This window comes from Stegodyphus dumicola, chromosome 2, assembly GCF_044657685.1.
Source record: "Stegodyphus dumicola isolate Sdum_Otavi_A_Nest chromosome 2, ASM4465768v1".
In the NCBI taxonomy this organism is placed as follows: domain Eukaryota; kingdom Metazoa; phylum Arthropoda; class Arachnida; order Araneae; family Eresidae; genus Stegodyphus; species Stegodyphus dumicola.
Window position 1 is genome coordinate 208,180,775 of NC_140769.1, and position 60,948 is coordinate 208,241,722.

The following is a 60,948-nucleotide window of genomic DNA, read 5'->3' on the forward strand; positions in this document are numbered from 1 at the left end:
GCAACTAGAATTACCCGTTCTAGAAATAACATTATAGAGGAAATGGAAAAACGACTGCTATATGGATTGACGACGAAATTGAACGCAATATGCCATTAAGCCAATCTATCATAATGCCTTCTTGACAAAAAGGCAGAAAATTGGAAACACAGAATAGACTGAATGATCTGACTGAGAATTTTATTTGTTTTTAAAAGTATATGCGTTTATATTGTTTTTATTTTTGTAAGAAATAAATGTCTGATTTTATTTTTATTAAAAAAACATTATCAAATTTAATGCCTAACCATTTTTATCCGTCTTCCCCTAACCCCATTATTTACATGTTAAGATAGCCTCGCTTAGCGCTGTTTCGCATTACGCTCTACTTCGATGGAACGTATCCCCCGCGTTAAGCGGGGTCTTACTGTAACTCTACTCTACACTACATGAAGTAATAGGACACTGCATTTGACATTACTGTACTACAATAGACACTACTTAAACACTGCATAAACTGAATACATTTAGTGGACATATTATCAACATTGCGTGTTTATCTACACATAGATAATACTTATAATACTTTTTCATGAATACTTGTTCACAAAAGCATATACATAAATGAATACGTATATACAAATACTCATACATAAATGATTACTTATACATAGATTCGACTATACATGAATGCTTGAATAATTAGCACTTTAAGATTTGCAAAAACTTAAATTATACCAAATGACTTAAAAGATAATGCAAATACTGAAGCAATTAAGCTAAATTATTACACTATGATTTAAGTGCAAAATATACACATGTATACTTATACTCATTCCTAAATGAATACTTATACATAAATACGACTAATACAAGAATGCTTGAAATATTCACACATAATAAATTGCAAACACATAAAATTATACGAGAAGTCTTGAAGGATTATGAAGCAAATAGCCTAAGTTCGATACTATTACATAAATGCAATATACATATACTTGAATTATTACGCAATTATACTATATAATTTACATGCACATAAATGAAACATAAGTGCTTTTACATGAATATTTGTTTATAAAAACCTATACTTGAATGAATACTTATATTTGAATACTTCTACATAAGTGGATACCTATATGAATACTTTTAAATAGGCCCGACTAATCCATGAATGCTTAAATTATTGGCACATAAAAAACTCAGGCCGAGTTTTCGTTGCGCAAGTGTCCCTTCCAGGAGCCCACAATGTTCCCATTTTTCTAGACTATAAAAGCACTTCTAACTTCATTCTCAGTTTTCGAGCAGTACGCATAAATAAAGACTCTATACGCCCCTCTATAAACGGAGTCAAGGCCGAAGAATGTTGCATATTGATCCCAATCCCGTACTCTGAGGGATGTGTTTCTAATATAGAGCTACGCTCTTCGTAGTGCACTGGGTTATAACTAGTGGCTGCATACTCGCATTCTCTCCCTAAAAGGTAGACTTAGCAACTACTGCTTCATGTTGTGCTTTAATAGGCAACGGGGCTATTCCCGCTAACACCGACGCTGCCGCTGTGGAAGTTGTCCTGTATGCTTTTTTAATTGCTAGGACATATGATCGCTGCGCACTGTGGAGCAGTTTTGTCTTTCTTGTCGTCATATAGTGATCTCATATCGCCGTACCGTAGCTGAGTATCATTTACGACACTTTTGTGTATAGAAGGTTTTGAGAATTTGTGGACGTAGTCCCCAATGAGTACCCTGCATTTTTTGGAGGCTATTCGAACTTTTTCTCGTTCCGCCCTTAGGTGCGGCAACCAGGTAAACTTTTCGTCGATTATAACACCTAATAGTATTTGTTCTCTCCCCCTCTTCATAGTCTTACCATCTAGCATTATTCTGGAGTTTCTTATAAGAGTCTGTCCCGGCTAATGATATAGTATATACTTCGATTTGGCCTCTAAGATAATAAGTCTCTTTTCTCAAATGAGAGAGGAAAAAAGACGGATTGTTTCCTTGCAGTACATCCAGACTTTTGCCACTCACTATGAATGTCGCATCGTCTGCGAAGGCCGTGACAGTGGTGTGCGAGGGTCATTCGTATTGAAGAGTTGAGTTAAAGGTGATATTCCATAGGTCTGGACCTGCGTATGATCCCTGCAGACAGCCTCTTGTTTGAATTATGTTGACAACTCCACTGTTATGAACCTCAATGAGCTCTATGTTTGTTAGGTAGTTCTTGATGACTTGGAGGATGTTGTTTGGTATCTGGGCCGCATGTAGTGCTTCCATTATGGAAGGCCACCACAGGATGTCAAAGGCACTCTGCAGGTCCAGGCGTTACTGCTGCATGGAGCTGCTGATGTTTTCTCTGATGCCATTGCAGCTATGGTTGACCGAAAGCCGTACTGCAGCTATGGTCTCTAAAGCCGTACTGATCGTTTGAGAGTATACAATTCTTTGCCATATGAAATTTGAGCCTTTGGATCATAAGCTTTTCATACAGTTTGCCAAGGATGGAGAGGAGGCAAATAAGTCTGAAGGAAGCCGGATTACTAAGGTCTTTATACCTTCTTTAGCAAACAGTATGACCTTCCCCATCTTGAATGGCTGCGGAAAACATTTAAGCTCCATCAATTTGTTAAAAGTTAAGAAACCCGGGCTTGCTTTGTGGAGTTTTTGAAGGATCGCAGAGTCAATCGAATCTGGGCCAGGTGCTTTGCGAGTTGGCAGAATTTTGATTGTTGCTGAAATTTCTCCATCTGTGAAGAGAACATCGTCTGGGGTGTGTGACATCAGCTGATAGGCCGAATGTTTATCCAGTTCCACTTGATTCGCAGCTGGAAACACGGCATAAAGGATTTTACTTAGGGAGACTTCCGTAACACTTCAAGTACCAGCTTGGTTGCCAACATACGTCCTCAGTTGTGGCGGCCGGAACACTTTATTGGAGGCTATTTTATGAAGAGCCCCGTACACTTCGGTATTCCTCGAGCAGAATTCCCGCCAACTTGTTAACTTCGAAATTATTTCTCGTTTGTAGCAAGCTTGCTTCCAGTTATATTGAATACTCAACTTCTGCCTGAGCGTTTCATAGCGTTCATTTTTCGTGTTTCTTCTGAGCGCTCTTGTGCGGTTACGTTGAATTCAGAGCTCTTTAGCCACCAATTTGCCACTTTAAGAGTTTTTGGAGACTTCAGTCCCAGTATCTGGTCACAGATAGGCTGTATATTTTTGATCCGATTGCTCGTTAATTTGTCGGCACCCTTCTTGTTTGTACATGCAAACAAGTCATCACCCACTTGTGCTACGATTAGCCCGATGTGTTTAGTGAGCTGTTTAAGTTTTCACATAGTTGTCTTATAACGCTTCACCGAGTATCGGATTAACTTATTCTAAACGTAATGTAACGATGATCAGAGTTCGAGGAAGAGTCGCTGACCATCCAATTCTATAGACTGGCTTCAAGGGCTGCATTTGTGAGTCTTATGTCCGGCCAGCCTTTACCCATTATAGTCTCAAATGTCGGAAGACTACCCGGGACGTTGTGGAGAATTAGTCTATTACAGGCTACAAAGTCAATTACTTCGTTGCCTCGTTGGTCTGTAGTGGGGTAATCCCAATCCTCTGAATGAAAGTTATAATCCCCTGCCATGATGGGCGTTGGGATAGTCACTGAGGACTTTTTGTTGGAGCTCAAGCGATGTTGCAACATCTGCTGCTGGGAGGATATTATGAGCTAGTAATAACCAAACTCATCCCCACTGCCTCAACTTCAATGGCTACTAAGTCTCTAGTACTTGTGATTATGATAGAGGACCACTAATTACAGCAGTAGATTGTTGCCGCCCTTACACCTTCCCCCTCCGGATCCTGTTTTTTCAGATCTTTTAAATTTTCAATAAGCCTTCGTGTTACCACTGATAAAACTCCGCCGTGCCACTCTGTGGTACGCCTACCGCGGATTAGCCATCCCTGATTTAACTGATGATGAATAAGGTTGCATTACATACAACTGCATATTTCACTGCATAGTTAATTTCTAAAATAATCTAGCAAGTCTACCAAAGTACAGAATTTAAAAATTTTAAATCCTGCTCTACAGGATATCCCAGCTGGCTATTGGTAACAATAAAAAGAACGCTGGTTTTTCCTAAACGGAAACTTCAAATTAGATGCCATGGAGTAGCCCTTAAGGCGATATATTACTAACATTGCAGAAATAAATTCATTAGAAGCTGTGTACTTAAAAGACGACTAAGTTATTAATGGATGATGGACTACTATATTATATAATAGTTTATCCACAATACTATTAATAATATAGTAGTCATAGGACAATGAAAGACTATTATATTATTTATAGTATTGTAATATGTTCGCAAATGCAAACACATAAAATGGGAATAATCTTTATTTTTATTTCAACTGTATGTTTTATGCTAATAGCGCCATCTATCGATGAGAAACTGAGTTGGTGACTTGGTCATAGCAGCATGAAGTGATCGACTGCCATTGTTGTAATCCTCCGGCGTCCAGACTCACGCCTTCCACAGAGGTTTTGGTCTCTTTGGTAACGATTCCACATTCTATTGATGACACTGGGATGCCCATTCAGCTCTCTCGCAATGGCGATTGTTTCGCACCAGCTTGCAACATCCCGAAAAACCCTCCAACGCATTTTAATCTTGAAAAAATCGTTTTCGGCTCATATTTTCCACTTTGGCTGTTTTGAATTACACAGAACTATCGCTGCTTGCAAACTAACGCATTCGACTCCGACTCCGACCAACGCTGAGCGCCACGATTAGCTTGCAGTGCGCAAGCCTTTTGCCGGCTGTCATAAGGTATATTGCTTCTCGAGCGCTTGAGGTGAAATGAATGCTTGAACAATGGATCCAGGAGAACATCTTTCAAGTGGAGGGAAAATTGTAAAATAAATATCTAAATACAGTAACTCCTAAATTCTAAACATGTATGTTGAAATATTTAATAAAGACATAAAGTCAGGTTTGGAAATCTTGATTTTCATTTAATACGAAGGCTGCGAAAGGTCGTAAATGTCTGTCTTCACTAAGAATGTTATAGTGGAAAAGTCTGAAATGCTTCAAAAAATCACAAGTTTCGGCGTTGTCAAAACGTTTTCTGTTAGCATTCGTAAGAATTTTTTCATTGGGTCAATCTTGAGGTCTGCATGAAAAAGATTATTTCTCACAAAATAGTAACCATTCATAATGATTCACAGAAACCGATTTTGCACTACTTGTAGCTTTTGTATGTCATCATCTAAGGCTGCGGCCCAGGCAGGGGATGCGTAGGTCATAATTGATCTGACTATTGAAACATAGAAACTGACGCCTTGATCCTGCATGTCCTTAATCCGATATGGTGTGACTGCGGGATTGCGTCTTATGATCATTTGGTTACCTATTTGCATTCGGTCACGCAACTTCTACCTTTTATGTAAATTTTATATTTTAATCTTTCTTTTTACATTCCTTCCTTTCTTTTAGCGTTTGTTGCTTATTTTTTAGCATGAGTGTAATTTTAACAAATTTTCATAATATATAAAGTAATCTTAAGTCAGTAAAACGAGTGTTACATAATCCCAATGTTTTTTCCTATAAAATACAGCAATGAAATATCATGTGAAGTAACTTTGGAATTGAGTCACAGCAACATATTATTCAATGTAGGATCTAATATTGGATCTTCGCCAGCCTTCTTTCTTGATCGCAAAATCATGTCGGTAGAATTTCAGAAGTTTGTCGGTATACCTTTTTCTGGCACATAAAATAAGCTCCTTGCTACTCGTAATTTTTTTTTTTCCAGATAAACTTTTAAACTCTCAAACAAATAAAAGCCTGAAAGAACCAGAGCTGGAGCTATAAAGAATGTGGGGCAATATCGTTCTATTCCAACGGCAATATTGTCGCGGTGCCTTTAATGTTCCTAGTTCGTAATTCTGGTCTTATGGTTACATTGGTAAGCCTTGTTACATAATTCTCTCTCTTTATTAATTGTGGCCTCATTTTTTTCCATTCAAAGTTAATGAAAATCGCTTTATTTTGATCCAGAAGACAGTGATATTATTTTGTTGCACGATCTAGAGATTTATGGCTCCTAATCTTTCGAGAATCCTGGTGTCTTCACTCCATTGACTTTCATTTTTTAAGAAATAGCTATGTTTTATTTTCAAGGATAACATCACAGAAGCATTTCTTGTCCATCACCAAAACGTTCAAGACGATGCTCTCGTATATCTTTCTTCATATGCGCTATCTTCTGGAAACACAAGGAACAACTACAACCTTATGGATATGGATAACTGTACAATACTTATTTTAATTATATCCGATATACTCTCTAAATTGCCTTGGGATTATGCATCATTGTCAATGTTTGTGACAATTTGTAGTTTACTGGAATGTGACTTGCTCTGCTGAATTCACCTGCTGACAAAACCACCTTTGCACATTAAAAGGGTTCATTCAGGCACTACGTCGTTATTTGTCTCCAAATTTAAAAAGAAGCCCTATCACCTGTCGACAATTGGTGAGAGTTTCTGAAATTTAGTCTCCCATTTTGACGCTCTATGCTTGTGGCTAATCTCGCTTCTCTAAACTAATCAGAAGAAGCCCACGAAGTTTATTGCGGTAAGGAGTACAATGCCTTGGGCGTCATATAGGTGACAGAACGTCTTTGCCTAGCTCCACACTAATTTACTAGAAGAGCACTACGAAGGGCAGTCCGAGAGTCCCCGACAAATCCTAAGTCTTCCCAATTACAAAACTACACGAGAGGGCTTTCGGCTGACTATATACACGTATTTAGCGCGCCTCCCTGCCGAAAAGCCACTATTCATTTGCAGCATCCATGCTTTCTCCGCGATTCGAATCTGGGTCCTTCGTTACAGTAGTTAGAGTCACTAACCACTACTCTGTTAGGAGGAATTATGACGTTCTCGTAAAGAGAAGAACAAAGTTCTAGTGGTAAATTGTTCAATTAAAATCCCACATAATTTCATTGTTCTGCAAATGACAAGCAAAATTGTTGTATAACATTTTATTACGCAAATTTGTACTGACTTTTCGTATTGAAAAAAAAAATACTTTCCACAAGGTGTTTCTCTAAACCTAACCCGAAAATAAAATACAGAACGAAACTGTAGAGAGTTTATGATTTCATCTGATGATAAACGTACTTGAAATTGCTTACCTTCATTTTCAGTTATAAGATGGAAAGAACTTCAGTAGCAGTTTTCTGAAAGTTAATAAAGAAATAACATAATAAGTTGTACTTTAGAAAATATAGCTGCACCGCAGCTGAAAATCAACAATTACTACTCCATTTCCTCATTAACTTATAACTCTTTCCTGTTTAATTAGCTCCTTTAAATAAAGTAATTTTCGGGTTCAAATCTCATTTAACTAATGATTTTTGTAAGATGGGAAAACGTACAGCCTGCAGCTGTTAATATTCTAACATCTGTGGCTTAATTTTGTGGAGTATAAACACCGATCCTTAACAGATTTCGCTCAGATATATATGTGTGTATACTTACCGGTAAAACTTGGGATCTACCAGACTTCGGTCTTTTACAGTAATATATGTACTGGGACTTAATTTGTTCAAACATAATGCAGTTAATATCTATGGCGAAATATATAATAATTTTTATTTTACTGAAAATCTGTTTGGGCGAGGTAAGTAAACGTTTTAGAAATATATTTGGGGTAAGATTTATAAAATTTAAATTTCAGCAGATTTTTACGACTGAAGGTTATAAATTGTTTGAAAACATGATATTTAAGGACTGTACGATAAAGAAAATGTATGGTAATGACTTTTGTCAACATATTACCTGGCCTTTGTTGTTTCGTAATCGTTGGTCGTAGACATATATTTCCCATCACAAAATTGTTTTAAACAACGCATAGATTCCCGTTTTGGCATTTTTAAAGAAGTCAGTTTTGAGAAAATTACGAAATCTAACTTTTAATACGTTCCTTATTTTCCTATATTTACATTTAGGAAAATGTAGTACACCTTAGAAAAAGTAAACCAAACATGTGTGATTTCCGTATCCCAAAATTGAACCAGACATTTTTTTTTCTGATATATCTCTTATTTCTCTTATATCTTTCATACCGGAGTATGAAATGTCTTTCACACGGGAGTCAAACTTTTTGCGTTTTATTTTTTATAGAAAATATAAAAATATTTTTAGATTTAAGTATAGTTTCCGGTGGAACATATAAAACGTTATAAGGTATTTCTCTCACTTCCCTAGCCTGCCTTCGTGGTGTAACGGTAGCACGCTGGGCCGGTATTCCAGAGGTCCGTGGTTCGATTCCCGGCGAAGGCGGTAGCATATTTTTCATCTTTTCTGCTTCCAATTAACCTAATGACTTTACAACGTTAGGTCTCGTAATTTGCACAAAACTGGTTTCTTTATATTTAAAAATTCCCAAACACAAAGACATTTAAAACATTATATCTGGAAATATATGTCTTAGACCAATGGTGCCAAAATAAAAGCCGAATAACGATTGACACACACGTGAAGAGTATTTCATCTTTATAATGACGAAAGAAGGTACAAAAGAATAGATAGAAAAGTATTTTTAATGAAACCCTCTAATTGGATTATAAAAAGGAAATATAATTTGTTTTTTTTTACATCCTTGTACAAAGTAAAAATAAAGTATTGTTTGTAATTGCGAAAAGTTTGAGGCAGCATATTTCAACGAAAATATCCATTTTGACCGGTATCGAATGCGATTTAACGATGTTTTTGCATCATATCTGTACGTAAGGACAGAATAAAACACTCGCTTCCTCCAAAAAAATTATAAAACTGCTTTAAAATTAATTCTGAAAAGAATTTTTCGTGGAGTCTGTATGTACGTACGTGCGTACGTACGTACGTACGTATCTCGCATAACTCAAAAACGAGTAGCTTCAGAACGTTGAAATTTTGTATATAGGATTGCTATAACATGTAGATGTGCACCTCGTATTATGGTTGCAATCGGCCGCACCAAACGTATATAAATATATTTATACATATATATCCACTCTGTTACCCGGCTCAGTGATCTCAGTTTCTTTAATCGTATATGTTTGTAAATTGTACATTTTTTGCTTTAAAAATGATTGAATTATGCTGTTTTTATCTTCCGGTTAAGGTTTTTATGCCTTTAGTAAATCTGCAGGCAATATTTTTAGAATTATCAACAATTTTAAAGTTGTTTAAGTGTCTCTTAGCCTTTTTTTTTTTTTATGGCGGCCATTGGTTGTTTACATTTGAAACAGGAGACTAGTGGATTTGTTGCCAATCTAGAGAAACTTAGCTTCGCAACAACAAAGATAACGCATTCATTTATTATTGCCAATTAAATCATGCTTAATTCTTTCTGGTATTTTTTCTAGGAAATAAGCGTTTGAGATTTACTTCGTAATTTTTAATATAGATATTTTGAGTTTTTATGTATTTTTGCCTTCTCGCGAAGTGAGAACTGAATTAATTAAATGAGAAATAGTGAATCGTCTGTGAAAAACTGTTTCTTTTTTGTTTTGTTTGCTTAATTTCTTTTATACATCGTTCTAGCTTTATTATAGTATTTGAATAGAACATGTGGCAACGATTAGATAATTCTTTAAATGATATACATTTTGTGCATTCTCTGTTATAATATGAATGAAATATAATACTGTTAAGTAAACCTAGCGCCAGAGTGTCGCTATGTTACCATAGCGAAGTGAATTTTAAAGAATGCATTTATTGTATTGGGGTTTATGCGCTGTCGGCGAAGTAGGTTTAATTCAATCTAATAAGTTTAAATAAAATGCAAGAAAAAATGCGTATAATTTAATATTCCGTACAAGGAAGTCATGTGGTGTATACAACAGATTTTTTATACATCATTCTAGCTTTATTATAGTATTTGAATAGAACATGTGGCAACGATTAGATAATTCTATTCTTTAAATGATATAAATTTTGTGCATTATGAGTTATAATATGAACGAAATTTAAATACTGTTAAGTGAATCTAGCGCCAGAGTGTCGCTATGGTAAACAAATACTAGAGTGAATTTTAAAGAATGCATTTATTCTATTGTGGTTTATGCGCTGTCGGCGAAGTAGATTTAATTGAATCCAATAAGTTTAAATGAAATGCAAGAAAAAATGCATATAATATATGAATATGAGTTATAAATATTCCGTACAAGGAAGTCCTGTCGTGTGGCACATCGTATTTTTATACTTAGCATTTTAAACAAAATAAAAGCAGGATAAAAAAAATTGAATTTGCATAACAGAAGTGGAGTTGTTGTGGCTAATCTGGCTTGTCTTACTTAATCAGAATAAGCTCGCGAATTTTATTGTGGCAAGGAGTGCAAGACTGCTTCTATCATGAGCTTTGAGTGCCATATAGGTGATAGTCGGATTTTGCCAAGTTCCATTCCAGTTTTGATAAACAGCATCCTTGGAAACCGTCATCCCCATCCACGAAATTATTGGAGAGGGCCTTTCGGCTAACAAATATTCTACCTGGTCGGTATAACAATAATGGTTTAGTAATAGACAGTATAATTTTAAAAAGTATACATATCATATTCTTCAACTATAATTTCCCATTAGACGTCGTTTTCATACATATGCTTTTTTAGCGATCCCTTGAAAGTCGAACAAATGGTCCTTTTAATGTATATGCAATGTTGTTTCGCTACTAGTGTTCTTTATCAACTCTCGATGAATGCTTAAAAGACAGATGTCCTAGCACTGGAAAACAAACACTGTGTTTATTTAGTAAATTTTCCATTCGGGGTGGAGGGAAGGAATCAGTTTTCTCCTATTCTCGCCCCCCCAAAAAAAATTAAATACGAATCAGTAAATTATTCTCTTCTTTTTTAACATAATTTAAGTAACTGGATTTTAATACATCATGATACGTGAGGGTCTGCCTATTTGCCTAAAAGACTTTGCTGAAATGCTAACGGTAACCGATTAACATTTGCTTTACACATGAGGCAACCACGAAAGTGTTCGTTAGCGTTTTCTACCCCTTATATTTTTGACTACCTTATATTTTTGACTACGCAAAAATTTTTATACTCTTGCGAAAAAGACGGCTTTGCTGTATGCTAACGGTAACTGATTAACATTTGCTTTAAACGTGAGGCAACCACGAAAGTATTTGTTAGCGTATTCTACCCTTAAAATTAAAGTGTTATATTTTTGACTACGCAAATTTCATATTTTTACAAATTATAATTGCTGTCTGTTAATTTTCAGGAAATATTTATTCAAACAACCTGAGGAAGCAATCCAGTTATAAAAGTACACAGCTGTTTTCCTTTTTAATTAAATGCTAAAATCGCCATATGTTGTTAATTTATGATATTAAGGTTTAAGCATTGTTGCCATGAGAAATTATTTATCCAGTGGCCTCCAAAAATATTCGGCAGGAAAAACCAACTGCTGTTGAAAATTGCTGTTCGAATGTGTTTGCCACCAGGTAACACCCAGTTCCGCTGTCGTCAGATCTGACCCTGCGACCATTTGCATAAGACTTCGAGCGTTCAAGCTTAATGCATATTTCACCCGCAGATGCTGAAACATTTAAGGCGTACGTTTTACGTGTAGTGAAATCACTACAATGCAATAATATAACAGAAACTCTCCCTCTTTCCTTCGAATTGGCACTGATATTTCGAATAACGCACTTTCAATATTTGATTCTATATATCTTTCAATAGTATTTGCTTGGCTTAAAGCTGTATCTCTGAATACGAAAATCAAATTGCAGTTTTGCCCTATTTTCCTGGGGGGGGGAGAAGGATCGATTGGAACGAAACATCGGAAGAATAATGTTGGATTTCAGAATTTTAAATACCCATCTAGTGACAGGCTTCACTAAAAAAGGCAAGAAATGCCGCTGAAAATTTTCTGTTCATTAAAATATAATTATATCAAACATTAAATTAGTTATTATTTTTATCGATAGCTTACAAACACAAAAAAGTCTGAGAAAAATTAAGAGCCTTAGTATTCAAAGGTAGAAAGCATGAGAAAAACTGAGAGCCATAATTTCAAATACTGAAAGTCAAATTCATAGATTTTGAGATTTGTATTTCTGCACTATTCACTTAATGTGCTAAAAATAAAAATCATTATATACTTCGCTCACAAGGTAATAGGCTTCGATTCAAAAATAATCAGTGTAATCTCATGTACTATTTTTAAAACCGCTGCGGTGATTAATTTAGTTAATTACAATCGTAATATTTTCTGTCTGTTTCAGACTGCAAGTATTTCTGATGAAACTATGACTAAAAAAGAATGTGGTAAGTTTACTTATTGTTTAAATTCAAAATGGATTGCATTATTTGTGTTACGGTAAAGCACACGAAGGTTATCTGCCTAAAGTGGAGGAACATTTTCGTGAAGGATTTTCTTACGATTCAAAACGGAACACAATAACACAATAACTACAATATTTTCAAGCTGTTATTGCCAAATAATACTTTAGTGTGGCATTCATTTGGCATATGTTTGAGCATTTAAAATTACTAAATAACTTACGCTATTACCTAAATAAATTAGGAGAAATTTTATCTATTTTTTACGTTGTAAAATAATGAAGAAAGCCACGTTATATATATCAGTCGTAACTTGTTCAGTATTAATTTTATTTTCTTCATCACTGAATACTTACGCGTCTAAAATTATTTCTTATTTTACATTTCCTTTCGTTGCTCAAAATCAACGGACCTTACTCGAACCACAAGTGTTTTGCGTGCAGATGTCTCGTATTCATTCATTTGTGGATTTTAGAGCAACGCATGAATTAACTTGTAGAGACATTAGGTTATTTCCAAAGCAGGAGAGATGAAAAAGGAGCAACGCCCTAGCCGGAATTCGAACTCCGGACCTCTCGAATACGCGCCGGGCGCGCTGACTACTTCACCACGAAAGCATGCTAAAAAATGCGGGAGAAATACCTTATGAACTTCAAAGATGGAGAGCGTATCACATATATTCTCTAGAATTATATTAATGAGACAGAAACGAATCTTAAAGTTACGCTGACTAAAACGACATCTTAGTCTCAAAAAGTTTTTTAAAGCAATGCAAAAGGAACTCACGATCTTGGACCTTTGTTATGATTACTGGAAAAGAAAGCCAATAATTTATGTTGTTGTTTTTGTATCTCACTTGTCTACAGTAACATCAGGACAAGTCCACGAATCTCATCGTGGCAAGGACTGCAAGATTGCGCCTGTAGTTGGCAAGAGCATCATACAGGCGACAGTACGACTTTGCTCAGTTCCGCCCTAATTTTGACCTTGACGAAATGGGTCAGAGGGTCTCCCACCACATCGTCCCCTACCCCCAACCTCTCCAGAGGATTTTCGGCTGTCCGGCTGTAGAGTGCCCCCAAGCCGCAGAGACACTATACGTTTTATAAACATCTATGCCTTCTCTGGAATTCGAATCCCGGCCCTTTGGTACCGCAATCAGCGTCGCTAACCACTATCCCAGTTGAGGGGCATTAAAAGTTTTATTCCTATCTTAACGCTTCTTCCCTCCTTTTTTTTGATAATTCTATTAGACGAATGTCATTGAGATTTTTCATTAGTTTTTTTAATTGATCGTCCAGAAAGATAGCAAAGTACATCTATGTAGTCATTATTTTCATTTTATTTATGCCAGTTTTAAAATGGTATTATTTAAGTAAGAATTTATTATATAAAAAATCTGAAAGCTTTCAGATTTTACAACGCCCCAAGGGAGTTTTTTTAACCTTTTGTGTGTTACTTTTATTTATTAAACATCATGTCCTTTGTGTTTAAACCATAAATTACAATTCAACAGCAATATTAAAAATAATTTTAAAATGAGCATATTTTTAGAATTTCCGATACACATTCTCGTGCGCTGGAGATAAAAATGTTTTTGTTTCCATACATTTTTTCCATTGGTCGCTTTGAAATTGTTGAGTTTGTTAATCAAATTTCGTTGAAGTATTACAAAATATGAAATCGGTAATAAAAAAATTTCAAATTTCAGATTAGGGATTATAGATACCCATATTCGGGGGAAGATTACATTATTCAAAACTTGATGGCTCTAGGTACCGTTCTTTTATCACAATGCGAGAAACATGCATACATTTATGCAGATTCTTCATTATTTAATTTCTTTAAATTTAGCATAGGGCGATAACATTTGGTGGCAACAATTTGAAAAGTGAAGCGACATTTAAAGTTTTCACTGCAAAATTTAAAAACGAAATTAACAGTCCTTTTAGACTGATGCTTTTTGGAATAATAAATAAATAATATAGAAAGATAATTTTGTTAAATACATATTATCATATTTAAGAAAAATGCCAAATGGGAACTTTCTACGATTTTTTAAATTGTAGGTTTCAAATATTTCAAGTAAATCATCTGAATTCGTAAAGATAATTAATCATTCATACTTTAGAGCGTTGAATTCATACTATATTGAAAGTCACGCACTTCTACTTTTTCAGCTTGTGGAAAGATTAAAGAGAACTCGGAATATAAATACAAGTGGATGGTAAGCAATTTATTATTCTATCATTCTTCTCAGCGTTTTGTAAAGAATGTTTCAAATATGCACAATAATATAGTTTGTATTTCATCAAATATGCAAAATACTGCATTTCTTAAATGCGTTATATTTTAAATTAGAAAATAAAGTATTTTGCATTTTTACATAGCGCCGGATTAACCATTAGATAAATGATACTTATGTCTAGTGTCCGTAATTCGAAAAGACTTCGCTTCATTAAAAGTATTTAAAAACAGCATATGTTAAAAATTTCCGATAGATAGTCTAGCACGCTGGAGATAAAAATATTTTATTCCGCCCATGGTGCTGCATTTGAAATCGTCGAGTTTCTGAATCAAAAATTCTTTAAAGGTTAAAAAATGCGAAACTAATAAAACAACTTATAAATTCAAGACTCGGACTTCCAGGTGCTCACAATCGGGTGGAGTATTAAGTTACTCAAAATTTCATGGCTCTAGGTATCATTTTTTTCACAATGCGAGAAACATACATACATTCATGCAGATTTCTCATTATTCAATTTCTTTAAATATAATGCATGGGGCTAATATTTGATGGCAACAATTTAAAAAGTGATACAGCCGCTTATAGCGATTCGATGCAAAATGTCATTTCGAGACTAATAGCTCTTCCGGGCTAATGCCCCTTTGAGCTAAAAAAATAGTAAAAGTCAGAATATAAAATATTTGTGTTGTTATTGTTTTAATAATGAGTGTTATCATAATAATTCATGAATTAATGAAATCGAATTTGGTTCTGCATGCTCTAAGCTACAACTGTGCATACACTGAGTATGAACGTTAATTGTTCGTCCGTTTCAACTGCAGTTGCTTTTGTAACAAGTAATATAAGCTAATAGCATCACTGAAGATTTCAAATACAGAAAAAAGAAAAGAAGAAGAGTTAAAACAATATGAGCACTTCACAGGAAAAAAAAAAAAAAGATTTAGCCCTATCAACATCAGTAACTGGATAGAAAAAAGAGAAAGATATGGGTGTATAATAGAACATAAAATGGGAAAACAAGAACACAAAAATGAAGACAAAGAATGAATTGCTAAAGTATAACGCGCAGGAAATAAGAACGATAAGAAATGCATCAATGAAGAAAGAGAAGAAAATTTAGATCATCGTGTGACAAAAGGAAAGAAGAAAACAAAAGTGACGAAAAACAAAACTGCTTCAAGAATTCACAAATTGTGCTTTATCTGTGCGGTCAACATGTTTTATTTCTTTTAAGATACATTTCATAGTTAAAAACAAACCACTTGCAAACACATATTTAGTAACTACATTGAAAGAAATTGTTACAGATGCTGAAATTATAATTGCTAGATCATTAAAAATATACATATCGTACGAGAGCAAATGATGAGAAAACTAAAAGAGGATGATTAATATACAGTAATAAGGTATACAGTTTGGTAATCTCTTTAATATCATGAACTGGAACCAAGCACTAGCTAGACAGACAAGTGAATTATCGCTAAGTCTAAAATAACAACTGAGATTTGAAAAGAGTGTAAAAGACCTCCTTATCTGAAATTAAAGGAGAGCAAAAGGCCCGCCTAGTGCTTACAACTCAGCCAGCACTTCCGGGGAGATAACTTAAAAAAACAGTCAGATGTAAAATTTAAATTTAAATAAGCTAGTAGCCAAAGGCTACACAGATAAAATTAACGCGAAGCTGGTTCACAACCTACCCGGCGTGGATATTTAAATATTGGCAATTATAATGTAAGGCAGAAGACTACAAATCTTATTTGAGCTATCAAACTAGTAACGTGGCTTACAGACGCAGAACACGCTCTGTAAACCTCATCTTAAAATATGCGAGATAATTTGCATTCTGACGTGGAAACGAATGGAATAAATGACAATAAAGGTCTAATGGTCTAAAGCATCACAACTGGTTAAAATAAAATAAAAGAAAAAACCTGCAAACAAAAAATTAATTTACCGCTATACATTAAACATTTTCCCCCATTGGCATATTTGAAGGCTAAGAAGATTGCAAAAATTTTAAAGTAAGGGTCGAATAACATGATTGTTCAATTCAACAAAGGAATTCTGTAGCAAAACTCGAAGCAAGAAATTTTACACGCTACGTTATCTTGATATAATCATCGAAACTTTTTTTTTTTTTTTGGATGAAAGGATATTTGAGAAAGTGTTTTAAGAATGAAATTACAAAATTTTTAGGAAATATCCCCTTGAATTTCATGGGGATATTGTATGTTTCACGTCATTAACTGGATCTAGTGGAAACTGTATGGAATTCTGAAATTTCTAGTTGAATGTGGTGAGCTGTTAGCTCCTCATACAAAAATATCTCCTGTGGGCACCACATGACTTCCTTGTACGGCCTATTAAATTATGCGTATTTTTTTTTTTTTTTTTTTTTTTCAGTTAAACTTATTTCCTCGAATTTCAATAGAGATATATTTCTCATTCAATTAATTCAGTTCTCACTTAGCGTGAAGGTAAAAATACTTAAAAACTCAAAACATCTTCATTAAAAATTGTAATACACAGAGAAACCTAAAACATCAAATACAGTTATAACAGTTTAAGAAGTAATTTTTAGAATTAAAAATAGAGTTTCTACGCAAAATTTAGCAATTTGGCCAGCGGGCAGGAAGCCAGATTTTCCGATGCACAAAATTAAAACATTACTTTTGGTCAATTTCGGCTAAAAAAGACACTGAAGTTGATGCACGAGTTGACTTAATGCACTATTCTACTAAGAGTTTCAAATGTGAATAAATAGCGGCCTCGTTAGACTTAGTAGCACTTACAAAACTTTTGAATTGTTGATAATTGCATAATTATTGCATGCAGGAAAATGAGAAGCAATGATTTTGCCTTTCTGATTAGGTAGCCTTAATGGAGGGAAATAAGGAAATATGTTCCGGATTTTTAATATCACCAGAGTATGTCCTCACAGCTGCGCATTGTATAAATAGGTAAGTAAATTTGGGGATTAATTTTATTAAACAACTTTATTTCATTAAATTTCTGTATTTTACTCTGTGTATTTTTACACTTGTCTATCTTCTCATGTCACAATTGTACGTGTAGGCACTACACAGGAGAAGTGTTAAAGTAGCCTTTATTTAACTCTTTAAAATACACAATGCGTCGAATTGACGCTAACACATTACTACTCACTCAGGCGGTAACTCAAATCACAAGAACTAAACTAAAATTCGAAGATATTAACAAGAAGCAGAAATTTCGCTACAGGGCTCAGAAACTCCTGTTCTTTAACACCGCGTCGAAACCTAGTGGCAGCAAAGTAATAGCTGTTATGCCACGTAAACCAGCAGCAGCTGCAGAAATAGAAGCCCATGCTACAGAGGTGATGGCGCTTGCCCAACTTCAACTGTAATCGCCACCTGGAGATATAGGAATTCCACAAAAAGTTAGTTTCATATTTTTATTATATTAAGCTTTTTAGCAAAATATTGCAAACAAATTATTAGCTGTGTTCTGTGCAGTAAAGAATTTTCTCTGTGTCAGTGGAATTTTATGAAACTGTAAGAAAATGAGAAAAACTAAGATAATGAAAATAATACTGTAAGAATTCAACAATTGTTAACATGAAAACTAATTTCACATTTTTTGGTGCATTTAAAAAACGAATGAGCAAAAATTGTCTATAACTTCAAGAAGTCGTCTTGTCTTTGAAGTTGTTGAAAAGTACGCACTCTATCGTATGTAGAAAGAGTCTTTCATTTTCTGTCAGTCTCATGTTTACAATAATCCAATAAAACGTTGCATATTCAAGGTTTGAGTCATTTCTGTTAGTATTAAAGTTTGTTAGATAAAACTATTTCTAAAAGATGGCCTCAAAAATCAAGACTACTCAAGAGTTGCCTCACTTACGGAGATTAGAATAAACAATCCCTTGAGAGAGCAATCATAGTGTCCAATAAATGAATGCAAGTGGATTAGAACACAAGGAAGAAAATATATAGCTTTCCTATTTAACCATAAACGTGACTAGTCCGACAAAAGATGGACACGTTATTCCCTAGCAAAACATGCCCGGAAACATGGTAAAAGGTGTTGCACAAATCGGCTGTTGGCAATACACTGTGGACAGTGTATTGGCAGGTGCCTGCTAATGCTCAAGTATAATTCAGCTCTCAGTATATGTAATATTCAAGTATATTAGCAACACCTCGGTCGACCTAGTTGCCTGAGTAGTCAAGTATCAGACTTTTTCTACGGCATAGCTAGAACAAGAAGCGGTATGTTCTGCGAGCAACATTTTTGAGAGCAATATATATTGTTGCGTGCGTACGGGTTCGTAACGCATTGAATGCACAAGTCAGTAAAAAGTTAATAAAATGTATTATTATCCCATGAAATAAAACAAAATGCTGAAATTTCCTCCGAGATATTTTTACAATATCGCAATATCTCACAGTAGTTATATTTTAAACTTCTAAAATGTTAAATAGAACTCAATTCAAAACAGCAAAGCTAATCGGATCTCACCGCGAATTCGCTACAATCCACAACAAGACTAAGTAAACAACTGAACTGAGATATTTTAATCCGGCTTTTATAAGCTTTTTACTCAGGCACGAGAACATTCTGCTCATTTCTCGATTTTTCGGGATAGCAAAAGAGTACAATTACGATATATCTATTTATTAAAATGTTAAAATGCGCATGCTCTTTTATTTTAATTTTTTTCAGGCGTAGCTTTCTCTTCAAATAAGTCTAACAATTTTAATTACAAAGTCCACTAAAAATAGCTAAATAAATACAAAAATCCGTAACAATATATATAATTTTAGACGAGATAGTCATATGCATCATCGAAGTTGAAAGAAGGATCGAGATTTATTAGATTATAGGAAAGCTCATTACGATTACTTATCTCAGAAGACGGATGTCTTCTTGGGGAAATAAAATTTTTCATGAAGAGCTTATAAACTGGAAACTAGCTCATATTCATGTTACAAAAGGGACACTGGCTAGAATTCATGTCAAGCATGAATAAGTGCAACGTTATGTTAAACATACTATAAATCACGGAAAGCCTATCGGGATCCCATCCCACGTGAAACTTCCAGTATTCAGCCATCTTATTCATACGGTCATTGCTAATATAAAGAATGGCAAGATACTGGAATGCAATCTGAAACTAATTGCTTTTACACTAGACAGAGTGTTCAAAAAAATCGCAACAAAACTTCAAGTGTTTCATATTCTTATTGATGAAAAAAGGGTCATTTCGAGCCTTTCCAGTTCATTCTTAAATACAGTCTTCAGAACGCATTTCCAAATACTGCAATTAAGCATTTTCCTCTCAACTTCTGTAGATGCTACTTGTTATCAAACAAATTTTTTTAAATGCAAATCTATTAAGAAATCTCTAAGATCTAAAAATGACAACCCTGCGTTAACAAATCTTGCTGTACTCTTTACAAAACCGCAACTGGAGTAATGAAATACGCTTCTAGAATATTACTGACTATTTTGTCAGCAGAAAAATACGTAAAATCATACTTTAGAAAATTAGAACTAAAGTTTTATATAAATAATAAACGCAAAGCTTTTATTTATTTTATTATATATGGCTTGGATATTTTTATAGAATTTTTTGTGTGCATTAAGAGGGATGAAAAAGAGTTCTCCCCAGTCGTCAAAAGCTCTGGTTACTCCATTAGAATTTATGCAGAACAGCAGCGTCTCAGTCTGCTTCTCTGCTGGAATAAAGTTGTAGAGACATTAGGTATTTTTTAACAGTAGGAGAAATGAAAAATGAGCATCGCCTTTGCCGGGAATCGATTCACGGACCTCTGAAATACCGGGTCAGTTTGCTGACAACTACACCGCGAAGGCACGCTTGAAAGGTACGAGAAATACCTTATATACTCCCCCTTTTAAAGGGCGACTGGAGTTTCTAGGGGACCCAAACGCCAAATCCTGGAGGCGTAGAATCATGATCCAACACCCTTTTAGTTCGGGCGCCACTGTAGAGACATTAGGTATTTTTAGGAGCAGGAGAAATTAAAACTTAGCAACTGCGTTCGCCGGGAATCGATATATTATTATCGCATTACGAAATACGATGAACAAGAAAATACACACGTGATGCAGCATAAACCTGCAGTTCCCATTACAGCCCAGTTGAAAACCAAATTATCCAAACATTAAATCAATTTAATAATGTAAAATTCAGAGTAAACTGATGCCAAAATGAATAATACTACAGGAATAAGGAAACAGATTGTCAGCTTTTTATGATACATCAGACGAAAATCATTCCTCTTGTAGAAAATGGCATAATTAACACTGAGACTCGGATCACGCTTTTAGACTAGACGCTTAAAGTGTTCACCTAAGAACCAAAAGGTCCACGGTTCGATACTAGGCTTCCAGTTCTTATCGATAGGTGATCTGTTACCAAGAAATAATATAACAAGTCTTTCCATGTTAATTTGTTTGACTAGCAAATCACGCAAGGGATATCAACTTACGCGAGAGATGCCTTCGAAGTCTTCTAAAGGGAAACTGATTCTTAAGCACCCATTGAAATGGTGAAGAAAACATGATTCAACCAAGGTACTTTAACAGAAAATCAGAATTAAACGAATTTTAACTTTTTAATGGTATAAGCACATTACTTTATAAAGTTTATTAACTCTCAGAGAGATCCACTAAATCAGTAGACACTCAAAATCAGCCTCCACTTCGAATCCTGATAAAATCTGATGAAGGTTTTTGTGGTTATTAAAACCCGCAAAGTGAATAAGAGACAATTTTCATGTAAAAAGTCCTCCACAAAAATCTTGCTTAATAAACCTCCATTTACTGTATTTGAATAAACAAACAATTAATACTTATGGAGAGTGCTAGAGAGGGAGGGTGACTAAACACCTATATCCTGACATTTTCTTCTGTAGCTTTTTGAGAAGAAAATTTCTTTTTAATTTTAATAATGGAATAATTTTATTTATTATAATCAGAAACAGGGGGAATTGTAAAAGCAAAACTGAAAATTTTGGAAGTTCTCTTTAACATTTTAAAAATTTTTTAATGTTACAAGTTTTTGGGGTTTTCGTAACTAATATTCAGTCATATGATAATATACTTATTTTAAAACCCTTCAAAATTTCTTGAAAAATTAACGCATGGCAATGTTGAACATTGTGGAAACGATGCGAGAGAAATGAATGACTTTCTTTTCACGTGATATATTTGTTCAAGAATGTTTCAACAATTTCAGTGGTAAAGATAATATTGTTGGATTCCAAAATTAGCCAGTTTTTAGAATTCTATTACAACCGTAATGTACGTTTTCTTCTGCAATTTTTTTAAATTATAAACATGAATGATAACTAAGGCTGCAAAAAGCGTCTCAATGAAATAGTTTCGTACTTTTAATTAATTCTTTTTTCAGATTCACTTAATGACACAGGACTGACTTTGGTCGAAACTAACTTAGTAATAAATCACGAAACCTGCCCAGTTGAAAAACCAAAATATTCAAACATTTTTTGTGCATCAGGATACACGAAAGATGTTATGTGTAAGGTAAGTTTGTAAACGAGTATCTATTTTAATATTAACTTTTTCCTAACAAATTGGAATAAATTTCATTATGAGTGTTTTATTTTATGTACTATGCTTCTTTACATGATATACGTGTATATTATGGAAACAAAATACTTTGCTGCCCATTCAGATGCAATACCATGAAGGAAGCTTTCAATAAGCTAGAAATTTACACGATAATAGGCAGATCTCGATGCTAATGATTAGCATTGCAGCTCATATGCAAATCATGTACGCCAGTAGCACCATTACAGGCACTATTAACAGAATAAAAGCAGATTCTTTAAATGTTGGAATGATATGTTCTCCAACTGTATATTCCAACTGCACATTTTACCTACATATACCTACATATTTTACATACATATTCCAACTGCATATATATATGTTCTGCTAAAAAATAAGGAATACACGAAGTAAGAATTAATAATGATTTTTTTCGTTGCAGGGAGATTCTGGTTCTCCGCTTTTTTTGAAGAAGCGGAAGGTATGGTATGCAGTTGGAGTTTTATCATATGGACGTGATAGTTCTTGCTCTCGTGACAGTTTCTTTGTCCGAATTGTAACGTCCTTAGATTGGGTTTCAAAAGTAACAAATATACCAATGCGAAGTTTGGAATGCTAGAGAATTTTGTAATGTTGTGCATATTAAATACAAATATAAAACACACGTGTTTATACCACAATAAAAGTAGTGTTATTTATTCTTTATTTATTTTTCGGAGTCAATTTTTGAATCTGTTCCTTTATGTGATAGCAAATACTGCATACTGATTCTGATTACCCAGGGCTGTTTAATTGGACCTTGTTTTGAAAAACCATTAAATTTGTTTATTGCGCCTTTGTGTAAAATAACTTTCAAAGACCGCCAGCGCAATGCGAAACTATCTATGAAAAGTGCAAAGAGGAAAATAAAAGAGTGCCGGAGATAATAAAAATGGTAACAGAAGATGTTAGAGTAGTACTTGAGAGTTCTTCTTGTACACAACATTACGAAATTTAATTGAACGTAATTCGGAATATATAAAAGTTGTGAAATTAGTCATTAAAATAAATTGTTCAGTCTTAAAAAGTTAATCAACTGTGCAACTTTCTATTTCACCGTGATTGTTAACGAAATCCAAGATTAATACAAACGAAAACAAATAACAAATAACGCAACCAAATGAACTTATTGTCTATATTGAATTGCTTGAAAATACAAGTAAATTGTTCACAGTATTTCCTTATGAGTTACAATGTGGGTTTTTTTCCTTTTTGTGGTCTTTTAACTGCGATCGGATATTAACCGTGATTTTGAGCTAACCGTGGACATCGTCCTAGATATTACTCAGGTAACTAGGGAGTTAACTATAATTGTTTTTCTTATTATTAATCTATAACAAATTATAGAGAACAATAATAAACACAACATATCATCAGCGTATACCTTGATACGTATAGAAACCATCAAAAACTTAGGAAAAACAGTCCTTTCACTCAAATCGTGTATCAGCACTTACCTTATTATGACGTTGAGCCCCACACTATACAATTTTGCTTGAATCCCTCTTGAAAAATTTTGTCATCGATCACCTTAAGCAGTTCTCCTAGAGAATCATAAACAACATACCAAAAAGTGCGATCAAGATCTTCACTTGAGGGTAGCAAAATTGCTCACAATGTAGGCAATAGAATTAGTATTTAGTGCTTTCAGGAAATAGCAACTGACGTGGGCTTGAAGATATTCTAACCGAAAGGGAATTTGGCGATCTACGGATATTGATTTCCGTAGTTCTCTATGACATCTTAGAAACTGGATCTCAGTGGGCGATAAAGCTAATGTTTTCATCCTACATCTGCTTTCATTGCACTATGATGCCCACCTCCAATGGGTTCCATCTCATGAAGGCATTTACGACAATGGAATAGTGGACGAAACAGAAAGGTGGGTTGTACCACGGCCAACTGGAAGAACGAAGATCATGGTCACTAAACTTACGAAAGTCATCGGTTACACTGATTTTACTCCTTTCTCCTCCTATCTTATTTTCTGGGAGCTGTTTCCCCTGAAAAGTTCATAAAATATGGTGGCGTGATTGGTGCAACCACCCTATCACTGGTATTTCGGCAGAAGACCGAGACTTGCCTTTAACCCTGCGAACTACGCTTTCACAACTAGCAAGTGGCCACATCAAGCGTTTCTCTTTCTATGCGGCCCGGAAAATCTTCGACATTTGCACCATGTGGCACGAACATTAGGCTTCGTCTGAACATATCTTGGACTGTTTAGGCTTCTCAAGAAAGGTCATATTTTCCAATCCTCTTCTTACAACAAGAGAAAATAAAATCGTAAAAATGATCTAACCTCACGGACCACACCAGTGTACCCTGTATGTTAAATAGCTCAATGACAAACACCAAGCAAAAAATGATATATCTATAAGTTATGAATGTCGACTGAAAATCAGACGAGGAGGGCACACTGCAAAATACCACAGACACACACACACACATACAAAAAAACAAAAACAAAAAAAAAAAAAAAAAACCATACAGCTAAAAATCTACCTCGGATATTGTGCGAATATCTGAGGAAATTTAAGCATTTTGTTTTATTCGTTGTGATAATAATAAATTTTATTCATTTTTCATCGAACTTGTGCATTCAGCTCATAACGAACCCCTACGAACGAAACAATATTATTTCATTTGATATGCTGAAAGCATTTTTACACAATTTATAAACTGAAGCGCTAAATATACGTTAACAATACTCACTTTCAATTTTATTGCTTTAGGATGATAATCGAATTATCATACAAAAAACTCCCTCATCTAGGAATAGTTTTCATTTTTGTTTTTTATGCAAATAAAGTTACGAGTTGGTTATGTATCAAAATTTGAAGCCTGCCATATAATTCTTAAAATTTCACTAAAATGTTCACATGAATTTTCTTCACTAAAGTGTTCACATGAATGCTCGTCACTTATTTTATTAATATAACGAACCTATTTTTTAAATAGATATTTCGCTTTGGCGATTTCGCTCTTCACTTTTTTACGACATCTGAACTTCGAAAAAATATAACCTCAAACTTTAAAATTAAATTCCAATTTCTGTGGTATGAGAGTCAAATTTTTTGTTTTACTTTTAGACTGAATATGAACTGTGATTAAGCATGATTATAGGGAATGGGAAACCGTAAACAAAATTAGATTCGTGAAGTTAACAAAAGAAAAATCTTCTTAATTTAAAAACGCTGAAACATAAATGTTTATGCCACTTAAAACATTTCTGTTTTTAGAAGTAAATAACTACGACCAAGGATTGCCAGAATAAAGGCGGTACAAAATTTTTTATGGACACATATATGGCACTAAAGTGACAGATATCAAAATCGGGAATTTTACTTGTTGAATAGAAAGTTAAAAAAATAATAAAATATTGGATTTAAATCTCATATATTTTAGATATGATGTGAGTTATTAACCGGCATCCGTTAATTAAGAATTAGAGCTTTCCAATTCTCTCAGTTTTTTTTTTTTTTTTTTTTTTTTTTTTTTTTTTTTTTTTTAAACCATAATACGTTTTTAAATTGTTTTAGAACTGCGATGTTTTCTTCGATGCTTTCTTTCCTCCTACGATATTTTGCACGCCGACGTTTTCATCTTCTGTTGTTTTCTCCGCGACGTTCTTTCCGCTTTTATTTTAGGCGGACACCGTATAAACGAGTTCAAAATATCAAATCTTAGAAGTTTTAGAATATATTATAATATATTTTTTCACGAAAATCTGTTCGGAGCTTCAAGTAAAGTATCATTTCTGGATTTGCAATTTTAGCCAAAATTTAATATGTTGTTGCCGTTGATGGGAGTCCTAAATATTAAAATAGAATCGTTTTAGATTATATTCTAATACAATTTTTCATTAAAACCTACTATGGGCTTCAAGTGAATTGCCACTTTCGAAAGTCCAGTTTTACCCAAAATATAATCAACTCTTCATATCAATGCACAAAGCTTAAATATGGAAAATATAAATTTTTAGAAGACACGAGCTTTCTTGGACGAAAACATCGTCGCACACAAACATACGCACAGACAGACATAATTGTGAAAATAGTAAAAATATGTTGTGTGGATCCTAATTCGTGCTTATTGGTCAAAAACTTTACATCCCTTACCTATATACATGTTGACGGGAAGTGCAATGACAGGACAGAATTTTACATGAGGAATAGTCCACATTATAATTTCCTGTGTATAAATGTTCCTATGTATAAATAATACAACAATTATGAAAAATGCTATTAACATATAAATTTCTATAGATTATTATGTATAAATGTTCCTATGTATAAATAATACAACAATTGTGAAAAATGCTATTAACATATAAATTTCTATAGATTAACAAATTATTATGTATAAATGTTCCTGTGTATAAAACATACAACAATTACGAAAAATACTATTAACGTATATATTTCTATAGATTAACATATTATTTAAAAAAATACTATGAATAAGAAATGTATTAACAATTTTCCTGTGATTTAAAACGGTTTAATTTGGAGTATGAATTCATTTAGGTACATAAATTAAATCAGTATTTAAAAGGAAAAGAACACACTACAAGTTACGGAAATAAAAAACAACATCTGTAAATGGTATTAAAGGAATGATATTTACCAGTGAGCTACAATATGCCATTGAGTTCAAACTCGCGTAAAACAGTCAATCAGAACTCTCTCTTTTTTTTCGGGGGGGGGGGCAGATTTTATTTGTCAAATAACATTTGTTGACATTGCTGTAAACAAAAGCAGTTTTCTTTTTCATTTTGTATTTTTGGATAAACGTTTTGATTTGTTCTGTTATTTGGTGAAAGTATTTTTCCTTGTTTTCAAAACAAAGAAACTATCAGTGTATTAGTTTCTTTAGCCAGTGCTCGGTTGATCCACCTCCGGTTAACTGAGAGTTGACTACATTTAAAAAAATGTGATGTGGATATCATATGACTTCATTATACGACCTATTAAATTATACACAGTTTTTCCTCACTTAAACTCATTTTATTGAATTATTCTAACTTAATTAACGGATCTCTCAAGTCGAAAATGACACCCAAAGTTGCAAATTTTGAAATTAAATATCTCGGGCAATTTTTTCTAATTTTATTTTTAAATAACAAGTATAAAACTTTCCCAAATATAAGAACAGGGAGGCTGCATTAAAAGTTATATTTTTAAAATTTGATACTGCCAAAACTTGTTTTCATCGTTTAAAACGCTTCTGTAATTGGAAGTATATGACTACGACCAAAGACTGCGAAAATCAAGTTCACCTAAGGACTTTTAAACCGAGTAAGGGGTTGGATATATATATATAAGTTTAGATTTTCCCATTGCAATAGAAAAGAAAATTGCGCAACTAGATGTTATAGCAGTTCCACATACATAATTTCAGCGTTATGTATGTGTTATCTCTTTTTTCGTTATGCAAGATACATCCATACATACATACATTCCTACGCACGTACGCACAGAGGTCACTAAAAATTCCCCTTGAATCCACTTTGAAACCACGTTTTGAAAAAAAAAAAAAGGCTTTATTCTATCTCTACGTACAGATGTTAAGCAAATAAATATTCCAAGCAGTTTCAGGAAAGTTTAAAATGGATAATTTTATTAATTCGAAATTTTTCTCAATTATAATACTTCCTTTATAAGGAAAGAAAAACAACGCCTGTCGCAAATATTCGTTAAATTTATCGCAGAGATAGATTCTTTTTATTGCCTTCGCTTTCATTTCCTTCCTCTTTTGAAATCAAGACGAAACTACATAACTATCTACTGGAGATGTTAAAAGTGGAAGCAATTTAGGAAGTTCTATTGAATTTAGGAAGTGCATCTGATAAAGGGTTTTCCACCACCGACGCTTTGTTAAAAATGAAGCACATAGGAAGAATCCTGTTGACTGCTCGTCATTCGTAATGATACTTGAATTTTTAGTAACGCTGAGTTTCAGAATGAAGCTATATTTAATTGTGTGGAATGCGGTTCTCGTTGCATGTAGCGCATGTAATTTAAAAGATTCTATTGATGCATCTTCCGTTGTCGTCGATCTCCTTAATTCAGCCACAGTGCTACTGAATGACGCCAAGAAATATGCAAATAAATGTAGCAGGTAAGATTTTATCATTCTGGTGTGTGTAAAATTACTGTGCATTTATTTACACAAGACAGAAAGTTTTAGCAAATATTTTACTATACAAATTTTTAGATCGGCTTTTATATGAATGACTTATAAAGAATTCAATAATGCCCAAAATAATATTCTAGTTTATATAAAAGAGAAGGAAATATTATTTTATTTTATTCCAACATACATTAACTAAATTTCTTATGGAATTTTCTAGTAATTCTCCAAAATAGTTTTCTGGGACAAGGCCAGGTGAATGTCATCGTTCCCATCGGATGAATGTTACTGTCCTTTTTTTTACTATTAACTTACATTGTCATTCGTTACGCAGATAATATAATTTCCAGTTCCGTATTTCTCAGCGAACGTGACAAATTTTATACTAAATCTAGCAGAACAAAAAATCGTTTTACACCTATTTATCCAATGGAAACTGAAGGCGAATTACCATTGAAATTCAGCTTGTGTGATAAGTCTAGCTAAGTTAAATGATATATTATTCGCTATTTTGGCAATATCTATAGCGGATCTGTAGGATGATTTTAAGTTCGGGCAACATACAGTTTTCAGTGTTTGTTGAACTTCTGCAGCAATATCTTACCTTTCGAATTACACGCGGATCGGCTGATATTCGTTGCAAGGTAATTAAATGAAATTAAGTCAAAAGTTTTAAGAGGCAATCCCTTTATATATATATATAATGCTTTTTATATATAGCAAATGCTTTTTATATATATAAAATCCGGTACTGATATACACAGCGATGCATATGCAATAGAATCAATAGATTTTGAACGGATCTATGAATAGAAATTATGGTGAACTTCTGAAAAATTACCTTATAGACACATAGCATCATGTAATGGAAGAAATTATTCATATAGCAATGAATATTTTTGAAAATATTGTATAGTGTATATATTTCTGATCTTATTATACATATATCTCAGCATACATATTTCTGATCTCATTATTAAGGTGTCTCCCTATATCTTCGAGTGCCACAGCTGGAAAGGCAATTTCTTTAAAATGAAAAAGAAACAGAGGTAGAGACCATCATTATACATATATCTCATTATACATATATCTCAGCATACATATTTCTGATCTCATTATTAAGGTGTCTCCCTAAATCTTCGAGTGCCACAGCTGGAAAGGCAATTTCTTTAAAACGAAAAAGAAACAGATGTAGAGACCATCACGTCTTCCGAAGTACAAAACATAAAAAAAGTAACTGTGCTCTCGCCCAAATGCGAACCAGGAGTTTTCCAGCTGCTTCTTGGATGTGGTAACCACTTACACAACGAAAACACTCATGGAGGATTATGATAATTCGTTAGATTTTCCATCACTTAAAGGGCGACTGGAGAGTGGCAAGAGATTTAATGAACTAAATCCAAAGTATAACGGATTATCCTCCATTACTATTTCCTTCAGGCGCCATTCTAGTGACTGTAAGATATTTCGAAGTGAACGAATATGTAGATATATATATTAGATATGAAATATCAATTAAGACCTCGCCAGGCATTAAGCGAAGGATTTTCCGGGACCTTTTATTAATTCTTTCTCTCTCTTTTAGTTGTACAGATGCAGACTTAAGTTTAAAAAAGCCGATGGATTGCGCTGAAATAAAGATGAATAATAAAACTTCGAAAAGTGGCATTTATAATATTTGGCCAGCAAACAGAATCATCAAGACTTCAGTGAAAGTTTATTGCGATATGGAAGATGATAATGGAGGATGGACAGTAAGTAATCTTCATCATAACTACAAGTGCCAAATATTTTAGTATTTTCACACTTAAAAACAACATTTTACTGTAAAGTAAGCGCAATTAATTATGCACAGTGTCCAGGAAAGCACTTGCCGGCCTTTATTTTTGCAACTATATACATATATATGCAGTATTTGTATACATTCTGTAACTGAGGTTCATAAAATTAATAAGTCCTCAGAATAAAACTACCATCATATTGTTGCGTGCGTACGGGTTCGCAATAAATTGAATGCACAAGTCCGATGAAAAGTGAATAAAATTTATTCTTATCACAACAAATAAAAACAAATTGCTTAAATTTCCTTAGAAATATTCTTACAATATCGCAATATCTCACAGTAGTTATCTTTTAAACTACCAAAACGTTCAACAGAACGTAATTCAAAGTAGAGAAAGCTAATCTGATTTCACTGAGAATTCGCCACAGTAAATAACAACAGTTTTCTAAACAACTGAATTTAGATGTTTTCCTCCAGCTTTTATAAGCTTTTTAAATGCACGAGAATATTTTGGTACTTTCTCGATTTTTTCCGCAAGCAAAAACGTACAATTATGAAATATCTATTTATTACATGCGCGTGCTACGGTATTTTTAATTTTTCCGGCGTAGCTTTCTCTTCAAATAAATCTCGTGCTCTATTGCAAGGGGAAATAAAACAATTTTAATTAAATATTCTACTAAAATAACTACATAAATACAAAAACCGTAACATTATAAAAAATAAGAACTCTTCTTATTTTGCTAAAGATGTTTTACTTCATTGTCTCAAAATAACAATTTCACTTTGGAAGAAAGTTCTCCAATTTTATTGGAAAAAGAAAGTAACAAATTTTTAATATGTTAAAAGGTTAAATAATTACTTGTGTATAGCTTTGTTCGAACTTTTAAAAATAAATTCTTAACTAAAGATGAGTAAATTTGTCTTTATGGAATGCTAAGCTATAACACTTTCTCATTTTTTGCTATAAAGTTTCATTCAGCAATTGTTTTTAAACTACATGCATTTTTTGCAGGAAACTATAATATACAATTGTATTATAATACCTAAAGGTATATAATAGGACTAACAACAAATAACTAAGAATTAATTTATTTTACAAGACATCGAGAATAGAAGCACTAACTGCTACGTATGCAAGCTATAGTGATCTGATAGCAGTCAAACTACAATTTAAAAAAAAAAATGATTCCGCGCTCATAGAACTTCTAGTCTTTAACAGCAAAACACTCAAACGTATGCGATTTGAGGTCATCGTTAGTACTGCGTTTTTTTTTTTTTTTTTTTTTTTCAGAAGTTGTGCAAACATCGAACTAAATGACAGTCCGATGATGCAAGGTCGAAGCTATATGGGGGATGCGATATCACTTCCCAACTAAGCTCCAATAATTTTAGTACCTTTTACTAAAGATGTATGAGGCCTCGCTTTTGTCGTGCTGGAACACCATTCATTTTCAGTTTGCTAATTCTGGCCCTTTCTCTTTTATTGCTTCGTCTAATTTCATAAGATGTTGGCAGGAAACAACTGATTTTATCGTTTGGTTGCTTGGCAGCAGCTCAAAATGTGCAACACATTTATTATCCCACCGAATGGACAACGTAACCCTTTTCTGATTCTTTCGATATGATTTGTGCTCATTCTTCACGCTTGAACCAAGATTTTTTCCGATTGATATTATTGTAGACGATTTATTTCTCATCACCAGTGATATTAGTTTCAAAAAAGGGTCGATTGCACTTCGTTCGAAATGCGTATCGAAAATAATAATTAAGAATTTCCTTCAATTCATGTGAAACCTAAATATCGAGTTTCTTAAGGAGTCCAAGACCTCTTACGTGACTTTCAATCGTTGTGTATAATACAATTATCAGTTCTGCAGTATCTCGCACAGTTATATGACGATTCGATTCAACTATGTGTTAAATTTTGTCGGCATCAGCTGCAGAAAATCGATCAGAACATTGATCACTTTGAAGCGAAAAATCTCCAGAATGAAATTTTTAAACGAATTCTGTCACATGCGTTAAGCAATCAACACTATAAATTTCACATACCTGTTTCAAACATCTGAGCTAAATTAAAAGTAAACAATAGTTGTAAATCACGGAATTTGTTTCTAAAGTTACCGAGTTTCAAAGTCACGGGATTTTTTTCTATAGTATCCTAAAAGTATCAGCTGCCAAATCTCAAAAGAAAAGTAAAATTATAAGATTGACTGAAGAATAAGAAAACGAACATAACGCTATTTATTTGTGCAAATCGAAATTACATTCTTAGCAACCCATTAATATAATATACAATATTCTTCTTCACTTAAATAGTTTTATTTACAACAAAATGCAAATTCTGCGAATGAGAAGTTACAACTTTTATGATAATAATCTAGCTGATCGGGAGTTGATTGAAAGTAACTTCGCTCCATCTGAAGATTTCTTATCCTGCACTGTAATAACACATACAAAACTGACTGACCAAATCCACAGGCCGGCTAGTCGGACAGTTTCTTGCCTCAGCCAGAACAGCTACATAGCTGGTTTGCTACGTATTCTCCGTAAACTACAAATTCGTTCATTGTTTAAACGCAATTTAATTTACATGCTAAAGAGGGCTGACGGAGGAAGAAGGAAAAAAGTAAACATAAAAAATAAATGTGTTAGCTAAAAGAAATTTTTACAACACAACACTCTTAATTCGAGCTTTAAAAAAGTAATAATAATAAGATACGAAATATATGTATTAACCCACATAGCACAAAAACATCCTTGGGATATCCCAAGGATGTTGCTCGCGGGATATGCGCACATCCTCAGGACATCCCGGAATATCCCGCGAACCTCCTAAACACCTCCTCCCGAGTGCTTAATGTCACATCCCGGGATATCCTAACCAAGTCCCATCGACAGCGTGCGGGATGTTATTAGGATATGAACTCCTACTTACTACATCCTCAGGACATCCCGGGATATCCCACAAACCTCCTAAGCACATCCCATTATATCCTAAAAACATCCTATCTATGTCCCATCGACAGCATATGGGATGTTATTAGGATTTAAAAGTCCTACTTACTACATCCTCAGGACATCCCGTAATATCCCAATTTCCTCCTAAACTCATCCTCCTGAGTGCTTAATGTCACATCCCAGTATATCCTTAGGACATCCTATCTACGTCCCACCGACAGCGTATGGGATGTTATCAGGATTTGAAACACTAGTTACAATATCCCTTTAACCTCTTAAATACATATTCTCAACTGCTTAGTGTCACATCCCAGTATATATACAGAGGAAAATTCCAGTGAAAGTAGTATGTGAAGGTGTGATGATCTAAAACCTACTTTTTTTTACACAGATAGTCTCAAATCGTTCTCCTATGGTTACTGTGGAAAAATCAGAAATGTTGAAAATATTTATACAACTTATTTTGTTTTTAAATCTGAATTTGTGAATATATTAAAACTGAGCAAGGAAATTAAAATGAATTATTAATACAAAATATTAAAACTGAAAATTTTGCTTTTATTTTTAAGATATTAAAAATCTTTTGATCATTTTTAAACATCCAATAGCCCCCAAATTGAATTATTCATAATTAAATTATTTTACAAAATCAATTTCTAATTTCAGTTAATTTGTATTAAAAATTGAATAATAAAATTACCCATTTAATAATCTTTACATAAATGAATCATCTTTCTTTAAAACATGTAAGGAATTTATAGTGTTTTGATGACACTGTTGGGAAATTGTTAAAAGGAAAAAATTGTATTTTTAAAACTAAATCAATTCCTAGCCTCAGAATAAATAAATATGTTTTCGTAACATGAGAATGCTGCAGGCTTTTTTATATATTTAATATTTAGTTGTAAAAATTTGACATTATGTTAACAATTCTTTATATCATTCAAAAGGTAACTCAAGAAGCTCTTCTAAAAGTCTATCTTTCTGCTCACAAAATTTAAAAAAAAAAAAAGTCTGAAAGGCCTCAGATTTTAGCAGTCACTCGAAGAGGCTAAAAGTTTATGAATGCATAGATTACCAATACAGATGGGGCAGTGGAAATAGCAAAACATTTTATAAGATACTGACACCAGAAAGTTATATATCTTCTATATATTTGAAAAGTGAAGAAATATATCATGTAATTATGTAGAAATATTAAAATGTTTTCAATTAGATATATCATGAATTAAATGCATTTTAAATCAATCAGATTAAAAATTTAAAAAAGCATTGATAAGAACTGTGTGTAATGCTTTTAATTAGCTTGGCTTGTTAGTCAATAATATATTAGATTTTAAAGGTAAATATGTTAAATTTTGCCAAATGGCAAGACTTGAATGAAAAGCGAAACAAGTTTACGACTGACGATATGAAGTCACATTTCAAAACTAATAGCCCTTTTAGATTTAAAAAAAAAAAAAAAAAAAAAAAAAAGTTCTGAAAATAATTTGCAATGGTTCATTAGTATTATTTTACGCAAAATTCAGTAAAATGAAATTTACCCGTTGAAATCAGCACCAAATTAAACTTTGTAAATTCTAGCACATGTTAAAGGTTGTCTCATCCAGAATTTTATTACATTCATTTCAGAGCAAAATAAAACAGTAATTGCCATTTATATGACAATCAATATCAAAAATTTAAATCTGCATTTTACACAACATAGAAAAACTTCAAAAGATCTACTGTTTACCATGCAATTAAGGCATTTTATTCTGCTATCAACTTTACCACTTATTAATTCCATTAAGTATATTCTGTTTACTCTTTCTGCTCAATATATGCAATGTAAAATTTTCCATAAATTTATTAATTCATTTTATTTTGAGGTGAGCTTTTATTCAACTCTCAATGTCAACGAGAATGTTTAATTCATTTTTTATTCGGTCTCAAAAGAGAAATCAAAATACGTGGATTTATGTACGTGTATTTATGAATCAAAATACATGAGAAATCACAGTGAGAAAAGCACTGCTACCTTAAACTGTGATTATATATAACAAATGCAGTGAATTATAGTTAAAAAATAGTGAAAATATTTATATTTCTGAACTATTTCATATATAACGTTTTCAGTTTCGCATATGTGGCAATTTAAGAACTTTTTTACGTATACCAATTTTTTGAAATATCTGCAAATTTTTGTATCTTCAAGGAAAGCTTATTCTTTCACCTTTAGTATATAAGTAATGGTAATTTACCAGATAAAATTACTTAATGGGGAATACAGAAAAATATCTAACCACTTACCTTTGTGACTTCATCTGCAAAGAGACTAAAAAAGTAGTTCAGCTAAATCTGCTATAATAAATATTTATAATAATGCTAAATTATGCAATATCTATTAATATGACAAATTTTTGTAAAGCTATTTATTTGGATGAAAAATAAACACATTCAGAAATTTATGGCACTATATTATGATTAACAAAGAAAAAACACTTTTCAAAATTCAAAATAGTTTTTATTAATCCAATTTATCACATTTTATTTGAATTTATGAAAAACAATCTTATATCCATGTATTCTTATGTATATAAGAACTCTTGATAAATTGGATCTCTGTCATTGCCTTTCACAGCACCTAAAATAAGAAAACACTCACAATTACTATATGTGAATATAATTCATAATTAAATTTAAACAAATGACTATTAGAATGCAAATTAAAGGAAGCATTTAAAATATTTTAACATTTAGTACCTATAAACAGAGTAGCAATTATTTGATTTTTCGATTATAGTAAAATAAACATGGGGGATGCCTTTTAAAATTTTTTGTCAGAAAATAAACTCAAACCACCAGCTGAACATATGAGCAGTTTTATCAATCAGCCACTGGTAGGTAACCTGGACACTGAATCAACATATAAAGTTGCCAAGATAAAGAGAGAAACAAAATTATGATAATCACATCTTACCTATTCATAAAACTATTTTAAATTTAATGTGTAGGCAAGACCAAAAAGAGTGAGAATGAATTTATTTTGCAACACAAAGTAAAGTCTTGCAGGAGCCAAAAAAACTTGTCTCATGAGATTGGCAAGTAAAAAATAATTAACTGCATCTGGTAACATTTATCTGACAACACATAAGTAATTGTTAGCTACGTGCAGAAAATAAAATCTGATCAGGGGTGTAGCTAGAGGGGGGAAGGGGGGCATCTGTCCCCGGGTGCAGAATCCAAGGGGCGCCAAACTGATGTTAGAACATTTTAGAATTAAATGTTTTCCATCCTTGGCTAGCAGTAGGGGGTGCGAAATCTTCATTTGTCCCCGAGCGCTGAAAACCCTAGCTATGACTCTGAATCTGATCATGTTAATGCAATTTTAAACTTTTGAATTTAACCACAGAAATTTACCAAAGAAGTACTTGTAACAGTAGTAAATGAAGATGTGGCTAACCTTTACTGTATGGTACACCTTGGTTTCTGTCTGAAAAAAAATCGCAAAGTGGTATTGGTTGTTTGTGAAATGTGGAAGCCCATTGCGTCAAATAAGTTTTTCGGTAACCCTAATGTTGATAATGTTGGCAAAAGTAGCCTTTGGGGAAAAAAAAAAACTTTTTTTTGTCAATAAAAAGGAGTTATTTCTGCAAATATTGCCAACGTGCTGTGATAAATTTAGTTTTGGGCTACTTTTTTTAATAGTAAACCTTTTGTACGGTCCCAGGTTTTTGGTTCTTACCATTCTTTTCAATTGCTGTGTTTGGTTGCACGGAAGAGGTATGGTCTTGTATTTTGAACATACTATTTATTATTTTGGTGTGGGTACCATCGTTTAAGTATGTCTGAAGTGACTAAGAGACGAAAAATTTAATTGAATTGCTTACCTGGAAGATGGTGGTGGGAAGCCTAAACATATGCATGTGAAAAAAAAGGTATGTTAAAAAAATGACGTTTCATTTATTTTTTTGTCTCTGTGTGTTAATTTTTGTTAGAAGATTTGTTGTTTAATGTTTTTATGTTAGGAAATATGTATTTTTGGTAATTTATTCCTCTCTGTTTGTGTATTTTTGGTTGTCTGTGTGTTAAGACAGTGGCGAATTTTTTCTGGTAACTATGATATTTTTAACTTTCTGATTTTCTTAAAGTAATAGATCAATGTGTACATGGACAAAGTTAAGGCAGTGCACAATGCCCAGTTTGTGCAGTTCTCTGTTTTAATAGGTCGATGTGTACATGGACACAGAGTTTGTGTATGTTTTTGACTTCTTATTTTGGTTTAGTGTAGCGGCCACCTTGAAATTGGTGCCGATCCTCTCAGGTGATGATCTTGATATAAAAAAAAGAAACGATTCACCAAGGGTTACAGTAGAGTAAATTTTTACCAAAGATGTTCTACCATAATCACCATTTCAATGGTTTAAACACTAGTGGAGCAGTATGCAGAGACGAAGATTTGAGTTTTGTTTACACAGCATGATGGTTTAGGCACTCTAGCCATTACAGTGAACAAAATTATAATAAACATAGCCACAATAATTGTCTATAAATATTGATGTATAACATTGCATTAACTAATATATTTCTTATGCTAGTATATACAGAATCCTTAATCGAAGGGAAAATCAGAAGACTGTGCATGCATTTTCCTTTAACTGAAACATGGATTTGACCATACAAATCTCAATCTTACGGGACATGCCACACTATGCAGATAGACAGTAAAAAGTGCTTGTGTTGTTTTTATTTGTTAGAGGTATGAAATAAATATACTTCTAGATTTTAATTTTTTCTTTTCTTGTTTTACATTTGGATTACCTATCAAAAAGTAAGGAATTCTGATATTATTACAATATCGGAGTTAAAATAACAATTATTGGACATGTTAAAGTAATGAAAATTTTAAATTAGGTTAAAAAGTAACCCTTAATGTGGCATATTTTTGAATTAAACTCTATCAACATTAAAAACAACAAAACGTCCCTCTTTATTAAGGACTTTGATTAACTAATTTTAAATACGGAGCTATGAATGAATTTTTTCCCTTGCATGTTATAATAACTGAAATAAAATTACTCTGATACAGTCAAAATTCCTAAATGCAAGTACATAAAATTTACTTTAGCAATTTAAAGAGATGAGACACACTGAACAAATGAATAAATTTCTATCAAAGAATAATTTATTAAATTTGGCCCGTTCCATAGTAAACTTTAACCATTAGATTACATTATTACACCATGTTATCAGTTTGAAAAGCAAGTCATATGCCAGATCTTGGATGTAAAAGAAATGCACAAAATAATATACAGATTATTGAAAAATGATGTATACCAATGTTTATAGATATGATTAAATGTAACAGAAAATTTACTGTCACAACCACATTTTTAAGTGAAATGTATTATTTTAACATTTTACAATATTTAAGGTATGGCATTAAATGCAATTATGTGCCTGGATGTAAGTTAGTAAATTAAAAAAAATAATAATAATAATCAAAGAATGAATGTCATGAAAAATTTCAAAAACAAGCAGAATTTAATTTAGAAGACCTTTAGACACTTATGATAAATAAATTTGAGAATTCTTCACCCAAAATTAAATTATAATTAACTAAAACCAGTTTGACTGACCTTCTACAAAATCCTTCAGCTGCAATTTTTTCTAGCTTGAAAATCAAATTCTTCTCCACATGGTAATAACATCTTAACTAGTTGAAATTCCTGCAGAAGGTTTGATAACACAGTAATAGAATTAATAGAATAGAAAAATTAACACAAAAGTATAGAACATCATTTAAACTTAACATTATTACAAATTTTGGTGCTTTCTGACTATCTGCAAAGCTGTGAAAATTGGCAAAATGGTTAGTTTATGGTTCATATCTACTGCTCTGTTCACAAGTAGTAATTCAAATAAGCACTTTATAAGAAACAAGAAATTTTAGGATGCACACACACAAAAATATACATTGGGTCAATATTCACATATTTTTCATCCAATGGAATACTATTCAGAAATAAAGATTAAATATAAAGCATGTAAATGCATATTTATAGTTTGCTATTATCGTGTGCATACTCTTGCCGTTTTAGCATAAGTTGAAGCTGTGAGGGCAGATCACATGATAAGAAAGTATCAGAATTTTTCATGTATAAGAAAAGATTGCCCTGACAATAGTATCTCAATTGTTTAGCACTGACATTTACATAGCGCATTATAAATATATAGTAATATATTTATAATAAAAAGATAATTGCATATTATTAATTCATTTTTTTAAATGCCAAACTTTAACAATTCTTTCACATATACTTAAACAGAATTCTTTCACATGAACATCTAAAATCCATTCTTAACTAAAGAATAAATAATAAAACCATGTAAATTTCTTATCAAGCCCATCATTTCCGAAATGTCTACTTCTGAAAGTTCCCAGCATTTCTCAATATATTATTAAATTACTAAACTAAGCATCAATGATCGTCATGTTCGCTAATGTGGCAATATCTTTTACACTTCTTTGTTACCACAAGTAACAAGTAGGCTTCAATAAATCTTTAACTGTTACATGCTACTTTTGTCTAAAATTTGTACAAATAATAAAATTAAATGAGCTCTTTATAATATGCTCAAAGAAATAATTTTGTATGAAAATTTGTATGTTATATATTGGCCTGATTAATGATTCAGGAAATAATTCGGGTTTTCAAAGTGCTTCCAATAATTCAAATTTCAGCTTGTGTCAAAATAAAATCTATAACACAAATCTAAGCAAATTTCCTTATGAACAATGCATTTTAACATTATTCAATCACTGGCAATCACACAGTACTGATTGCTTCAATAAACATTACTGTAACTGTGTTATTTAAAAGACTGTAATGTTTTAATTATTTCCTTAATTAAAACATTACAGTCTTTTCCTCCTTCTAACACCAAAAGAAAACCCAGATAAGAAATATAAAAATATCAGTAAAAATAAATTATATTATTGAATGACACTTTACATTAATTACACTTATGCATATATTATTTTGTTATAAATTATTTCAAAATCAAAGAAGAGAAGGGGGAGAAACTTTAATATTGACATTTCTAAAATGATTTAAACATTAATCATTTAGTACAGTTTGTTATTTCAGGCAAAAAGAATTCACCTTTCTGGATAGCATTTATATTCCCATCTCACTTTCAATGAAACATTAAGAGAAATGCATATAATTTAAACACCAGTTTATTTTATTTATCAGACAGATTATGTCAACTCAAAAAAACCTATCGGTAAAATTCGGTAGTAATAATTCTGAATGTTAGGCAACTTGCAAGATTCAACAAAAATTATCAATACTTTTATTATAATGACAATACTACAGTAACATGAACATAAAATTAAACTGCATATAACTATAAAATAAGCCAGCATATAATAATGGTGCATTGGTTTCTAAAACAATGGGCTCGATGAAAAAATACATGTATTATGGTAGCTATTCATATTCTTCAGCTTTACTAATATTCTCATGTTCACTTTACATAACTAAAGTATCTAAAATACAATAAAAATGCAAACAATATTTATGAGAAAATGTTAAAAGCAATCATAAGCATTTGATTGAATGACCATATTTTGTCTTCCTGCAAGTCGAATCTTAAAATGATATGCAGTTTGAAAAATGCTCAATCCTTTTATAAAATATTCAAAAAAGATTAAAAAAAAGGTACTGTTCTGTTATCAGGACCGGGTTCAGAATTGTATTTATGTATGCTTGTATATTTGTATGTTTGTGTGTCTACATATACACATCTATGCACATACTTACGAACACAGGTTCATACATTTCCGATTCTGGTCCCAATAACAGAACAGTACCCCCAAAAAAAACTTGAATTACAAACTAGATTAAGATAATGTTTCAACCATACATATTTTGGACAAAACAATGCAAACTCTTATTTTTATACAATTGTTCAAACTATTTAACATAAACGTATTGCTGCAATAAAATAATAAGCAATCTGATCACACATATTATTTTGAAACTGAATGCATAAACTAGACTAAAAAAAATTCAGTCATAAACATTTGGATAGCAGGGCAAATTAGATATTTGAAAAGACAGCCAGCCATTGAGATACACGTAATTCACGACAGAATGGTAACAATTCATAAAGCTGTGAAACATTTAACTGTCAAAATGACATAAATAACATAAATTCGAAAAGCAAAAAAAGTAAACATACAAGTATTGCAACTGAACTTACCTTTCATGCAACAAAAAATATCCATACAAGTTAACCTCATGGCGCAGCTATTTTGGATTTCGTTTCAAATCAGACAGATGTTTACGGATTTGCGGAAGAATACGAGGAACTAGTAGTATGCCGGATACAATGTGCAATGACGCGAAAGAATATAGTTCTGTAGAACTTCCTACATTATTCCGTAATAAACAGTACTATTTCCTAATTTTTTCTTTATCTAATTAATTAATTAATAGGGAAATAGTTAAGTAATGCCGAATTCATTTTTAATGAAATGTAAAATTTTGTATGTATGGGACGACCACCTTCCGTCCAATATTTCTGAGAATATAAACAAATTTTGGAATCTGAGAGTATCAGTAAATAAATATATAGAATATCGCCTCTCAAACGACCACTTCTGAAAGTGACCAATAGTTCTGAGATTATAAATAAATATTGATATTAAGCATTATTTCTATAAGACGACCATCTCTATATAAGACCAAAGTTTCTAGAATCTTGGATAGTCATCAGAGATGTATCTTTACTGCGAAATTATCGCACGACTGTAATTCAATATCAATAACAGATCGCGCGATTGAAAAACATTTTCTGTCCTGTAATTAGAGGAAAAATATTTTCCTTATGAGGTATTTCTCCCGCTTGCCTAGCGTGCCTTCGTGGTGTAATAGTTCTGCACGCTGGGCCGGTATTTCAGAGGTCCGTGGTTCGATTCACGGCGAAGGCGGTTGCTAATTTTTCATCTCTACGGCTTCCCAAAAAAATCCTAATGTTTCTACAGTGGAGCCCGAACTAAAAAGGTGTTGGATGAGGTATATCCACACCCAAGATTTAGTGATTGGATCCCCTTAAAAAAAAGTCGGCCTTTAAAAAGAGAAGTAATATGAGGTATTTCTCTCGCTTTCCTAGCGTGTCTTCGGCCCACCAGCGGCCGAGTGGTAAAGTCGCTGAACCCTGGTAGTGCGATCCGAGGTTCGAATCCCGCGAACGGGCTGGCTGCATGGGTGTTTTCGTGGTTTTCCCCACGTGTAACGTGTATACGAGCCAGTTTCCCTTAGAAAGTCCTCCACGAAGACATCTCTCCCCTTAGTAATGGTTCTGCACACTGGGCCGGTATTCCAGAGGTCCGTCCTTCGATTCCCGGCGAAGGCAGTTGCTAATTTTTCATGTTTCCTGCTTCCAAAAAAATACCTAATGTCTCTATACCCAAATTTTAAAAAAAATTCGTTTCCGTAATTAAATATATCTATATCTAATTTTACCTATATTTGTAGTAGGGTTTGTAATCTGTAAGTAATTATACATATAATTTATACATTTTTTATAAAAAAAAATATATGTTATTTAGAATTTTGCAAATATTCTAGAAAATGCTAATCCATTGAAAAAAATTTTTCTATGACTAAATAAATTTTTAAAAACGTCAGAAAAAATAACAGTTAAAATTAATAACAAAATAACAAGAATAAATCATCAATCATATCAATATTTTTAATGTACAGCATTTAGAAACAACTTAGTAAAATACATATGAAAAATAAAATAATGTACAAGTTTCAGATGTGCAATGTCAAAAAATTAAAACTGGTAAATTTGAGAACAAATATCCTCAAAATGTTTGACAACGAAAGTCCTCTGGACAATGCAGAATGAATGTCCTCAGGATGTGAAATTGGTGAACTCCTCAGGACATCTGAGAATCAACATCTTCAGGACATCCTGTCATATCCCGGGACATAGCGACTTAAATAAGACATCCTTAGGATGTTAAATTACGATCTCCTCAGGACATCTGAGAATCAACATCCTTAGGACATCCTACGTATATCCCGGGATATTGCGACTTAAATAGGGCATCCTGAGGATGTTTTGTGCTATGGGGGAATGCATGTTGAAAATAAAGTAATTTTCTCTTTTCAATTTCAGCTACACCGAATGGAGAACGAAAAGTGCGGAAGGTGCACATATGAAGTTACAATTTTTTCTTTTATATTTTCGTTTCACACATAGCTCAGTTATAACTCATATATGATCTATCTGCAGGTAATCCAAAGACGAGGTGATTTTGGCAGTGCAAAAGACTACTTCTACCGTGACTGGGTTTCATACAAAAATGGATTTGGAGACCTCATGAAAGATTTTTGGCTCGGTAAGTAATACCATAACATAAAAATTAAACAGCTCTTTATTTTCTGGTTTAGAATGCATACTATCTCTCCCTCTTGAGAAAAACGTTTTACAAGCTTCATTCAAGAATGAGAGTGTTTTGATTATTATGAGTGCATTAATTTCTTCCGGCGTAACACATTATCAAAAATATAACATGCTGTTTTATAGTAGTTTGATTATAATTTATAAGACATAAAAATGCAGAAATATTCATATACCTTATAAAACAGTATAGTATTTTGTGGTCTAGGTTTTCTTATGCTATTGTTGAATTTTATGGTTTTTAGAAATCTCCTTAAAAATTAATACTATTGAAATAATCAACAGATCATGTAACAAAATAAACAGCTATAAATAGCTCAAGGATAAACGCAGACATAAAGAAAATTCTCCTTAATACATTGGGAATATCGTTGATCACCAAAATTATTCACAGACCAAAGTCTAAAGCAATAATCATCCGGCTGGTGTCATTAAACTGAATAAACACCCTGCTCCAGCCCAGTCGTATTTATAGGTTTGCCTAGCTCTTCTGAGCCCACCAGCGGCCGAGCGGTAAAAGTCGCTGAACACTGGTAGTTCGGTCCGAGGTTCGAATCCCGGGAACGGGCTGGCTACATGGGTGTTTTCGTGGTTTTCCCCATGTGTAATGTGTATACGAGCCAGTTTCCCTTAGAAAGTCCTCCACGAAGTCATCCCTCCCCTTAGGCAGATAGCCCTAGTGTGCTTTGCCATAATTCAATACACCACCACCTAGCTCTTCTGAAAGTATTGGTGCACCGCTAGGAAGGACAGCTTTCCTCCCTACTTTGTAAATAAACAGCTTAATTCCCCAACAAGCAAGCTTGTAATCACACACCCAGCATAAGAAACAGAAACATCGGAAGTTTGAATATTGTCACGGAAAAGGGAAAACAAATTCATGGACGTGGATATACAACCACGAGCTATAACACTAAGGAATAATTACTACAGATAGCACATAAACTATACACATTCTAAGAATGAGCAGCAAAGGAGACAGAAGCTATATACGCTACCAAAGAAAAATAAATGCTAAGCAATTTACATAAATGTGCAATATCAACATTGAATATATACGCAGATGAAGGCTCCATAATAAGTACACATTAAATAACAAACAGAATATAAGTGTATAGGAATACCTCGCTTAGTACTATTAATTGGCTATTTGTAAGTACCTCACTAAACGAGTAAGCAAAAGCACTAAACGTACTTCACGCCACAGAGTGAAACATTATATCTACATGAAAATTAGTAATTTGTGCCTTTCAAATTTTGTTAAAATAAAAATATTTATGTATTTACCTAAAATTAATGGAAAATAATAAAAGGGCTAAAAGTACAGTATTTAATAGACTTTTATTGCTTGTTTTTAAAATCAAAAACAAAAAAATTACTTATTAATCAGGAAAAAAAATTCTTGCGCAATTTTTTTTTTGGCGGGGGGTCCCTTCCGTTCATCATGAGAAAAAAATAATTGCATTTTCTAATCTTTGCCTTTTTTCAAGGCTCCTTATTTCATTCAGATCATTTTCTTCGATTAGTTCACATTCTCTTCCAATGGCATTGCATATTCTTGGTCAGTTTTTCAATGTGAAGTTTTTTTCTCCTTGCACATTTTCTTCAGTTTCTCTTTCTTCTTTATAAGCTCTTTCATCTTCTATTGGGATGTGTGAGATTCGTTATCAAGAGACTGAGATTCCGTTCGAATGCAATCTGTGACACTGGCACATCCAGTGACTCAAAGTCTAAATCATGTCCGAATTTCATGACATCTGCTGAGATATTTAAATAACCACTTGGTTATTTCAATATTTCAGTAACATAGATTGCACTATTGGAAAGAGAAATTGAATTCTAACATTATTACAAAGATTAGAAAGTCCACTAGGGTGACTTAGAGCATTATATAATAACAATGTTTTAAAGACTACGATTTTTTTTCCCAATATCTTTTAACGAAGGGACGAAAATAATCTTTAAACTAACTTTCAAACGCTGCTTTAGTAGTCCTACCATTCTTACCAGAATGCCGAAACGCAGGTAATGAGTTTTTAGCACATCCCTTTAATGTGCGAGGGTTTTCAGCGCAATGCAAAAGCATGGGTTTCAATTTGACATCAACAGATGCAATCAATCTCTTCTATAAAAAAGTGTAATTCGATCTCTTGATGCTTTTTAGCCTGGGTGAGGTTGTTTTTTCCTGATAAATAAGTTCTAGAAGCCAGCATCTTTCAGCATAAAACTGTTGGCCCAAGATAAAAATTTGTTCATTAAGATAGCCTTAATCTTCAATCTCTTGTTTTATTTCTTCCGGGAATTTTGACGCTGCTTTTTTGTCTGCACTTGCGCTTTCACCCACAATGCCTACATTACGAATTCTTGAGTGATTTTAAAACGAAAAAAACCACCCACTACTTGTTTGAAAATTTTCATCGGTTTTTGTTTGCAGAGCGTATTTTTTTAAGTGTAGAAAAAAGACTTGATGCTTTTGCATTGAATTTCTAGCTAACTTAAGAAAATTCTTTTTTGGTTATAGTCCTCAGTCTAAAGTGAAAGAAGTACGTATTTCCACGTTTAACCATCAAATGACTTCGTTTCCTTACAAATTTCTTGAAAGCAAAAAAGTTTTCAGCCATTTTATACTTCTTATATTTCTCTTTATCTTTCACAATCTTTCGAACTGAAAACTCATTAATTTGTTTATCTCTTGAAATTTTGGCCTATGATGCACCGTCCTTATAGCTTTTAGCTTTTCTTGTGGTATTAATAATTTTCGCATGTTTGATTTATCCCAACTAGTGTATCAGACTTCCATTTCTCATTCATTAGAAATGGATTTAAGAATGAAATTTAAAAAAAAAATAAAATAGAAAGGAGCAAATCAAGTGGCGTGAATCATATGGAGAGAATGACAAATGATCACGCGATATGGCTATCATAAAAACTGACGGTAAGTTCGCTCCGTGAGTCTGCCACAGGGGCGTAGCTAGAGGGAGGCATCTGTCTCCGGGCGCAGAATCCAAGGGGCGCCAAACTGATGTTACGACATTTTAGAATTAAATGTTTTCCATCCTTGGCAAGCAGTAGGGGGCGCGAAATCTTCAGTTGTCCCTGGGCGCTGAAAACCCTAGCTACGACTCTGGTCTGCCACGTCTCTCAATAAACATGCTTGCTCGCATGATGTAGTGAAAATTCGCTGGGGAAATAACAAATAATAAAAAATAGTTCAAATAACGACACTTGGGTAAGCGATAAAGCATTCTTTATTCAGGATGATCAATTCTCTTTATACAGATGCATTGCCCACTTGGCGATGGAAAATAAATACAATCGAATGAAAGAGTAGCTATTTGGACATCATGGAGTTTCCTCCGCAGAAGAAACACAGAAAAAGAAGCTTGGTACAAAATCATGACCCGTTTTAAGTTTAAATGATGTGCGCTGCGCATCTTGTGGTGTGCCAAGTACTAGCATAATTTCAGCGACATCCTCCCCGTCTCCTGAGATGAAGACGTTCATGAGACATAAAGGCTAAATCGTATGAAATTATGTTAAGTTACCTTTACAAACCTCTAGAGTTCTAAATAATAAATTAATTGCATTGATCTCCTTAACATACTACTTGAGGTCTTCAATGTGCAACTGCACACCTTTCCATCTCTTCCTTTATGAATGTCTACAATCTTTCCAAGCCGCCACATATGGCGAGGTAGCTTGTCCTCTTGAATTGAAACGATATCTCCCATCTGGAACTCATACGCGACGTCAACAGGGGATGTATGATGAGCAGTCTTCAACTGGAGTAAATATTCCTTGCGCCATCTGCACCAGAAGTTATTCAGCAAGCCTTGAGAATATCGATACCTATTCAGGATGGCGTTTCTGCTGCAGGTAACGTCGTCAGTAGATCTAGCTAGATCAGGTAGAGAAGTCAATCTTTTACCAACTAAGAAATGAGAAGGAGTTAGAGGAGATGGTTCAAAAGGATTCTTATAGACAAAAGTAGTTGGCCTTTCCCAAAACTCTCCCCACCAAACAGTCTTTTATACTATATGTTTAAACTCGATCCTAATTTTTTCTTATTATTTCCTTGCTTATTATTTTATTTTCCTTATTTAAACCTTTATTTTTCCTTATTTATTCCTTTTATTTTCCTTATTCATTCCTTTTATTTTCCTTATTTAAACTTGATACCTGATGCGCGCTGCGCATGTTCGCGCTGTGCTAAATATTAGCATTATTTCCGCGACACATGATTAATCATCACCGTTCATTTTGGTAGTACATATTTTAGCGGGAACATTTAGGCTGTATTATTTTGGGGCAAAATTTTTCGGAAAGCATTATACTGAATCAATCAGTACTGAGTGAAATTTATTATTCAAATTATTAAACATACTATAGCGGGTCAACACTAAGTAAAACAGCACTATGAAAGATATTCCTGTACAACATTCTGCAGAACTACCTGCACGTAAAAAAAAGTCATTTGCACTTATTCTGTATGGATGAGTGATGCAGAAAAAGCAACAGCTGCAATTATAATCGTGAAACGCCGCTATGTTTCCGTTAGTATTCTCTAAGCATTCGGTTAATGAGGTGCAGATGTTATTTACGTAAAATCTGATGTTCTGATGCTGCGGAAAATCTTGCTGTCCATCATCTTGAGTATAAAGTGTGTTTAAAATTTTAATTATAGCATCCTTGTTGGAGCTGGCATTCGACAAAATATCTGCTGATAATGTCGTAGATCTGAGGGTTTTCATTAGAGGCAATTTGGTAAGCAACATATTTTAAAGAAACTATCTTCTAAGGCTTCAAAAATGTGTTTTTCAGAAACTTGTAAATGTCACCAAGTTTTTAAGAATTCGTCATGTAGCCAGCCAATGTGGTGACAAAAACATTATTAAGAATCTATACCCTCTCGATCCTTAATAGTATCGAACCAATGCAGTTTGACGATTCTAAAGCTGATAAATGGATTCAAAGAGTAGGAAAGAGTAATGACCATCAAAAGTAATGGTCACCAGAAGCTACAGAGGGTGTTTGTTCACACACTTTTGGTAACGATTTTGATTTTCTCCATGAATTTAAATATTAGTTTTAAAATATGAATGTGACTGGCATCAAACTGGAATAAGGTTTGATTTCCGTCTGCAGCATTAAAAATATTCTTTTCTTTAAAATGAAGTTCAAAAATCAACAATGCACCGAAGGCTATGTTTTTGCGCTATCCGAAGAGAAATACTCTTATTAAGTTATTAAAAAAAGAAGTGAAAAACATGGTTTTAATGTAAAATAATGCAAAAATAGTGATATAATTTATGTGAAAGGAAAGAAACGTCAAAATTTACATCTGACTGGAAAAAAGGCAAAAAATGCACACCGAAGAAAAGTGCGTACAGTTTATAAGGTATTTCTCTCACTTTCCTTGCGCCCTTCGTGGTGTAGTGGTTCTGCACTCTAGGCCGGTATTCCAGAGGTCCGTGGTTCGATTCCCGGCGAAGGCGTTTGCTATTTTTCATCTTTCCTGCTTCCAAAAAATATTCCTAATATCTTAATATCTCTACAAGCTAATTAAAACAAAAAGACATGATGTTTATCGTTTAACGCAGAAACATGTTTCTCAGCGTAATGTGACTATGTGCCGATTGCTGTATGAAAATTATTTGGCAGGTGAAAAATAGAAATATATAGTTACAATTGATAATGCTTTGATATATTTATTTGATTCGAATAGAAAAAAGATCGATTTACTACCGAAAACGAGGAGAAAAAGACTTAATATGTTGGTTCAGAGAAAGTTTTTCTAAAGTTTTCATGATTATTACTGGATTCTCTCATAACGGAAAATTTTAAAATAAGAAAAGTAGAGAAAAGTGTCAAAACTAATTCGGATTACTGTCAGAAATATGTTTTAACACCTATTTTTAAGAAGATATTCCATCTCTTGATCCAAACAGTCTTAACTGTGTTACGTTCCATCAGGATAAGGCTCCAAGTCCTAAATCTACTTCTCTATTTTTTGAAAAAATGAGAAATTAATCCGGAATTGAAGCTCTTCCCTTTAAATGCATCCCACCCAAGTCTCTGATGTATCTCCTATGGATTACATTACATGTGCATTTGGACTCTTAAAACAAGTTCTTTATAAGCGGCACTCCAAAACACTGGATGACTCTGGAAGATTGTGAAGGAGGAGTGGAATAAAATTTACCTTGATGTTTAAAAAAAAAAAAAAAAAAAAAAAAAAAAAAAGACTTTTATCTTGGAAATCAAAGTGTAATATGATAACTCGACGAAACGGTTATCACATTGGACAGATAAGAAAATAAAATTCTAAGATTTGTTTATATATAAATCACTGTTAAATTGTTACAAAAATGTGTGAACACCCTCTGTATTTAAGAGCTCTGAGCTTATTTGCTTTCATTTTTAGATAGAGGACAGAACGCTATTGAACAAAGATATGAGTTGATTAACCTTAAATCCTATTTTAACCTAAATTTCAACAATGCTATTTTTAAGCAATCAATAAAAAATATTCTTGATTATTTTAACTAATATGTAGTAATGAAATTTAAAAGTAAGCAAATTTTTACGTAATAAAATATTCAAAAGTTGGCATATTATAAATAAATGCAATTCGATCCAATATGGATTACTTGATACCAATTTTTCTAATAGGTAATGATAACACTTTTGCATTGACGAATGAAAGAAGCAATCAAATCAAAATTACGTTAACTGACTGGGAAGGCAACAAGACTTATGCTATTTATGATGAGTTTTGGATAGATGATGAATATCATAAGTACGCTGCTCATGTAATGGGATACAGAGGAACGGCTGGTAAGTAGATGAATTTACTTTTATTGAATTTAAAATTCATTGAAAATTATTATAATGAAAGGAAATAATAAATCGAAGATTTTACTCTGCATTACATATTTTTCTTTAATTGAAATGAAGCTGTATAACAATTGCATGAATTTACAATATTAATTTAAGTTCGTAAAAAATAACCGTTTTTGAGGATTTTAAATTCAAATATTTTAAATTTTAAAGTCTGAATGCTTTAATGGACTTGTGTTTTCAAGCTTTCGAGTTTTTCTTTAAAACTGATAATTTTCTTAATGAAGCTTCTAACGAATTAAATTAGGTCAGGTACAAGTTTTACAGTTAGAAATACCATGAATTTGAAGTTTATACTGAATTACGTTTAGAAAAAACATGATATAAAATAATAAAAGGTAGAGAGGAAGAGGAGAATATAGGCATACGATTCTGTGCGATTCAAAAGTTGCAAACTTGTGAACCAACTGAAGCAGATTAATTTTAGGTATATACTGAAACTAAAGAAAATGCAATGGTTTCTTTTATCTGTACTTGGGAATACAATAATAAAGTTGAATTACTTCAAGATAACAGCAATATATTTTGTGACACAAAAAATTAATATCTTTACGTGATCAAAAGTATAAATAGTTTTCTAAAACTGTTGAATAATAAAATCATGAGTTATTTTGTAATGATACAACAACAAAAATCAAACAAATTGTCAAAAAGTAACTAAATCTCAGTTTAAAAAATCGAATATAAATATGTAAGAGACAAACTATGCAAAATATCTTATGTTATGCTAAATTCTAACTTCACCTTGTCTAACCCTATCAGAAATATCAAAGGCGAAACTGTGGAAATTACTTTCAAATTAAATTCTCTGCTCTCAAGCACATATGGACTCGGCCTAAATAGGAAAAGGAGAATTTGCACTGACGAACCGAAACATTATGACCATCCCCACATTTTTTAGTTTGAGGACACGTCATATTAAGTGGAAATGGTACTTAACTACTGCTGGACAAGATTAAGGAATCATTCTTGCACTTGCTTTCGCGAGTAATGGAAAAGGCTGCTGATATAGGCGAACTTGAAACAGTGCAGATTGCAATGCCTCGAAGACTTGGAATGAGTATCTCCGAGATTGCATGACTGGCAGATTGTTCACGATCATGAATAATAACTTCACCCTCTTGGTACAGCAAAATCGGCGCCAAATAATGGCTCATCTGACAGCCCATTACAATGCAGGTCCAAATGCAAGTGTTTCGGAACATAACCATACCCACACCACATTGTTGAATATGGGATTGTGCAGCAGACCTCCCATTCGTGACCAAGCGTCATTATCAACTGCGGATACAGTGGGCCCGGACACATCGAGTTTGGCCCATGAATAAGTGAAAGTGTCTAGTTGGATGATTCCCGATTTCCCATTCATTACGTTGATGGTTCTGCCTGGGATTGCAAACTTTCGGGTGAACAGTTGCCCCCCCCCCTCCGTACAGCAGGTCATATTCAGCCGGTTGTGGCAGTATTATGCTTTCAGGGACGTTTCCATGAGCAGCTATGGGACCCTTAGTTGTGGTAGAATAAACTTTGAAAGCTGCAGAATATTTGAACATAACTGCGGATTAGTTGCACCCTTACATGGCGTCTGTTTTCCCAACTGGAAATCGACCTTTCAGTAGGTCAACGCTCCATGTCACAAGGCTCGATTTGTGTTGTACTGGTTCGTGAAGCTTAAGGATCAATTCCAATTAATGTCCTGGCCACCTAACTCGACAGATTTTAACCCCACAGAGAACATTTGGGATGTCATGGGGGGATAGCTCAGAGCTCAAACACCCCCATGCTGGAATCATGGAGGTAAGAAATGAAGGAGTGGCCAACCGGCACTAGAAGTGAAGCGCTGCTTCGAAGCTTCGGTCACCAGATGGGGTGTTCTTTGTTTACATTCAAAAACTCACTTGACAGTGTTCTGATAGTATTTCGACACACGACGGTTCATGCAAACCGAAAAAGGGACACTTTCGCATGAGAGAAACATTCATAGTGTGATGGATAATAGCAATTTGTATAGTTTAGTGACATTTACGCAAAAATCACATCTTGGTTATTTTTCGATAACGAACAACAGCGATTTTGATTATGAATTTGTTTTATAAAATTCTAAGCTGTTCAACTACTAAAATATAAATTTTAACAAAAATGTTATGCTTAAAGAATGAAAAATATCTCACGGTACCATTAAAAATGTATACGTCTTTCGATACCCTTGATAGAGTATTCACTACTTTTATTTTATGTTCCAAACGCCAAAATGTTTTAAATAAAATAAATTTTTTTCACATCCATATATTATTGTAACATGTACCTTTTAAAATTTTTTAGAGAAGAGGCTTTACTGCTGCTCATTTTAAACTCGTCATATATCTGAAAAACTCATCATTTTATATATCTGAAAAATAATCCCTTTGGGCTTACACGTTTTACTTCTTTGGGTTAATTAAAAATAAAATATATTCAATGCACAGAAATTAAATATTTGCACATGCCGGAAATGAAAAATATGAAATATGTGTGGGTATTTACGCATGTGCTTGCAAAAAGCATGTATCTGCCTTTCACAAAATACATAAATATTCATTAAATTATTTATAAATGTATTTGAAATGAAGAATTTGTTCATTTATAAACAATTGTGAAGAAATCTAATTATTAAATGTATCTAATTTATAATGATTATAAATGTTATCTAAATATATAATAATCTTAATATTGAATTGTGAACATAAATTGAAATCCTGTTGACAAATACTTTATAAAACTATTTAAGCAAGAATTGTTCGTACTGGAAAGCAATCTGTTAAAAGGCATTGTAAAGCAAATGTTATGAGATGCGCACTTAAGAAAGTAATAAAGAGTTTTGGAATATGTGTTGTTGAAATTAATGGTAAAAAAATCTGTTAAGTATAATTAAAAGAATTATTCCCCTTACATTTTATAATAACTCAGTTACAAGTTTTAAATAATACTTTAAAAAAAATCCTTTTTTTATTCCCTTTCAGAAATGTTCAGAGAAAGTTAAGTACTATTTAAAGTATTTCGCTAATTTCTAATAATTCTCTAATTTAAAATGAACCGAATAGAGCATTAATTATAAATTGACTTTTATTTTTCGAATGAAAAGATGCCTCAGAAGCCGAAAAATCATGTCATATTTAAGAAAGTATTTTAGGAAGAAGCTCTATGAATGGAAAAGAAATAATGCATAATTTTAATATTAATAATACAATAAAATTTGATCTTAATTATTGTACCTTAACCGAATGAAATCGAATTACCTTAAATTTTTTTCTAATGTAATTAACGAAAATTTGTGAAAATATTTCGTTCAAATTAAACCATTCTGAGAAAACTGTTCTGTGAAAAGTATAGCATTTAATTCCGTTCAGAATGAAATGTTGTTTAAAAATAGGTTGTTTTCATATACTTAGGACTCTGAAGTGTTGTAGAAAAAGAAAATATATACATTTATATGTATATTTACGACGTAATTACAAAATATTTACATCCGATCGCGTCAAAACCCATTGAACTTAACGGTAAATGACCCAATGTTTTGGTCACCACGTAGGGATCGCCAGTGCTTCAGGGTACGGGAGAAACCTGTTTAGGGCTACTCCATCTTACTTCCTATCTCCATGAGAATATATAGACTTTACGTCACAGCTGCTTAGACATTTCGTACAACTTGTCTCCAGTCAACAGAACTTGTGACATCCATGTCAAGGCGAGTTGCAGCTGTTTTGCAGGCCAAACGTCACTCGACGAGTTATTGAGTAGGCGGTCATAATGTTTTGACTCTTTAGTGTATGCGTGCATCATAAGTACAATCTTCACGTATACTTCACCTGCCTGTGCCCATGCCACAGGAAAGGATATTAAGTAGCTTCAAATCATTCAAAACAAGTTTCTGGGAATTATCACAGGAGATCCTTATTTTATGGTGAATAGTTCTCTCCACCGAAATGAATATGCTTGTGTCTATCTAAACAAACTGAACGACAATTTTCACAGAAAATCTGCATCCTGCCATATCGCAAACCCTGTAGATTAATTATAAAATACCCTTTAAGGATGAAAATATCAGGTCTTACACTTCACATCAAATCAGCAAACTCATTTATTAGAAATTATTAAAAATTTGCTTGTTTTCTCGCCTTCTCCGTGTTTCTTAAAAATTTAATATTTACATTTCAAATTCTGTTTTGCATGAAAACAAATGACTGGCTCTGATACGTCATGAATAACTCAAGATTTCCTATTTCCAAATGATCTGGAATTTCGTGATTTTTATGTATCTGTTTTACGCAATTTACTGAGCATTCCTACTAAAATGCTTTTTGGGAATGAGTCTCTCTCTACTTCTTCACAAACTCCATGCAAAGGTTTATCTGTGCTGTTTGGCAGATAACCCGCCAGGAAAGTGCATAGGACTTTCATTGTTAACTCAATGGTGGCAGATACTATACCAAGCAGATAAAGAATTTTTTTTATTCTCATCAACTGCTCTTATGGAATTGTAAATATTTTTCAACTACTCAGGACTTTATTTTGCATCATCATTTATATATTTTAGAATCATATTTTTGTTTTAAAATTTCATTTTGCGAAATTACTCGAGGGTATTTAAGGTTACTGACATGAGCTACTTCTGTAACTGAAAGCCATTGTAAACAACTAGTTCAAAAAACAATGAGATCATTAGAGAAGAATTTCGTCGTGCAACAACTTCTCAAACAATATCACGTAAGTTCTCTCAGTAGAGAGATTTGAATGAACAACTTATTCGCTCACAGGTTTTGTTTCAAGAAATTCATCAATTATTCGGTGCCATAAAGAATATAAATGAATAAACAAATAAAACTGTTATATAAATAATGAAACCAAATTTGAATTTGCAGCACTTATTCAGAAATGCGATTTGTATAAAACGTTTACCACTCGTTTGGATAACCTCGTCACCTCATATTCATTATTTTTATGTCTGTGCAGGAGACTTTTAGATGCGCTTAATTATCACTTCAAGCATCTAGATCACAAATATAAGATTACATATATTAGAAACTAAATATATAGCAGAAAATACTTCTGATTTCAAACTTTTAAGGCAGAAAACGTAATATAACTTAACAATAATTTTTATGGAAGACCACAGACCATAGTAAGCTTTCATAAAGCAGTTGCATACATAATTTTAAAACAGCCTGAAGATAGTCCTAAGCAGTCAGAAATGTAACACTACTATACACGCCTCAAACTATCCCCAGTCAAAAACATACTATTAAAATTTTGTTAACCTAGCTATAGACTTCTTTAAATAAACCAGCGGCTAGATGATTATTTCTGTCATAGGTAAAACCGTTATGGCGAATACCTACAGCGAGCAAACGCATTATTCTAGTTTCAATGCTGAACATTATATAAGAGTATCCAGAGATTTTATATTCATTTTCAACTGCCACCAGCCTTATAAGAGGACATTTGCACTAATAGAGTTTATATGACTCTCGTCTGCACAGATACAAAAAGGAGTCTTAAGTTTTACATGGATCGGTCATACATATAATGTACATGTTTTTTGTATGTTTTCGTTTGAGTTTTGAGATCTTCGTTTTTCTCTTAAATAAATAGAATTCTTTACCATAGAAATTTCTTTTCCGATTTTTTCTTACAGCACTGTGGTGAAAAATGAGTAAATTTTTAATGTTTTTTTAATAGCGTCAGCTTTCTGTTAACTTCAGCAATAACGAGGACAACGTTCACTGTTCTCAAAATCACATTTAATCTCAAAGCACTTGACTATTCAGAGGAAAGAGGAAGAACCTTTATTATGATCAACAAAAAGACGTTATTAAAATTTTACTTGTATTTTTAAGCCGTTTAACTTGGTCCTTAACATAGACATGTAATTAAGAGTTTGCATTGGTTAATTCCAGTAATCCCAACTAGATTGCAATCGATTAATTGCCTGGTTGGCCAATCTATCCGCTGCGTAACTTTTCACTGAGATAGGCTTGGACTAGCATTCAAAAACGTAGTGCATTATCAATTGAAGTTTAATAAAATCGAAGTTGTAAGCTGTTATCTATTGACGAGCGACACCTTTTAATGCCAATATCCGGCCGCAGTGGATTGGAAAAGTATGTTCGATTTTTCTCTTGTAAGATAGCAGTATGTTAAACTGTAACTTGCTACGAACCTGAAATTTTCCGTAAATAAATTTATGTTTTTATTACTGGTATGAAGAGTACTTTTTCTTGCCACATGAGTCGGTAGAGTTAGTTTTGTCGAAAGCAAATTATCGTCCGGCATCTTAGACGACAACACTTTAATTGTAAACGTGGAAAAGACCTTCACATCAAGGAAACTGGAGAGAATTTCATTCACGAGGATTATAAATGAAATGTATGATGTCATCAACAAAGAAGGTTCCGATGATTTTATCGAAGTGCAGTAAAAATTTTATGTACTACAAAGAAAAAAAAAATTTTTTTTTTTTTGAAGAATTACAAAACTTGGATTACCAGGTAATGAATTAAATGTCAAAACAAAACATAAGAGGATCTCGAAAACGAAAGCAGATCTGTTGAACATTATCTAAGTGATTATTTTAAGGTTAAAATAATTTTTAGGTAAAGAAACCGATTTTGAAAATGCAGCAAATCCTTCTGAGAGTGTAAATATTTCGAAAAATATTAAGTTTAAATTTTCACGAATTGAGTTAAATGTCATAGAAATATTAAAAAAAAGTTACCATTTTGGGAAATATTTAAGAAAACACATGAAAATACCTGCCAGTAACAAGAGTAGGCGTACCGTCAGAACAGAGGCAGTAGAGGGGGCGATAAGGGCCGCATCAAGGTTGCAATTCGCGTTCTCTTACATCGAGCTACCCTTTGGCAGCAATTTTCCATGCTGGAGCCTCAAGACTAGCGCCTTCTTTTGTTTTCTTATTTTGGACTTTCCTACAAGAAAGCTTCTCGTGGTTTGGTAGACGTAACCCTATCTGTAAGGATGCACCTATGAACGCCTTCCTAATCGCTTTGATACATTACTTTTTGCCAACATCAGCATGAACCTTATCATGTTATTTTCGACACCTCAGATTATGTCTATTCGAGTATTTTGTAGATCATAGATTTTGTAGAAGTATGATCAAATGCAACTTAGTATTATAAAGCAAAATTTATGTCATTTATTTCGTCATCAAAAGCAGTTTCAAATAGATAAAACGGTAGATAATCAGACCAGTCTTCACAGAAAATTCTAGCAAGTGTTTTGGGGGCATTTTGGTGTACCCACCAGTATAAACATCTAGCCAAGATTCGAGAGGATATTTGGTTACGTGGTCTGACCGTTTCAACAAGTTTTAAGAAAAGAAGGTAAAAAAATTACTTCTGCTTTGATAAGCTAATTCGAAGTTAATCTCCTGCCCTTGTGGCAGGCCATTCTCGTTTACTGACGTATTGTATTGATAAATTTGCTCAATAAAATTGACCCCAAATAACTTTGTTTTATTCGCCACCAGTACCATTCATTTGGTTTGATAATGAATGGCATTCCACAAATGATCTGGTCACATTTAGCTGCATCAATTGCTGTAATTAATTTTAAATTTTCTTGCAGGTGATTCTTTCTCTGATGTAAACGGGGTTGCGTTTAGTACCAAAGACAAAGACAATGATATTCACGAAGGAAGCTGTGCAGTCTCTTTCAAAGGCGCTTGGTGGTATACAAAATGTCACTCCTCCAACCTGAATGGGTTTTACTTGAAAGGGCCACATGAATCCCATGCTGATGGCGTAGAATGGCATGGATTTAGAGGGCACTACTACTCATTGAAAGATACTGTCATGGAAGTACGTTCCATAGATTATAAAGCAACAGAAAAAGCCCGAACTGATATAACACCACAGTAAAGAAAATCATGCTTAAAGCGCAGATTTGGTAAACTTAAAAGTTGTTTAAAATTTCTATTAATATCCCAGCATTACGGGACGAAATGGGTGATATAATCATTGCTTTTGTTATCATTGTTATTAAAAAGCTCAGAAGACTGTCTTATTTAGGATTTTCCTTTTCAAGTTTTCTCTTGCTGTAATTTATGTAAACAATAAAAAAACTTCATTTCATTTTGCGTTGTTTTTGTAATACAATTCTGTGACTAAGGTAATAAAATAATTTTTCTTTCATTTTTTTCTTGGAGCTGTTGCCCCTGAAAAAAATCATAAAATATGGTGGAGTAGTAGGCGCCCCGACCCATCATTTGTATCTTGGCAGAAGACCGAGCATGGCTTTAACCCTCACATGTGACAGAGGTTCGGGAACTGCGCTTCCAAGACTGGCAAGTAGCCACATCAAGTGCCTCTCTTTCTATGCGGTCAGGAAAATTTTTTATCCCTGCATCAAGGACTACAAACATCACGCTTCGATCGAACACATCTTGTATTGTTTAGGCTTCTCAAGAGAGGATAAATTTTCCAATCCCCTTCTTACAACAATAGAGAAAAATAAAATCGTTAACGAAATCTAACCTCTCGCACCACATCAATGTATCTTATTTGTTAAATAGCCCAAAAACAAAGACCACGCAAAAAACATCAGATCTACAAGTTATGAATGTCGACTGAAAATTAGACGGGGAGGGCACACTGCAAAATACCACACACACACAAAAGAAAAAAAAAAAGTATGCAGCTAAAATTCTACCTGGATAAAAGCATTATGAATAAGCGAAGAAATGATTAACTGAAAAATACGCGTACAAAATAACTAATATTGAGTATATAGGGCTTAAATATCTTAGGCTTTAATATATTAGTATATAGTGCTTAGTAATATAGGGCTCAAAATCCCTATTTGTCAGAATTTCTAGAATCTAAAAGCGCTATTTTAGACACTTAAGTTCTAGGACACTTAATGTGTAATAAAAATAAAGAACTTACAATCAACTAAATACTAATTATTAAGAGTTTATTGGAATCATCAACAATAATGATACAATCAGCTAAGTAATAATTATTAAGAGTTCATTGGAATCAAAAATAATAATAGAATTAACTAAATAATAATTATTAAGTGTGTGTGATTATGGCAAAGCCTCGAGGGCTATCTGCCTAAGGGAAGGGATGCCTTCGTGGAGGACTTTCTAAGGGAAACTGGCTCGTATACACGTTACACATGGGGAAAACCACGAAAACGCCCATGCTGCCAGCCCGTTCGCGGGATTCGAACCTCGGACCGAACTACCAGTGTTCAGCGGCTTTATCGCTCGGCCGCTGGTGGACCTAATAATTATTAAGAATTTATTGGAATTATAGGTTGAATTTTTTATATAATAAATGTGGATATCATCGACGACCGATGCTGAATTAGAATACCAACGTGGTGACGTCATCCCAGCTTAACGCAGTGCAGAGCAGTTAAGACAAGGCCAGATAACGTCCAGACGTGGAGCGTAGCAGATGCGAGCGGATGGCTTGCTTGTCTTCAAGGGTTGAAGAAGACAGACGGTCTTCTTTGGTGTTTAAGTGCCTTTGATGCTTAAACCAAGCCGATCATATTATTTAAAGCTATCTGTGGATGTTAAAATGATAACGTATTCTAACAACGCCCGTGGAACTAATAGTGTGTGTGAATTGTTCATCATTACATGAATCCTGCAACATTAATCTTTACTTAATTTACCTTTATTACTTTTATCTATTTCTTATTAGTAAAATAAAAGCATTTAAAATGCAATATTCGTGCTCTATTTGAAAGTAAAACCTACATAAGTATACCACAAAAGAAGGTACAGCTAACTTGTAAACTATTTAAAGTTGTTTATCTTGAAGGCATCTCCATTGTCGAAAATACAGTAGCTAACTTCTGTTAAAGATATAGAAATGTTCGCATCGCTTCCAAATATTTTACTGCACCTTAAGTATTACCAGTCACACATCTAGGCAGCAAACTGAAAGCAGGATTTGTTCAATTGCGCAGTCTCGCAAACCAATATAGCTTAGTCTCAGTTCTCCACGAATTGCAACGCACCACATAAGAATGTGTCTATCTATAAAACTTTTGCTACATAGTGGGCAGGTTTCGCTTGGCAGGATACCAATGCGAAACAGTTGCGCCGTTAATCTGTTATATCCAGTAGTTAGCTGCTCTGTCGCCACAGCTGTAGGATAAAGCCAATAAAAGATATTGTCCTAAACGGTCTTCAACCAACTCTTTGTAAAATTTCTACACATTAATGGCAGTTAGAGGCTGAAGTGTGCTTGATAATGCGTGTAGTAATTCAGGGGAGGGGATTTTTGCCTAATTTTTTTTAAATCTAATTTTCTAAAAGTTATTAAAATTTCTACGATTCGCCGTTTCTTATAGTTACATTTTACATTTCGGAACAGTTTAAACTCATTTGAAAATCTAAAGCACAGAAAGTTTTATTCGTAAACGACAAGATTCGATTTAATTTCAAGTTTTGAGGCATTTTAGGTTTTGGAGTGGCCAAA

General features: G+C 33.2%; 1 protein-coding gene and 1 long non-coding RNA gene across 2 annotated transcripts; one reads left to right on the forward strand and one right to left on the reverse strand.

Moving 5' to 3' along the window:
- Positions 1–28,035: 28,035 nt before the first annotated feature.
- On the forward strand, positions 28,036–58,581 carry LOC118201197 (techylectin-5A-like). Its single transcript, XM_085811672.1, has 5 exons — positions 28,036–28,326; positions 29,924–30,092; positions 43,385–43,490; positions 50,225–50,389; positions 58,076–58,581. The coding sequence occupies exons 1-5, from the start codon at positions 28,133–28,135 to the stop codon at positions 58,366–58,368; spliced, it is 927 nt and encodes a 308-aa protein (XP_085667798.1). The 5' UTR covers positions 28,036–28,132; the 3' UTR covers positions 58,369–58,581.
- Positions 35,580–41,454, reverse strand: LOC146998803 (uncharacterized). The gene is made up of 3 exons (XR_015039713.1): positions 41,339–41,454; positions 38,707–38,796; positions 35,580–35,711 (listed from the first exon to the last, which is right to left on the reverse strand). It is a non-coding gene; the product is annotated as an uncharacterized LOC146998803 (long non-coding RNA).
- Positions 58,582–60,948: the final 2,367 nt, after the last annotated feature.

Excerpts from the sequence above, each read along its gene's own strand:
- LOC118201197 (XM_085811672.1), top strand. The coding sequence starts at position 28,133 with ATGATACTTGAATTTTTAGTAACGCTGAGTTTCAGAATGAAGCTATAT. Across the intron at positions 30,093-43,384 it reads ATGATAATGGAGGATGGACA|GTAATCCAAAGACGAGGTGA; the intron begins GTAAGTAATCTT and ends ATCTATCTGCAG. Across the intron at positions 50,390-58,075 it reads GGGATACAGAGGAACGGCTG|GTGATTCTTTCTCTGATGTA; the intron begins GTAAGTAGATGA and ends ATTTTCTTGCAG.